The sequence below is a fragment of the Lottia gigantea genome (genome assembly GCF_000327385.1).
Source record: "Lottia gigantea unplaced genomic scaffold LOTGIsca_45, whole genome shotgun sequence".
In the NCBI taxonomy this organism is placed as follows: Eukaryota; Metazoa; Mollusca; class Gastropoda; family Lottiidae; genus Lottia; species Lottia gigantea.
Window position 1 is genome coordinate 1,055,418 of NW_008709577.1, and position 72,089 is coordinate 1,127,506.

At 30.7% G+C, this 72,089-nt stretch overlaps 8 protein-coding genes across 8 annotated transcripts in view; 5 read left to right on the forward strand and 3 right to left on the reverse strand.

The window, feature by feature from the left end:
- Window positions 1–2,829: 2,829 nt before the first annotated feature.
- On the reverse strand, window positions 2,830–12,265 carry LOTGIDRAFT_192261 (hypothetical protein). The gene is made up of 14 exons (XM_009060960.1): window positions 11,856–12,265; window positions 9,892–10,011; window positions 8,849–8,932; window positions 8,555–8,673; window positions 8,218–8,291; window positions 7,870–7,990; window positions 7,628–7,671; window positions 6,137–6,229; window positions 5,640–5,812; window positions 5,352–5,428; window positions 5,079–5,148; window positions 4,832–4,918; window positions 4,531–4,670; window positions 2,830–4,342 (listed from the first exon to the last, which is right to left on the reverse strand). The coding sequence occupies exons 1-14, from the start codon at window positions 11,955–11,957 to the stop codon at window positions 4,285–4,287; spliced, it is 1,362 nt and encodes a 453-aa protein (XP_009059208.1). The 5' UTR covers window positions 11,958–12,265; the 3' UTR covers window positions 2,830–4,284.
- A 1,222-nt stretch (window positions 12,266–13,487) lies between these two features.
- LOTGIDRAFT_64084 (hypothetical protein) lies at window positions 13,488–17,652 on the forward strand (the record flags this gene model as incomplete). Its single annotated transcript, XM_009060856.1, has 9 exons — window positions 13,488–13,577; window positions 13,926–14,006; window positions 14,304–14,414; window positions 14,748–15,023; window positions 15,795–15,914; window positions 16,161–16,310; window positions 16,532–16,640; window positions 16,939–17,006; window positions 17,545–17,652. Coding segments are annotated over 9 exons (1,113 nt in total), but the record flags the coding sequence as incomplete, so codon positions are not given.
- Window positions 17,653–18,060: 408 nt separating this feature from the next.
- On the reverse strand, window positions 18,061–19,824 carry LOTGIDRAFT_192266 (hypothetical protein). The gene is made up of 4 exons (XM_009060961.1): window positions 19,737–19,824; window positions 19,280–19,367; window positions 18,894–19,019; window positions 18,061–18,741 (listed from the first exon to the last, which is right to left on the reverse strand). Exons 2-4 carry the CDS (start codon window positions 19,365–19,367, stop codon window positions 18,428–18,430), a joined length of 528 nt encoding a protein of 175 aa, XP_009059209.1. The 5' UTR covers window positions 19,737–19,824; the 3' UTR covers window positions 18,061–18,427.
- Window positions 19,825–20,055: 231 nt separating this feature from the next.
- Window positions 20,056–26,448, forward strand: LOTGIDRAFT_206752 (hypothetical protein). The gene is made up of 15 exons (XM_009060962.1): window positions 20,056–20,184; window positions 20,404–20,971; window positions 21,161–21,388; window positions 21,537–21,580; window positions 22,096–22,202; window positions 22,298–22,394; window positions 22,569–22,603; window positions 22,860–22,952; window positions 23,430–23,600; window positions 23,937–24,198; window positions 24,418–24,533; window positions 24,857–24,964; window positions 25,231–25,333; window positions 25,928–26,033; window positions 26,241–26,448. Exons 2-15 carry the CDS (start codon window positions 20,467–20,469, stop codon window positions 26,318–26,320), a joined length of 2,055 nt encoding a protein of 684 aa, XP_009059210.1. The 5' UTR covers window positions 20,056–20,184; window positions 20,404–20,466; the 3' UTR covers window positions 26,321–26,448.
- Window positions 26,449–37,279: 10,831 nt separating this feature from the next.
- On the forward strand, window positions 37,280–57,758 carry LOTGIDRAFT_218210 (hypothetical protein). Its single transcript, XM_009060963.1, has 19 exons — window positions 37,280–37,731; window positions 37,814–37,966; window positions 39,294–39,347; window positions 40,622–40,670; window positions 40,979–41,044; window positions 41,342–41,412; window positions 46,068–46,124; window positions 46,425–46,560; window positions 46,811–46,911; window positions 47,154–47,273; window positions 47,541–47,640; window positions 49,471–49,583; window positions 49,743–49,908; window positions 51,164–51,315; window positions 52,045–52,262; window positions 52,957–53,106; window positions 53,697–53,915; window positions 55,047–55,127; window positions 56,861–57,758. The coding sequence occupies exons 1-19, from the start codon at window positions 37,669–37,671 to the stop codon at window positions 57,195–57,197; spliced, it is 2,406 nt and encodes an 801-aa protein (XP_009059211.1). The 5' UTR covers window positions 37,280–37,668; the 3' UTR covers window positions 57,198–57,758.
- A 7,016-nt stretch (window positions 57,759–64,774) lies between these two features.
- On the reverse strand, window positions 64,775–66,978 carry LOTGIDRAFT_218213 (hypothetical protein). The gene is made up of 5 exons (XM_009060964.1): window positions 66,801–66,978; window positions 66,426–66,536; window positions 66,084–66,246; window positions 65,763–65,843; window positions 64,775–65,449 (listed from the first exon to the last, which is right to left on the reverse strand). The coding sequence occupies exons 1-5, from the start codon at window positions 66,863–66,865 to the stop codon at window positions 65,315–65,317; spliced, it is 555 nt and encodes a 184-aa protein (XP_009059212.1). The 5' UTR covers window positions 66,866–66,978; the 3' UTR covers window positions 64,775–65,314.
- A 487-nt stretch (window positions 66,979–67,465) lies between these two features.
- On the forward strand, window positions 67,466–68,723 carry LOTGIDRAFT_123935 (hypothetical protein; the record flags this gene model as incomplete). Its single annotated transcript, XM_009060965.1, has 4 exons — window positions 67,466–67,564; window positions 67,777–67,812; window positions 68,038–68,159; window positions 68,594–68,723. 4 exons carry the CDS (start codon window positions 67,466–67,468, stop codon window positions 68,721–68,723), a joined length of 387 nt encoding a protein of 128 aa, XP_009059213.1.
- A 1,487-nt stretch (window positions 68,724–70,210) lies between these two features.
- LOTGIDRAFT_123756 (hypothetical protein) overlaps window positions 70,211–72,089 on the forward strand; it is a gene marked incomplete at both ends in the record, with an annotated part of 4,184 nt that continues 2,305 nt past the window's right edge. The window contains 4 exons of the mRNA XM_009060966.1: window positions 70,211–70,346; window positions 70,790–70,888; window positions 71,188–71,255; window positions 71,536–71,864. Coding sequence (XP_009059214.1) covers window positions 70,211–70,346; window positions 70,790–70,888; window positions 71,188–71,255; window positions 71,536–71,864 — 632 coding nt within the window. The remainder of the gene's footprint in view (window positions 70,347–70,789; window positions 70,889–71,187; window positions 71,256–71,535; window positions 71,865–72,089) is intronic.

Here is a 72,089-nt window from a genome sequence, read left to right on the forward strand (position 1 = left end):
AATTTTGTCATTTCCAAGGATTACATTACTGGTATAGCTCATATTTGGATTTAAAAGAGAAGAAAATGTCATTTATATATTGAAACTTTTATTTGTTCATATTTGAAATATATCCAGGTCTATTAATTTTATTCTTTTGCTTGGTATATGTATATTTTTGTTGGTTTATAGCAGAATATATTTGGCTAGTCAATATCAAGCTTGTTATGGTATTATTTGTGATAATTTATAAAGTTTTTCTATTAATGTAAATTATAGACACTCAAAAGTAATCAACAGTTATTCTACATAACCAGAACGATTATGATATTAACCTTACATTTGATGTAGAATCTGATTTCTGAGCTGGCTCAAATGTGCATCTAAATGGTTAATTGTAAAAATCAAAACTATAAGACGTATGCATGATAAGGTAGTATTACAGTTCAAGATCAAACTTAACAGGAGATATTTCAGCAACAAATTTGTATATTTTCAATTATATCATTTATTACGTTGCATGTTTACTTATACAGCATACTGATCATCGAAACATTTATGAATTTCAAAATTTTATGAATAAATTAGTGATATGATATTAAATTGTATGCAAATATTTCTATTAATATTCATATTGATTGTATATTATTTAGAACTCCATTAAATATTTTACTTTAATTCATTTATTTATATATTTACCACTCTTTGTCGTTCAACAGAACAAATGCTCATTTTGGATTATTTTAAACTTGAACATCAATGATGTGGTTTATCCAAATTTGTTAATCTATGCAGCCATGCATGGTATTTCAGTCCATCATGTAGTAATATATGAAGTTTCTTGGTAACTGAATTTACTTGGTAGTACTAGTACCCATATTGTATTACTCATATAATAATGTATCTGAATGTATAAAATGAAAATTACTCTAATTTGAAATGTTTTCTTGAAATGAAGCTTTAAAGGCCATGGTTCACCTTTTTCGGAAAATCTTAACTTTCAGGCAGTAGATAAACTAGCTAAAGAAAAAAATGAAATAGTGAAATTCCTTGTTTGAGGTATTTTTAAAGGGATTGTTATGAGTTCTGAAGACTATCTTCACACTTAGGGCCAACCTGACTTTAATGAAAATATTGACGGTTGTTTTGAGATGTCCTACTTCGCAGCCCAAACATATCATAGAAGTTAAGAGTTTTGTAATATGATGTCACTAAACCTTAAATTGTTAGCTTAAGTTACTTGTTTTGGTTTGAAGATATAAAATTGAAAAAAACCAGTATTTCTTTGGACCAAATTAGGATTAAGAAAACTAAAAACAACAAAACCAATATACTGTTTAAAAAAGAACCCCCTAAAAAGCTACAATAATGATTTGTAAATACAAGGTAAATAATTTATGATATAAAAGGTGTGTTTGTTGTAAATATCATATTTTTTATTGTATCATTATGCTTATTTACTTAATGCTTTCTACACTTTTCTAGTTTTTTTTTATTTTAAGTTAGACAGAATGAAGGTGTCTTATTTGCACCCAACTTTTCAAAAACACTGTATATCATGTCACTGTGTCATTTTTTATTATTTAAGGTTATATATCGTTATACACATTACAATAACTCTGCCATTACTATTGTTTTTTAGTTTAAAACAAGTTGAACATGTACCGGTATGTTTGATTGCTAGAGTTAGTATTTATATTTGCTCCACAAGTAATCTATAATATTAATAATGTATATTTGATTTGGTGCATTTTATGAATTTGAACGTTATATAATTACTAAAAATCTAGAGGGTGAAATCTAACTATTGAATTATTTGGATGATGTTGGACAAGTTTAACTCATTGACTGCTAGATACATCCATGTCAGTTCATCATATTGAAGTTCAAATTACATATAATTTTGCATTTATATTGGTAGAACACAAATTGACCTTGAAGTAATAGTACCAGCTGAATGTGACAAATTAATGTTTTGAGGTAAAGCAAAATATCTTTGTCTTTGAGGTTAAGGACAATTTTTTCAATAAAAACATTTTCCTCTTAAAGTAGGCAAGTCAGTTAGTTTTTGACTGAGGACATGGCTTAGTGCCAAGTATTTTAATTTTGATTTTTGGCATTTGTAGCATTGATAAACATGTGCTTCTAATAGATATTTTGACAGTTATCAGAGTAGAGTCAGAAAAACTAGGTCTTGTTTTATACAGATTTTCCATATTTCTGAAGATGCATTTTCTCTAACATTATATTAAAAATATCCTCAACAATGATTGTAAATCACTGTGTTTTGTTAGTATTACAAAGGTGCGGAGGTTCAGACCATCCCCACACAACAGGGCCTAGTTTTTCTGTCTACACCAGCCGACAACTTTCAAAATAGATATCAGAGGCTGGAAGGCAGATTTATTTTTGATTTTTTGGTCTACATTGATAAAAAAAAAATGGAGATGAATTGTATTTTTTGGAAAAATTTTTCATCTGAAACTATCATTGTGATGTTATATTGTTTGATATTGAGTTGAAATATTAGTTGATTACTGGTAATTAATTGATTACTGTAATTATGTAAACTGAATTTTAAAAGATCATAATTTTGTCATAACTGTCTTGTTTATTTTTATACAGATCATTATGGTACCGAAACACAATGGCAAGATGTATCAACAAGGCACATTCCATGACTTATAATACTAACATAAACAATTTATTTTATTTGGAACCAATGGTAAATTCATGGAATTAGCCTTGAAAAATGTGCAAATGTTCCTTGAAAATTATTCCCATGCTGATTAGTCATTACTAAGCTGTATAGTACCTCATATTTCTGTTTTATAATAATTCATTATGGAAGAGCAAAGTTATAATTTAATTATTTTATTATAAATCAGTCTTTTAACAACAATTAACAACATTGTCATAACAAAACAGATGATACTTTCAATTTCTTATCTGACACTATACAATATGTATAATCCATCTTTTAATTCAAAATAGAACCTACAACAAGGATTGACTTTTGTTGGGATGAATTTTCACTTAACTTTTGGTTACATTTGTATTTCTATCTGATCACTGACAATAACCAAACAATAATAAAATAATAAACGTGGGCTGTTCATAGATATCTCATTATTCTAGATTATCACAGCTTGCTTTACCCAGTCATAAAAACACAAACTTTTTTTTTAAACATCCATAATTAATTCAGGAAAAACAATATTTTGTCAACCACTAACGATGATGACACAGCATTTGCATGAAAATACACAATATGACAATCTCCTTAATTTAAATATAGTAAAAATAAAATGGTGTGTTTGTCCTACTTTTCTGCACATGCTGTGTGCTATGAATAAAAATTTTCCCAAGACCTCTGCATTAGTTTTTAGATTTCCAAATGTCAAGGAATTTTGAAAATTTACAGCAACTAAGAAATATGTTATGCATAATACTGATAGAAAAAAAGCAATGTGTCTAGATCTAAAATAAATATACAACAAAATATAACTTACAGAATTTTTTATACATAAACAAAACAAAAAGGAAATATCAAAATCCTGTAGATTGAAATCAAAAAATAATTTTCAGTTAACATATTCAAAGAAAAAAACTGCAGGACTTAAATAAAAAATATTGAATGAAAGGTATGATTTTTAGAAAAGTAAAACATAAAAGGTTGCCTAGATTCTCATAATGTGAAAACTAACAAATTATTGCATAGTGGTTAACCAAACACAGTTTGATCAACATTTCATATAAGGGTTTTCTTCTACAGGCAGCAAAGTTTTTGACCTTCACATTTGGATGTCTAAGATATCATATGACAATTTCTCTTTTTTGGTGGGATAAATATATAAAATATAACAAAATTTAAACTGTCATCACAATGGTATGATTGAACAGAACTTTAATTTTTCAACATTCCGATAGGACATAGTTACCCATGACATTTCACAAAGAGTCCTTCTGCAGCCTTACAAATAAAATAGTAGATATAGACACAGAATCATTGCCTATATGATTTTTGGCATATTTTAAACCTTAGATTTTCTCACACTATGGTTCTTATTACTTTATTTATTATGTAAGAGTACCATACTGTTTAAAGTAACAATTGTATCAAATAAAAACAATAGTCTTATCTAGTCAGTCTGCCATAAATATAGATTTCTGTGAATATAAAAGTCAACTACAGTAAGAGAAAGAATAAGTAGTAGTTTCAGTTTTCTTTTTTATCCACCTTCTGAATAAGTAGACTAAAGATGTACATACTAGTAAACACAGCTGACTGACTATTAATAAACATTAAGATTTACTTAATAAAGATTTAAACATTTCTAAGGAATGTATAGACTTGGATAATCTGAAAAAAATAGAAAGTAAACTTAAAAATTAACCCAAATAAAAGATAATTAACATTAGAGTCAAGTAAAATGAAAAATATTTCTAATATCCAGGTAAAGCTAAGACACTGACAGATCTTTTGAACATATTATTAAAATAATTAAATGGGTTGAATGAAAACTTTTTAAATAGAGAGATAAAACTTACCGTCCAAAGGCATTAAATAGAGTAACTATTTCAGATCTAGTGAGTTGGAAATGTTTTTTCTGTTGAGCGTTAACTGTAGAATCTGGTCCTATATCATCACCAGAAAATAATATTTTCAACGCTGTACCCATACCCTGAGTCTGTAAATATATTTGTAATATATAACATTGAGGTTTTCCATAAAAATCCCAGTATATCATATCATATCCACAAATAGTGCAAACAGTCATCACGAAACAAATATTTGAAGCTGTTGAACCTTGGTTAACCGCATTATGTGCCAGATAATAAAAGTACAAACCTGTAACTTGCCCCATAATTTACATTTATCGCAACCAACACAATCCATAATACGTGAAACATTACGGAAATGATTTCTAAATTCATCCTGGTAATAAAAATATTAAATATTATTAACAAATTACTTGATACATAATATACAATATGTACAATATACCAAATAATATGTGGGTGGTGTCTCTATAAAATCATTCAGAACAACAAATCTAACATCAAATGTTAAAGGAACAATGTTTTTCTCTGCTTACCTTCAATAATTTAGCTTCATTTGGATTTCCTGCAAATAATTTACTTTCATCAAAATGGTCTGGAAACGTACTGAAATATAAATAATAAGATAAAATGTGACTGTATTATATCAGATGTAATCAAGCCAATGATCTATTATTTGATAATATAACATTATTTCATTCAAGTTAAAAATATACAAATATAAGAAATTTCCAAGTACAATACTCCAATTTATCAGATGTGAATCTTAGTACTTAGTTTCTTTCCATAAATCATTTAAGAATATATACCTAATAATATTTAATAGATCATCTATTCCTTGTCTAACATCTTTATCTTCATCACTATCTGCTGTAAAAAAATCTTCCTACAAACAGAACGTAACAATATATAAGACTATAGATAAAAATAATTAAATATCTAGATATAAATCTTGATAGAATTGCTAATGTCCATAAATAAGATATCTTGTGATAATTTTCCAGTTTACCTACCCTGCTATAAATGGCTGATACTGGAAACCTGAACTGTTAATACAAAACATTGATGTTCAAGACAATATGACATAACATGCTTACCTCCTGTAAATAGGGTGCTGCCTTGGCTATTGCTCTTAATTCTACTAAGTATGTAAAGAAGAGGTTTTTTAATCGCTGTGGACCTTCTCCATTAGAAGTTTGAGGATCAAATCTCTTTTGAAATTCTGCAACATTTGGTTTCCAATGTGCTTTCATACCATAACCTAAATTTTCTGAAAATTAAAAATCATACACTTTAAACAATAATTCATGTCTTTATGATGTTTGTTATTCAATATATTTCATACTTCACATGTCTGTATGAAATTCAAATTCAATTCAGTGCTTTAGATCTTTAAATATGGTTCTACTTGGTTGAATTTTTTGGGAGAGATACTCGACAGTGTGTACTTGATTTTGGTATTTCAATTCAACATTTCATACAGCTTAAATGTTTGAAATTGAAAACAGTCATAAAGAAGCAAAAAATTTGTTACATATACATGAAACAAAGTCCACTTAGAAGCAGGTAAGAACTTCTAGTTTATAATATTTACCTTGATATAGATAATCAGCACAAAGGTGAATATTAATACTAGTATGTAATCCAGATATTAAACGATGAAATGCTCTCTTTTCTAAACATAAAGCTGAAAATAGACAGAGGTAAATAATGAGGTTAAGAGAAGAGAAGCCATGTATTGTGTTCTATGTTGATCAAATTACAGTGGACAAATTCTAATGGCAAAATACATCTATAAGAATCAGTAGGTAGAAATATTAACACAAAACTTAAACCTAAAGAGAACTAATATCAGAATATTCCAACATTGAACAGAACCTTTAAAGAATAAGCATGTATAACAACAAATGATGCCTTCAGTAGTTTTACATATTTTATATTTTTATCATTATATGCTCAATATTCATTAAGCTGGTATTGAAAAACATTAATAACCAATACTATAGTTACTCATGACAAAATAATAATAAATTTTTATTATGTTGTTGTATTTAAGATAAATAGATGACAGCAGAAATAGTCATTATTCAAGAATTAAGTAAAAGTTCACAGATCCACTACCTCAACTAGAGGAAAGTTGACACAAAGCCATTCCCTGCATTACAAATAACTATTGCACACAATTATATTTGACTGATTATGACTGTGATCTTAAATCTAGAAATATGCCACCCATTTTGGCAAAAAGTGTGCAAAAAATTTTCTCCATTTATTCCTTATCAATACTTGTTATGGTTGCCCATGTAAATGACTAACATTCATTTACTGTTGAATGATATTCATCCAAATCTATATAACAACAAATGATTTTAAAACCAACATTCCTATTATTGAATTAGGCTTTGCATAATGATCATAGACCTGGTTAAATGGACATTTGACAGTTATCTCTTACTTAAAGGGCTTCTAAACCTTCTGTTGTATTTTGGACGCTGTCAGCATCAATTTGCATCATTCAAATTTCAGCCCAAAAATAAGCATTTTATGACATAAAATGCCCACAGATTTCATTTGCAGATTTTGCTATATTGTCCCTTATATAAATCAAAAGATTAGAAACTTATTTATGATCCTAAAAAGAGAACAAATGTGTATGACTCCGACAACCAAACACATAAACATTGTGTATACACTAACAACACAGCACATATTAACACAAACAATCATTGTGATATATTTAACCTAAATTACCTTCTATTTGGTTAGCTGGAATGTTTTAAAAAGCAATGAAACATTGAAGCTGACAATCATTTCTAAGGTTATTTTCAAACATACAAATATAAAAATCCTAAATGGCTGAATATCAGTACAGAATGCTCAGAAAACTATGTATTTTATTATATTATTTATTTACCACTACAATGTCACTACATGCTATATCAAGGAATAAGGGACCAATATCATGCATGTCACACAAACATGATCAAGCAACAAAACTCTTCTATTCCATGGTTATTGGTTAATCATGCAAAGCATTTTTAAATCTTAACACGCACTGCTATTCACCATAGAAAACACAACTTACGTGATGAGGATTTAGATGGTCCATAAATATACTCTGTTTGTGGCCTGAAAAAATTAACACAACTTTTGTAACCAATGCGGTTAATCAGAAATCAATTAGGAATTCTTATGCAGTTTAATTTTTAATGAGAAATCCACATGTCCAGAATACCTTTTCCACTCTTATTAATGATTTTGGACTATTTTAACAAAATGTAACTTTGAGACGCTTCTTAGTTTCTCATGTTGTAGAGAAAAACTTACTTAAAACAATTTTCTTGATAAATAGATCTCCAGATTCTATGAGGTGATTCACCTTTATAACCAGTATATCTTTCTGGATTTAACAATAAATCTACATATTCACTATCAGCTGATGATTCATCTAAAGGAGAGATGAGAAAATGATAACAAGCAATTGAATAAAGCATCATAATTTGCTGAATATTTCATACCCTCTTCTTGAAATCATAGAGATATCTTTTTCCAATAGTCTAAATATATAAATATAAACACTAAATATGACTATCATCAGGTTTTTGTCTTATAAACATGTCTGTAGCAAATATTTGTACTGCATATTTCACCTGTGAAGTTTTTTAAAAACCTTACCATCTATATCACAAAATAAATCTTGAGATTCATCATGTTCTTTCCAATCTTTAAAGGCTTGTATACTTTCATCACTGTCAAAATACAATAGAACAGACCAGATTGCATTTTGTCACAAAGTAATACAGTATCTGCCATCTGATAAAGGGACAAAATTTGTCATATGTATCAATTTACATCATTACCAGCTTTCAATGGTTATCTCATGGTAGAGATACTGGTAATCTAATTCAATTTTAGCTGTCTGACAACAGGCACAAGGTTGATTTACAATCAAGGCAGACTCAGGATTACTTCAGTAAATTATGAATAGAGTAGGTAAAAGCATGAAAATTACCTTATGGTTGTGTTTAATGCACTTAGTTCTTTTTCTTCAGCACAGCTCTCTTCTTTCTGAGCCTCTTCGCTGTATCTATAAGCACTTGAACCTTTTTTAATTGCACTTGGGATTTCTTCCTACAAACAAGTTTTTGTAAAACATAAATGAATTTCTGTCTTAAGGCCTAGAAATAACAAAGATATAAAACAAAGGCTTTACACGAAATTCTTATGAGCAGTCAGAGAAAGACAATTGAATCCTTGTATCATTGCTATAACAGCTGTTTAGATACTGTAAAAAAAAATGACCTACCTCCTTACATGTGTCAACATGACAATCTTTTAAAGCACATCTACTATCATCATGCCAAAATGGACACTTCTTTTTCAAATTAACCTATAAGATTTAATTCATCTTTCAATTATTTGACATAAGTACCATTTCAAGGCGATTTTTACTTATATTTTTTATTACCTAATTCCTATACTAAAAGTGTTCTTCCTGTTTAGGATTGTTTTTATTATATAATAAAACTAACAAAATATCATAAAAAATCATTACACAGCTGTGCATGTTTTATCTCAAATATTGATCTTTATAACACAATCTTACATTAGTTTTACAGTAAAACAAATTTCACACATTACTTGTGTTTTTCAAATTATATTTTTATCTTATTTTATATCTTCATCATCAAATAAACACGATTGCAGATGTTGATTTTAAAATTGTAAGTTGTAGATTACAATTTCACCTCATACAACAAATTCTCCAAAATTTTCATTTTGCTTTGGCAATTTGAACTTATGCTAAGTGATGTTTTATACAGAGTTAGCAAAATCCAATGAAAGCTGATATTTTGGGTATTTTTAGATTTGTTTGAATTGTATTTATTTGAACTACAGTACAAAAAATAACAGGGTCTGATTACATGAAACCTGTTATTATCAGGTAACTCTACAATATTGACATTGTATTAGAACTGTTTATTTAGCCTAAAATAGACTGTTTTCCGATTTATTACAAACACACTTCGAGATCATTTGACATTTAACCACACAATTGAATAGTTTCAAATAGTTTAACATCTTCAGTCTGTTCTTTTACAACATTTTCTTACAATAATAATATGTTACAAAATTTCCAGAATTATCTGGTACACATAACTAATTAGCTATGAGCTGATTTTGATGTCAAATTATTTTAATACTGAGTAAATTATGCACATTTAAATACTGAAAAAATACCAGTAATAAGATTATTGGTTTAATGTAAATAAAAACAAAACGTTAGCAATTAAATTTTAATTCAGACCAGGCCAATATGCAACTTACATGAAAATTGAAAATACTTACTTTAAAATATCTAAAATAATTTCTTGAGAGTAAACTTTTAATACGTGGGTAGATTTTATTATTATTCAAAACACTTAATGTTTCTACTTTACAGCTACAATCATCAATTTCACCATTTAACTGAAATATATTAAGGTACACCCAGGTAGTTAAATATCAATATATTTACGTGACAATCAACACAAATACCTGTAGTAAATATTTTAACAGCATATAGAAAGCAATACAGCCTAAGGTACAAATTGTAACAGTCAATGTGACCTATAGGATGGATAGTTAGTCTTCATATATTTCCATTTTTAAGTAGTAGATTAGAACTAGACTATGCCTATGGCTATAATAGAAATAAATGAGTGACAATAACTCAATTTAAATTTGATTTTCCAGAGATTTTATTTTAATAAGGGACGATTAGAAAATGAGAGTAAAGGTAACTTTGACGTTGGATACCCGATTGTGATGTTAAAGTGTAGCCTACTGACATGAGCAGGGCCGTGAGGGTACCGTCCAGTACTGAACAGTAAAAGGAGATGTAGGAGGTAACAATAAACCACAAAACTGGAATCTTTGTCTTTAATGAAACAAGTATGATTATTCTAGTTTTGTGGTTTATTGTTTGACCTGTTCCTGCTGTCATATGCACTATGTTGGAAAAACTACTACCCCTTTGAGCATTAGACTTAAGTACAGGTAAAACATCTAACAAAGCAGGTAAAGCCCCAAGAGTAGCATTTTAATACACCTGGAGTAGGACATTCTGCAGAAAATTTATGATGCAGATAAAAGAAAATTAGATCTAGCCGAATCCATCTAGATTTATAAACTTGACACAGTTTGGCCAAGGGGATTAAAATGAATACAATCCTGATACAATGAAAAACTTTTCAAAGTAATAGCACTCTGTGCTTACATATTATTTCCATTATAATGACTTTATATTTCACTTTTTTCATGACATCATATTTTATCTTTTTGCATCATTCACTGATGACTTCACTTTGAAGATAGTTGTTTGAGTAACCAAGAAGTCATTTACTGCCTCAAGAAGTGTGTTTTTAGACACATGAAATGTTGGAGGAATAAATGGTTTAATTTGACAAAAGTTTTATTAAAAGCCCCATTTCATATGGGAGTATAGGGCTCATCCTTGGATGCTTACAAACACTCACACCAAGTTTCTTCAAAATCTGTCCATAACTCAACCTTCTAGAGCGTTTATGAGCTAAAAATTTAACGTGTTCAAAAGGGCAGTAACTTATACTGAATATTTTTTGATTCTTTTAATTTTCAATAGGGTTCATCCTTGGGTAATTACAATCACTCACACCAAGTTTCGTCAATATCTGTCAATAATTCAACCTTCTGGAGAGTTTAAGACCTAACAATTGAACACATTTTTCAAGAACAAGGGCAATAACTCCTACTAAATATTTTTTAAATTTTCTGATTTTCGATAGGGCTTATCCTTAGATGATAACAAATTTGGATTTTCAATAGCATTTATCTGTGAATGGTTACAAACAATCATACCAAGTTTAGTCAAAATCCGCCTTCTCAAATGTTTACGAGCAATTGTGGACGGACGGACATGGGTGACAACAATATACGTCCCCCATTTCAGGTAAGCGTATAAAAACAGTTGTTTGTATCTTATTGAAACGATGATAATAATAAATACAATATTTATGTAATATTCCTTTTTTGGACATCATTAGCAAAGACTCAGAGAAAGGCAAGGCCCTGTGCTGTACTATTTATGCATGTTGTCACTTTCCATTAATAACTTGTCTTTACAAGTCGACTCCTCATCAGTCATCATTTCAGTTGTCAGTTGAACAGGATCAACATATTACTCACAAGGCTTGGATAAGACTAAATTGCTGTGTACATTCAATGTTGCACGTATCATATAGTCATAATAGACTATCTTTTGTAGCATGGCATGTCATAATGCTAAAACCTACCTTGCAAAAACATCGATCTGCAACCTTGGAACTTCGGTTTTTCACTTGAAGGGTACCATTAATAAAAAGAAAAAACACCAACGAAGTGATATATAAAGTCATTGTAAATTCACGAAATAGTTCTGTCAGTCAATGGATTTCATCTAAATGCTTGTCATCTTTTGCCGAGTTTGTTTTCATTTTTCCACACGACTCTTTACGTCACTAAAAAAAAAACGGAAATGGCTCCAAGCCGTAAAATAGTTCAGGAATAGATATGCGTGTTTTTGTAATTAAACGTTAAAATTCATATCCAGCAAATTCCATGGTTTATTAAATCATCGTGCTTAAGCAAATATCTATAATAGTATTTTGTCTTGAACAATATATATTTAAGCGTATTAATCTGGTTTAAGCTGGACGTGGCGAATTGATTGAGAAGGAGGACGGAATTCCCTTCATTAACATATTGGGATATCCCTCACACATGTGAATGTCAAAATGGGCAGCTTGAGATCTTTTCGAAATCTACGGTCACTTAGTAGATTAATAGGTATCTGATATATGTAAAAATGCACAACTAAGCTTATTTTGGCGAAATCGTGTAGGCAGATAAATGTTTTCACTCTATCTAGCCATCTTGGACGTTAGATGCACTAATGACAATGTGTTTGTTACTACACTGAGGACTGAGGTTAGGAATAGGATGGCAATGCCATTTTTATGGGAAGAACGCCTGAAGTCAAATTAATCACAAAACAAATGGTCAAAACGGAACGGAACTAGTCAAATTGCCTCAGAATGTATTATAACAAGGTTGTTAGAAATATTAGATCACACCCTCAAACAGGTTGTAACTAAATAATACTGTGATTTTCTGACAACTGGTCAATTTCAGCTTGTGCCCCTCCCTGAACTTCTGTAGTTTGACAAGAACTAGAATGAGAAGCGAAAGCCTACTGCCACTGGTTCTTGTAATATTTCCATATTGAATGACAATTGATACATTGAGCCATAGTGACAGTGAAACTATTTTGTTATTGTATGAAGTTTCTATACAGTTCATCAAATTCAACATTTAGATGGATCAATTATATGCTTATATGACTTTGTGAAAATTTAGACATTTATTATTGTTTGTTGTCCTTTGTCTCTCTGTCAATCCATCTTGAAAGTATACAAGCTGGAGACTTCAGTTTTCATCTGATTTTAAAGAAATGTAATTTGATCATTCAGATTGAGATCTTTCAATTAGACAATTTTTTTTATAAAAAAGCATTTATGTTATTATCTTGAAAAAGTTAAAAACAGTTTGAGAACACTATAGAGTTTTCTATCAGTTTTGATGAAATGTGATAATTGAAATTGTTTACTTGAGTTGGCCTAGGTCACAGAGCAGCGAGATCATTGAAACTTATTAGATCTTGGACATGTTAAGGTTTTACAACTTAATTTGCTGAATAGTTTTTAGAATTATTGCCCTTAACAATAATTTTCATTGGAAATATATTAACTTTGCTGTCTGGCAATCTTTGATATTGCGTGTCTCTGTATAGCATACAATTTTTTAAAATAATTATAGGTAGACCTAATGGACATATCAGAACATGTATTTGTGGAATGACAACATCAACATCAACTAATAAAAATCAGTTATTAAGACATCTGAAGGCCAGAATCAAGGCAAATGGACCCATCACTGTAGCTGAGTATATGAAAGAAGTTTTAATAAACCCTGTCTCGGTAAGTTTTCTTTGTGTTGCAAACAGATCAAGGTATCTTATTGAATTCTGATTATTGAAACATCAATTGCCCCTAGTGGAATGGTTTAGTTAGTAGGGAATAGAATTGTCTACTACTCTAGAATTAGATGCATTAAGTTCAAATTCTCATATGCTCCTCCTTATTTTACTTATGAAGATAGTGAGGAGAGAACCAATTGAGTGATATAAAATAGTTGGATTTTGATTGGAAATAAACACCTGTTTTTCATTAACAAATTCTAATTAGATATTTAATTTATAAGCTTGATAATACTTGGAATATTTATTACATTGTCGAGTCGAGTTGTTATATAAATATTTATTACAGGGTTATTATATGAATAATGATGTATTTGGTGTAAAAGGAGATTTTACTACTAGTCCTGAAATAAGCCAGATGTTTGGTGAGGTAAATAATATGTTACAGATAAAAAATTAAAGAATATAATTGAAAGGATTCATCCTTCACAAGGATTCAGATGACCTGAATTTATTTAAGTCCCCGTTTATAACTTTCTTGAAGGGCTGGCTGGCTTCAAAACAACATCAGTCATCAATTAATCCTTTTTTGGTATGATCACTAGCGGGAGTGATCTTTTTTGTGAACATCAGATAACATTCATTTACTCATTAATTTGTCAAATGTAGAAAAAAAGAGCTACTTTAGAAATTATAAATTGTTTTGAAATATATGTGTTTGTTACAGTTAATAGGGATATGGTGTGTAAATGAATATATACAAGATAAACTAACTGGAACATTAAATATTGTAGAGCTAGGGCCTGGTCGTGGCACATTAGTTGATGATATGTGTAGAGTAAGTTTCAATAAATCTTAATCATATGGGTTGATTACTTGCAAATATCTTCAGAAAGGTGACATTTAGTGGCCAATAAAACTCAAGTAAAGTTCCTAAAACCAATAGTCTGCAATATAGATTTGTTCTAGATAAGGGGCCCATCTTCTAACAAACTATTTGCTTTAGTCCCATTTAAAGAATCAACTTTGTCTTGTTCCTGTTATATGCTTGATAAGTATCAAGCTAGGATGTTGATATAGCTATACTTGCCGAATAGAGTAGCAAAAATGTTGGGAAGGACTTATGGTTATAAATATCAAGAATAATATAGCAGAATTTGAATTTATTTAGATATTTACCAACTTTAAACCATTAAAAGATAAAGTTGCTATGCATTTAGTAGAAGTCAGTCCAACATTAAGTGGAATTCAAGCTGCAAAGTTATCAGGATTAGATGAACCAGTTGAAATGACACCCAAGACATCGAACCATCCATATTATCACAGTATGAAAAATAAATATGATCAGGATGTATATTGGTATCATTCTATAAAAGATGTTCCGAAAGATCATATGTACTATATAGCACATGAATTCTTTGATGCTTTACCTATTCATAAATTTCAGGTATATACTTATAATCATTTATCTCTTTTTCTGTTGTTTGACTTTTACAGATATTTTTCCACAAAGTGAATATGTTAATAGTTTTCATGTATGGCTCTAAAGGACTCTTATGCCCGAGACTTTTAGGTACACCACTGACTATCATTGTTATGGATTTCTTGCTTTTTTGTGCAAAGCTGACAATTTTTCACTGGTTTTCAGTGTTGGACACATTGAATGGGTATTACCCTATGCAAACTTTACAGGTTTTAATTTTTACATGTTCATTGTAGTCAAGGATGACTCCTATTGATATTTCATTGGACTAAGAATTAAAATGATGTATTGGACAGGTAACATCTCATGTGCACTTTACAGAATACAATACACATTATATTATGGTGATATAGTTTTGCTGCACCTGTCCGTCAGTCAATCCGTTCATCCGTCCACAGTTGGCTTGTGAACACAATAGAGATTCTTATCAGATTTGAATGAAATTTGGTGTGATCATTTATATTGATGAGATCTTGGTCATGTTCGAATATGAAGATTTTTCGATGACCGGGTTTGGAGTTATTGCCCTTGGTTTTTGGTATGATTTGACACAGATTGGTGACCGCCTTTTATATACCTATAATTTATCAGGGAAGTGGGTGTATCTTGCTCGGCAACCACTTGTTGAAGAGATACTATTAACTCTACTGGTTAGCAACTGTCCAAATAAAATGATATGTAATTTGAAGAGTTTATTGGACTACATTTAACTTAAGTTACTCTCTTTTTAAACAGAAAAGTGAAAAAGGTTGGCAAGAAATATTAGTTGATATAAAAGATGATGTTGGAGAAGATGGTAAAGAAATACAGTTTGTTCTATCAGGAAGAAGAACGGCAGGTTTAACATATTTACAGGTATACTGACTTACTTATAGCAGGAATGGAAATTTTGAAGAATAAGTTTTAAGGGGGATATATGTCATGATATAGGTATTATAACTGCAAGCAAGAATTTAAAGTGAATGAAAGTGCCAGCCGTCTAATTTGGCATGGAACGTTGTGCCTAAGGTAACTTCAGATTTTAATTCTGAAAAATGTTATGGATAGCTATTGGATAATTATAGCTCTTTAGTTAATAGTTGACTTTTGTCAATTTTGTAGCCAGATGCTAATGATACAAGAGATCATATTGAAGTGAGTCCAGAATCAGGGGTAATAATGCAGGAAATATGTTCCAGAATAAAAGAGAATGGTGGAGGATTATTAATAGGAGATTATGGTCATGATGGTACTAAAACAGATACTTTTAGGGTATGATGAATATTCGTGTCGATAATTTGAGTTAAATGGATTTTCATTTGCTAAGCACTATGTAGAAAAGATATTGTGGATAGCTGCTCTTTTTGATTTCCATCTCTGAAGTCCTTCTTTAAAATAGTACTTAATAATAATAGTAAATACTTTACAATTGACATTTATTGGTTGTATGCAAAACCTTCAGCCATACTAAAGTCCATCTTGGTATATTTCAGGGTTTTAAAAATCATCAGCTGCATGATGTATTATTGAATCCTGGTACAGCAGATCTTACTGCAGATGTTGATTTCTCATATCTAAGGAAAATGGCTGAACAAATTGGAGGTAAAGACATACATTTTATGCTTCAAATTCACATGCACTAGACATAAAATCAGTCATTTTATGGTAGTGAGTAGTGTAGTTCAGTTGTTAGCAGCTGGTTAGATAATACAGGAATAATTCCCTCCAAAATACCAACCAAGAAACATTTAGCTCTTGACTAGGTACAAAATATATTACACATATTACATTGCATGAAGATATGCTCATAAACTGTTTTTGATCTAAGTTAAATATATAGTCTAACATCTCTTGGGCTTTAGATGATTTTAAACTGATAGCACATGTTTTTTCTTTTCAGTCAGTGTTTGTGGGCCCAAAGAACAACGTGATTTTTTAATAAATATGGGAATAGGCATAAGATTACAGGTTGGTCATTTTGAAATTACTATGTTTTTTCCCCAGGTATAATGTAGATGGGGTAATTTCATTATGTCCCCTTAATAATATTAAGTCAGATCAAATGACATGGAAAAATATTTACCAAAAATGGTTTGACCAGAAAGTAAGATATCTAAGGTGTTACATCAGTATGTCAGCCCTTTTGTCAATTTGTTTTTTTTCTCTATCTAATTGTGCTTTCTGTTCACTTCAAGTAATTAAGGATGTAGGCCTTATCAGTATGATTATAGTATTTGAATTATTTTAATTTATTACCTGTGCTAAACTCAATATTTGTGTGTAACAGCATTCTCTGTATAGCCCTGAATGTTTGTGGATTGGCCACTTTTTTTTTGAGTGACCATGATTACGAATATAGACATTTTTTTTTTACTTTATTTATTATGTGGTGTGGTTCTCCTTCACTTACTATTGATTAAATTTCTTTTAATCGAAACTCATCAGGGTGCATCCCATGAAATAACTTGAATACAGCAGAGTATATTTTCATTGAAATGTTTTTCAGGTGTTATTACAGAATGTTAATGCTGATGGATGGAAAGATTTATTATCTGGTTATGATATGTTGATTAATCCAGACAAAATGGGTCAAAGGTTTCAATTTCTTGGGGTCACGCAGGGCAAACAGAAAGACTATGTTCCAGCAGGGTTTGAAAACTTAGGAACAATTAGGTCTGGTGTTTCAAATTGAGGATCAGATTCTACTATCAGGAGTGATTAAAGAGAGTTATTCACCAAGATATATGACAAGATGTTGGTTGTTATATAAAAAAATGACTAGAGAGTAAAAAATAAAGAAAATGTGTTGAAAAGACATCTCGACATATTTTTCCACACATAAAGCTCCTAAAATAAAAAAGGAGATAAAAGTGGTGACAAGAGGGGGCTTCTGAATTCATTAGCTTGATAATTCAACGTATGCAACCTCTACTCGAAAAGGTTGTGTGTTCAAATGATTTGCATCAATAATAACAATGCAAGGATATATGATCTGCCATCATTTTTTAGAAACAACTACGATACGTTAAAAAAATGTTTTTGTGTAGTAATCATTACAATATACACATTGATAATAACAATATACAATAACAAATGTTGAGTGAACTACAAGAATAACAATTAAATTAAAAATATTCATACTGTATTATAATAAAATAAATTGTGTGTAGTTTATTTATACATGTATATTTTTTTATAAATTGGTATTTGGGATATTGAAATTTTATAAGATAAGTTCCTGATATTAAGATCAATCAGAAACTGTATTTATGGCATATTTAATGAAATATCTATCTCGATTGTAAATTTTATTGTTCTAAATTGTTCTTACAATGTCACGTTTCATGAATAATATAAGAAAAGTATTTTCAATTCACTGAAAAACTACTTTAACATTCTATTCCAAATCTATCAAAGTTTCTGAGAATTAAACCTAACCGTAGATGAACTTTTCCCATGGCTATTGTATGTAGTTTATATCTGTCAGCACCACTGTATATTAAATCAGGATTTTTTAATTGTGGACCACCACCCAAGAAAAATTGTGAAACTTGTTGGAAGAAAGTACCAGTGGGTCTCCATGTAGAACATTCCATTTCATGTATTCCTGGTGATGTTGGAAGATGACAAAAACCATAGCCATACAACTCATTCCTTCCATATTGGTCTTGATGCCAGACTTGAAAATGAATCTTTGGCCAACCTAAAAAATACACATATTAATTGAATATTTCATTCAGTTACATCAGTCACATGAATCCAAATGGTTCAATAGCATATTGTTTCTAAGTAGCCTCCCATATTCATAGATGTATACATAAATATTATTTTTCTTCGTCTGAGTATAAAACCTACCTTGTAAACCTTTGGTAGCAAAATGAATATCTATGGGATGTGACCAGAATGCAGCTTCATGATTTTGTGGATTATCAACTTGTGTTTGACCTTCTCTTAAACCTGATAAAACTTTCCATGCACCACCTGTAAGATAATTATATCATATTTTGTAATGATCAGATCAAGACGGTAGCCTACCTTAAATTGAGAAGAAAAGGTGTTCAACCAATCAGGCTGACTTACTTGATTTATAATTGTCATTGAGAATTGAGGCCTTAAAATGTTCTGGAGAAAGAATTTTCTGTATCATCAATCATCATTTTATCAATTTTCAATTATATTTAACATTAACATCTCAATATTCAAAATACCAGACACATCAAAAAGCTCTCATATGTACCTACCTGTGTGTATTCCCCATTTACAAAATAAACTATGATCAGGAAACCCTGAGGCACCAACTATTTGACCAATTACATGTACCTCACCCATCTGAAATGTTCCATATACACATAAGTATAAGTTTCCAATAAATTACCGGTATAATATAAGGTTGCAAAATAGTTAAATAAAATATGAAGCAGTATTTTTATTTGCAGGTCTTGGAAACAATTATGACAGTGTAATATATATTCATGAGAAGGTTTTCCATCTCCAGTAAGTTTTTCACCTGCACAATTATCAGTTTCACCATAAAATTGTATGAAATTTGAAAATGGAGAACAGTGACAGACATGTTGGGACATGGATGGATTATTTAAGTCTAAACCAAAATGATAAATATCACTATTTTGTTAAATAAAGTCTACAATTAACAAATTATGTGGCAACCAGGTGACAAGGACCGAATTATACACTCACTCTTCTCTAGATATTCATTGATTAATAAAGTATGATTAGACAGAAAACAATTTCTTTGAAATGTTCTCGCACTTGTCAACCATTATTGTTTACATTCTAATGTTGACCACTGTTTCGGATTTCAACGTCAAACTTTAAAAGTTTATTTTTGAATATAATTTGTGTGAAAATATGAATTTTTAATAGATTTTAATTTTGTTTTCATAGATTTAACCCCGAATGAAATAGTGGCTATTTCTGTTCTGTATATCGATTGATAATACGAAACCATCTTAATTTGCTTTTCTTTGATTAACCAGGCCCTTTTAGACCTTTAAACTGAAAGTAGAGTTTGGGCAATATGGAAACAATAATCTCGAGGTCTCACTTTATCTCCTTATCTCTTTTAATTTAACTGTTTTTTGTTATTGATAAACACAAGAACAAAAGAAACAAGAACAAAAGACAGGTAATAAAACCATTTTGATTTTTAATCACTGAGATATATTATCATAAGTCCCCATTTCTACTGACCAACACTGACAAGTTTAACTGAAATTTAAACACTATCAAATGTATTGTGATTGATATGAAAAATGTTGTAAAAATGAAAAAAAAAAATACACTTATTTGGAGAAAAAGAACTCCTGCTTAGTTTATTAACTGTAACTGTATATCTTTATTATAGGTAAAGCCTAGTGATCGATCAATATAGGGGAAACTTAGCTAGCTGTTTGTCATTAAGGGGGAAATGTCTATAAAAGGTGCCCATTCTATGTCTGGTTCAGATTCAGATTCTGATGCAACAATTGAACCTGAGCCTTATGAAAATTCTCCAGATCTGTTTGAAAGTTCAGAACCTGAAGATGAAAAGAAACCTGTTTTGAATCCAAAAGCAAAGAAGGAAGGGGTGAATAAAAAACGAAAGGAACAATCAAATCAAAGGGAAAATGAACAAAAGCAAAAGCATCCTGATAGCTTAACTTTACACAAGAAACCTTTAATCCATGAAATTTCTGACGATGAACAAGAAGCAAATGTGTCCTCCACTCCACACTCATCTCATAAATCAGATAGTGATTCTGAAACTGAACAGTTAAAACAAAAAATATTGAATCTGAAGAGGATATCAACTAACAATTCAAAAGTGCCTAATAAAAAAGAAAAAAGTAACTGGAAACCAACATGTGAATTTGGCCCCAAATGTTACAGGAAAAATCCTTCTCACATTGCAGAGTTTTATCATCCTGCTAAAGGTAAAAAAATGTTTATGCTTCAAATCTGGCTGATATTTTTCCTACAATGAATTCACCATAGTCTCTTCTTATTGATAATAGGGCATGGTTAACCTAAATTAACTGACAGAGCATTACATGATTGGCTCCTTCAGTTTTATATTCAAAATAACTCATTTGATTGATTAAAACTATAATTATATATTACAGAATCTCCATCCAAACGGAAACTTGAAGGGGAAGATATAGGGAATGGGTCACATTATAAGAGACAGAAAACTGACCACTCTCCTTCCACATCCAGGTTAAAGAGTTCTAATAGTAGAAATGTCTGTGATATTGATTTCCTTAAATCAAACCAGCCTTATAGTTTTTATTTAACTAAAGTTACTGGTATAGAGGATAAATATAATAATGTTGGTGCTGTTCATATACAGGGTGAGTAATTAGTCATTTGAGGTGGAAATCCTAATAAGACCACTGGCCTGGATTGAAAAGTTAGTTTTTTGAATTTAACAACTTTATTTCATTTGAAGATTGTATTTAATAAATACATAGTAAAATTTATTTTGATTTTTTAATTCAGATATTCTGTCAGAATCAATGGGGAATTTGGTAGAATCATGCCAGGTATAAACACATTTCTTGTATCCTAGTTTCAATAGCACAAAAGCAGCTGTGGGAGCCGCAGTGGCTCAGTGAGTAAGACGCTTGATTGCTGACCTGAAGGTTCAGGGATAAACCTTCATGGAAAAAGCATCTAGTCGTTCGGATGAAACAATAAACGGGAGACCCAGTGTGCTACAAACTGTACATGTTAAAAAATTCCTCGATAGAGCAGGTTAATGCCGATGTCCTGGCAAAATTTCCCTCATTGCAACCTGCATGGCATAGACCGTCTTCATTAGCCCGCATGGTGATGTAAAACTCAATTGATTTCATTTTATTTCACAAAAGCCGGGACCTTATTCTCCAAAATTTAACTAAGATCTGTAATCTGATGGAGAATAAAACAAACTATAAATCTATTCTACTTGAATTATATTCAGTTGAGTTTTAGAGAATAAGATCCAGGATTTAGAATTTAAAATTATAGCAATAGAATAGTTAATTGATGAATTGATTCGAAACTTCTATATTTTCAGTTTAATTATATGTTTGATATAGACTGGCTTATACAACAATATCCTAAACCCTTTAGGCAAGTTTTACTTTTTGCTCTTTATAGTTCTCCTAGAGTACCAATAACCAAGTTTTATTAATGTTATTTCATATCATATTATTTTGTCAAATTGATCTCATTTCTACATTTGATATATTCACTTACTATAGATTTTTTTTTTTTAGAAATAAACCATTATTAATTGTGCATGGTGAACAGAGAGGTAGTTTAGCTGATCTACAAAGGGATGCTTCAAGATATTCCAATGTATCACTTTGTCAGGTTGGTAATCTGTAGATAGACAGTCATTGAGAAAGACAAATACAAGAAAAAAAAACTAATGAAAATAATTATTAGATTTCACTATAATCTGAAGAAGACATTCAGATGAAATTGATTTTTTTGGCATTTTTAAAGTTGTGTTGCGAACTGTACATTGATTTCTCTTGTTTTCAGGCAAAACTAGAGATCATGTATGGAACTCATCATACGTAAGTATCATTGTACGGGTTTTGACATAGTCTTAACAACCAGTATTGAACTAAGCCCACTAACTTTTTTGTTTTGTGGGCGTTTGAAATGAGACTGGTGCTATTTTAAGGTAGAACAAAAAAGAAGAAGGGGAGAAGGTCATGTAAACAAAACATAGTATGGTTCTGTCAGCTTTAATTACCATGGTATGAAGAATCTTTTGATACCAAACAGTCAAACCGTGTACCTTTGAATTTATAATCATGTTACTTACAGAAAGATGATGTTATTATTATATGACAATGGTTTAAGAGTTGTTATAACAACAGCTAATGGTATCAAAGGTGACTGGCATCAGAAAACACAAGGGTTTGTAAAACAATTAATTATACATACTATTCCTGAAGAAGACCTCTCTTTCAGAAAATCTTGGACTGTACTGATATGTGAGTGGCACATATTTTGCTCCATTATGCCAGTTGAAATGTTGAATTAAAAATACCATACGCATATATACACTGCCAAGATCTCTAACTGGTAATATCAAAAAACAAAATCAGAGATTTAGGTCAGGGTTTGATTCAGTGACTACCTGATTCAGACTGAATCATCATTCAGCGACTGTGTAAAACTTCCTAGACATTACAGCATGTCTGTTCATGGCCATGTATACAGAGTTAGGCCTAAGATATATTGACGTGTTTGTCATTTACATGTATTTCCCAATATAAAATTCCACATGTAGAATATTTTTATTGGGTGTTGACTTATCTGAAAAGATACTTAGTTAACAAACCCAGTTGCAAACTGAGATCAGCTTAACATCACCAATTTTTTATTGTATAGTGTATGGATAAGTCCAGTGTTCCCCAAATTACCAGATGAAGGTGGTCTAGATATTGGAGATTCTTCTACAAATTTTAAAAAAGATTTATGTCAATACATAACAGCTTATAGACATGCCAAGTTAAAAATATGGGAAAAACATTTAAAAGCCCATGATATGTCGTCTGCCAAGTAAGTGAAATAAATGAATGTAGCGGCAACAAACTAAATTTTTATATGCCCACAAATATATTTTGGGCGGCAGTTCTACGGCAGTCTGAACCAGGCAATTGCGGCTTCACAGGCTGCTCAATTTATCATGATCTTATGGCTGGACTTCATATAGATAGTTAATAACTATGGAATATTTAACTTTTAACAATGATATATCAACCATACAAGATCTTCATGTATATCATTGTATTACTCTGTAGTACCCTGATTTGTCCAATATAAATAGATATTATATTCATATTGTCTTGTTCCAAATACACAAGATATAGATATTCTGTTTGTGGTTAATTTCAGAGTGTTTATAATAGGTTCTGTACCAGGAAGACATACAGATAGAGTGAAGGATATTTGGGGGCATTTAAAGTTACGTAAGATATTACACAAACATGGTCCAGACAGTAAAGTGGTCAAAGATTGGCCTATTATTGGTCAGTTTTCAAGTATTGGATCATTAGGTCCTACTGTAGAATCCTGGGTTTCTAGTGAATTGGTCAAATCACTGTCAGCATCAAAAGGAATAATGGCACCATATGATTATTGTAGTAAATTACAGTTGGTGAGTTGGTTTCATTTTGCATATTCATCATCAAGTTACATAGTTTTTTTGACTTCAAAGTTGATGAATATGATAGATTTATTAGAGTTTGTGGCTAAATAATTTCATAATTAATGAAAATGTATTTTAATTTTGGAGAATCCCATTTAGGAGGTGCAGCATGTCAGGTCAGCTTTGAAGATTACTAAAATTTGTGAATTTATGCTGTATATTTTGTAGGTATTTCCGTCAGTAGAGAATATTAGGATGAGTCTAGAAGGTTACGGGGCTGGTAATTCCGTACCTTATAGTATAGAAACAGCCAGAAAACAAAAATATATTCATCAATTTTTCAGGTAATACTGTTTCTCATCAACCTACATAATAAGTAGTCGTTATTCTAAGCATCAGTAAACTGCAATGAAAACTAAAACCATACTTGTCTCTTTTTTTTTCAGCATGGAATAAGTCTCAATGTTTTATAAATCTCATACCCCTTACTGTCAACTCCAAAGCCTAATTTACATAGTTATTGACCTGTGCTACATATCGTTTTTATGGACCTGTATTACATACCGAAAAACAGTGTTGTGTGACACTTTTATATTAATCTTAATATGTTATGATTTTGATTTAAAATGGATACAAGATTTGATAACCAATATGTCATGTTTTATAGACAGTGGAAATCAGACGGAAGAGGTAGAAGTCAAGCTTGTCCACATATTAAAACTTATCTACGTCCAGATCCTCAATTTAAAAAAGCAGCATGGTTTCTAGTTACAAGGTATAATGATTATTTAAGCTAATGTCATTTAACTATAAAATCATTTTTTAGTTTGATTCTTTATGTACATTCATACTCTTTCATAGATATATCTTAAAAGATATTTAGAAATGTTGAGTTGATTTTCAAATACAATGTATTTGTTAAAGCAACTAACATTTTTAAAGGTACTTACTAGTTTCTTGCAAAACATGAGAAACAACAAAAGACACTATCACTTTATTAAACATCAGTTGTGAAATTATTCTTTTAATTCGTTGTTTCAGTGCGAATTTATCAAAAGCTGCCTGGGGAGTCTTAGAAAAGAATGGAAGTCAACTGATGATACGATCATATGAGATTGGAGTTTTATTTCTTCCTCAATTTTTAGTATGTGTTTTAATAGAGATAGAAACATTATTAGATGCATTATTCATTCCAATATATTTCACCATCTTTGTCTCCTGAATTCACTTTAAGTCTGTTATTAGGTTTTCTATCCATCAACGTTGGCAGCAAAGATAGGTTGCTGAAGACACAAACAAACTTTATCCCATTAAGCCTCTCTTAGGAGATTGGCCAAACTCCTATTGTTCTAACAGGAGAAATTAAGTTGTTTTGTTTCGCTTTCATCATGGTCATACTCACCTTACCAACTGTTATATGTTTAAGTGAGAGAGCCTCAACCAGTTTAATTTCTCATCTAGACTTACTTTTATATTACATATTTTTATCATATTCAGTCCGTTTTGATGCTAGTGCACCTACTTTTCACTTCACTTCATTAAAAATGAGAAATCAATAGTGATCTGAACTGAATAAATCTAAAAAAAAAAGAGATTTTGAAACTTGCTGGTTGGATCCCAGCATAGATATTTTTTCGAAACTATGCACAAAAAATTAATTGTCCTTTGTCATAAGGAACTTAAATTCAGGAACATAAAAGTAACAAGTAGATAAAGCTCTATTTCGTTCATATTTTAGACTGGTGAAGAAACTTTCCCTGTATCATCTGATATTAATACATTCCCATCATCATCTATATTTCCCCTACCCTATGATCTACCACCATCTACATATAATAAAGGAGGTAAGATCAGTGGCCTTTCTATGAATCATTAGGTGAGGTAGTAGATACCACAGAATTGTCAAACGGAGTTGGAAGTGGTCGCTTCTTGCTAGACAACCACTTGTTTTATTTTACATTTTTAATTCATATAAAAAATCTATGAATGATTTGCTCTGAATACTTTTCTTTAAAGATATTTGTTTTAAGATGTTGGTCTTTATTTTTCAGACCGACCATGGATGTGGGATGTACCCTGTGTTCACTTACCAGATACAAAAGGCAATAAATATTGTCCACCAATGAAATAGTAACTTTTTGAAAAAAACAGCATGGTTTACTTTTGTAGTGCAATGAATTCTAATGAAGACATTTGATAATCAAGATTCTAATCAATTTTAATGAATATATTCTTTACTTTAATAAAATCCAAACACTTCAAATGTCTTTCTACATAGATTAGAAAATTACACAGAAAGGAAAATTACACAGGTGGTTGATTGTCGGTAAAGAAGAAATTACTGTAGTCTATATGTCTAATATAGTTATTCCCCTTTAATCGCTTTGACTTAGAGATAATATTAACTCTATGCACTTTGACATTACGCTTGATTGTCAAGACGCTAGTTATTCTACACAGAAGAAAAAATGCTGGATAACAGAATATGAAGGCAAATGGCGGGAGTTGAAATGTTGATTAAAAACGATAACTTTTCCTAAAAATATTAGTTTTGATAGATAGTCTCTTAAGAACTTTTGTTGTCATGCAATGTCAGCAAATAACTTTGATGACCTGGATATAAATCCCAGGATCCTGGTAGCTGTCAAGAAATGTAAATACTAAATGTTTTAACTAAACCAAATTAAGGCTATATGAGCAGTATCTAAGAAAATATTATTGAAAAATGTTCCCTATTCAGTCACATAAAGTAACGTATTTTCTGTTTCACATAAAATTGGTCTACAAAAAATGTTGCTTCACCTGAAACATAACCGGGTTTGTGATTTTTAATCCATAGGTTATTTATTTTGAATAAACATTCATTGATTGATTCTAAACCTCTCATCAATAACCATTTAAATGTCTAAGAACATTGTCATATAATATTCACATGGCAAATACAGACTGAAGTGAGGGTCGGATAAGCTTTGGCTGATTAAAACGAAGCTAAAAAATATTAAACTTTAAATATTGGTACCAGTACTTTAGAATTCCTGTGACAGTATTAAGTAGATCAAAATGGTACAGGTATTTCATCATGCATAACTTTGTCAAAAGTTAGCAAAGTCAAACATACCCCAACTTGGAACTCAAATTGACTTTCGGTTCACATTTTGGCTAGACAATTGTTGTAAAAATTTAACTCATTGTATTATAGGTGCAGAAATTAGTAAAAACTGAAATATTCTATAAAATACTGTTTAAAGATCTGAAAGTCACAGCATTTAGTTATTCTTTCGAAAGATTTATTGACAACGCATTTGGCGGCTGCAACTCCTTTACATGGAGAAATGTGGACGAAATGAGTATGTCATAACAAATTGTTCTCTCACTGGGTTATTTAAAACCTATTGGTATTAAAATTATGGATGCCAAACCAAGGCTACATTCTCAAGTATTTTTTAAATAATCTGTTAAAGTCTCCCTGCTTTACCTTACTTGTAAAAGTGCATAATTGAAAAAATCTCTTACAGCCAATTTAAAAAATTTTGAGAATATATTAAGTTTATCTGGACCTGACATAGAAAGAACTTGTAAATTATCACCTAGTGATGTGTATGCTTTAAAACAGGCAGTAGCTGAAATAATACCCAAACCTTCTCCTTGTACAGGTAAATAACTTCATCAGTATATAACACATGCATGATTCACTACCTCATTAAAGGAGTAATTGGAGTAAAGGGCACACTGATAGCATCGATTTTCACCGACCCAATTTTCAATCCAACATCTGTGATTCTTGCAATTCCACTTAAACTATGCGTCACTATCACAAAGGTCCTAATAAAATGCTTGATTTTAGTGGAATTGCATGAGCAACAGATGTTTGACTGAAAACTGGAATGTTGTAATTTAAAAGGTTTAGAAAATCCCTTTAAAGTTGACATTGATTAAAGGTATCAGATTAATTTTAAAAAAAATATCATTTGTAAATAATTTTCATATGCATTTAAAGGGACAGGTAGGCCAATTGTTTTGACCAATCATACTTTAGTCTCAGAAACTGGAATTTTTTATCTGAGCTAATCAGTAATAGTGTTTACATCTCACAATCGACATTTGAGCTTTCAAATCTGTGTGTCCAGAATTATTTGCTATTGAATGTTAAAATGACAACTCGTCAATTTAAGATACTCTGTGATATATAGAAAAGACATAGAAATAGTGAGTAAAATTAGTAGTTTGAAGTATTTTAAAGGAATTTTTGTACATTTCTAGTACTTCTGGAGACTGTTTACATATATTCAAGACTAAAATCAACTCCCCCAAAATGGCAAAATAGTCAAGTGACTTAGTTGACCATATAATGCGAAATTTCAGAAATCCATGCAAATTTAGGAATAAAATCTGAATTTTTTGTGGCTGAAATTGGCCTCAATCAGCTGGAAAAAAAAAAATTAAGTGATTATATCATTTAAACTCTATTCAGAGACAACAAGATATCAAGGAATATGTTAGATTTGAGCATATTTGATATTTGATAACTATGGGGAACTTTTGGTGGAATGGACCAACATATCAAAAATATATGAAGCCAAAAGAATATTTTCTGTGCCGTCAATAGTAAAAAAAGTTTTATTAATCTAATGAAGAATAATGAATATCACCATCATTTTATTCATTAATATTTCAGCTTTAGATTTACTGCAGGGCAATTGTAGTGATAATTTGAAATTAAAGAAATTATCATTAGGATGTCCAGTCTTTGATGAGTTTCTTAGAGGTAGAGTAAAAGTATATTCAAAGTTTTTTATTCCACTAAAACAATAATCTGTATTTGATGGTTGGATGGATCATCATTTTGTATGGATTTAAATGAAAGTTCTTTAAAAAATGAATTTTTTGTGGCAAGTTTCTTAGATTTCGAGACAGAAAGGTGTGGCTCGCCCAAATGTTCAGGTCTAGGATAGAAAACATTGACTGAGTAGTTTTTATTCTTCCTTTAATCTTCATTTTGTCCCATTTCATATGGAATTAAATGAAATATTAACTTGCCCAAATAAAAAAGAAACAGATGCATATATTTGTAGGTGGTATATTATCTAGAGGTATAACAGAAATATCTGGTGAAAGTGCCAGTGGTAAAACACAGATTTGTTTACAGTTGTGTTTATCTGTTCAACTACCTGTTCAATATGGTGGATTAAATGGAGGTAATTTTACAACTTGGATTGGTGGATTTAAAACAAAGTACTAAATTTGAGCATTATATCTGTCTTCCAAATCAGCGTTAATTTTTTTGGCTAATTAATTAAAGAATTTGCAGATTACAACATGTTGTTGGTAAAATGAGAACTTAGTTGAAATGAACAGAGGTTTTAGCAGTTTCATTGTGACTCTCTGTTTAGTTGCATATATACATATTTATCGTATTTGCATTGAAAAATCACTCTGATGAACTCAACATCAAACTCAATCTGAGGTTCATATACTTTGAAAAGTGTTATTTCAAAATATAAACAGAAGAACAAATGAGCATATGTTGACATATGTTACCATGCCTGACATGTTGTATATGAAGTGTGACTTTGAAACACTATTTCAAAGATATTTGTTTTCTGAGAGTAAATGGTTAGGTCTTCTGTAACATAATAAGAGAAAACAAAATTTAATGATATTTTAATAAACATATATTAATATAAATATTTCTATATTTACTGTATTATTTTGAAGAATGTGACAAGTTAGCTGTAATCAATTAGTAAATGTAATCATTAATAATTGACCTAGTTTAAGGTATATTAATATCAGTGTTATTCATATATCATAATAATGTGTGTAATGTTGACTATATATTACCAATCAATATGTCATATTTTACAGACAATATTAACCAGTTGTTGTCATTCCTATCACCTATCTAGGTTAAACTACCCTGATTACAGGCATTGTGTCCTCTAAATAATAATTTCACATCTCATAGAGGTTTTTAATTTTTTTTAAAAACTTTATAAGGATAGCTTGTTTTGAGATTTGGCAACAATGGGATAGACTCATCAGTTGTGCCTTGAATTACTAACAGTGATTAGCTGAATGACTAATTATTGATTGTCTGTAGTTATATCCACTTTTCTGGCATACCAAATAGTTCTAGTACATTGATAAGAATCAATAGTAGCTCTATTGTTTTTAGATGATCTAAAACCTTTAAAATCTTGTTCATCTTCAATTGCAACATATAAAGTCTATGACTGTTAGCAGCTAAGGATATGTGAATTCAAAACTGATTCTTTTAAAGCATTAGCTGCACCATCTGATAATTTTTTTTTCTAATGAAAGATTGAAAAAGATAACCATCGCTAATTGAACTAGAGATGTCAGATTGTTTGAGGCTATGGACTTGTTTTCTTTAAGATTAAAGATGGCCAATGAAAGCCTTCGCGCTGAAAATTGGTAGTGTACTTCTAAATATTTGAATGACATAGTAATAAACATCCATACAAGCAAGACAATTCCGTCAATCAAAAATCTCATCCAAAGAATAGCAAAACCGGGAGTAAAAGTAAAAGAGTATTGGACTCCTCCAAAGAGAAGTAACATCTGATGTTTTGAAAAGAGTAAACATGGTCTGCTTGATTAGCACAAGTTATTAATTAAGAAACTCAAAGCTGTTTGTTTAAGGAATTAATGAATTGTAAATTAATAAAGGTTATTTTTATTCTGTTATTATAACTGATGAAAAAATATCTTTTATTATTGTTGTCTAACAGGTGCTGTATATATTTGTACAGAAGATGTTTTTCCTAATAAAAGATTACAACAAATAATGAATTGTTTTAAAGAGAAATACTCTTCAATACTGGATGAACCTGTTAACTTTACTGATAATATATTTATTGAACATGTTGCTGATTTCGTAAGTATTCATTTTTCTATGTCTTTTGTTCTTGGAACTCTTTGAAAAATAATATTAGGTTAGAAAAGGTTTATTTACTTGCAGGCACTTTTCTGAATATTGTATTTATAGAGTATTTCCCTTTTGAAAATCGGTTTATGTTCAATAATAATTTTAGTGAAGCTCATGCTGGAGTGGATTACGTTATTCCATATTTCTTCTATGTTATCAATAAACAGGTTCTGCATGACCTCTTCTTGGATTGAAATAAAATCATTAGAACAGGACTGTGGAGGAAAACAAACTTGTTAGATTACAATGAAGTTGAAAAATATCAAAAAACAGAAAAAGTGCGAATTTGTAATTTATTATTAATTAGATTAGTGAAAGATGAAATTTTTTTTATTCCTTTAGATATTAAACAGAAGTTCTCTATTCTGACTTAATGTGCATGATGAGATGATCACCACATTTCAACCATTTGCATTTCACAGCTGATAAAGATACCCAGTCTAATCTGTTTGTTTTAATGATTTATATTACCAGACACCAATCTATTTCTGTAACAGTGTAATCAATCTGGCATTTATAGTTGATAATAATCCCCCAATTATTTATATTTAACAACTATTTTAACATCAATATCTCTGGTCAACTATTATTTGAAATTTGGTTAACCTGTTGATACAAGACAAATCTGATGCAGATTGATTCATTTAGCTCGATAGCTGAGAAGTGATATACTGAACTCCCATAAGATGAGACATTAGATGTCTGGCCCTTCTCATGGAAATATCACATCCGTACAACTGTATTTGTTGGGCTATGCTTTTGATTTATTGTACTCCTCTTGATTCATTATGCTCTAATAGAATGATCATGTGAACTCGTAATGTGTTCCTAATAATTTCATAATTTTTTTATCAATAAAATCTTCATAATGGTAATTATTACAGGAGGGGTTGAATATATGTATTTATAAGAAGTTACCTAAGTTACTAGCTCTTGGTTTGATACAGTTAGTGATAGTCGACTCAGTTGGAGCATTATTTAGATGTGAATATGAAAGCCATGAAATGATTCAGAGAGCTAAACATTTGAGTAGTTTTGGTGCTAAATTGCATAGTTTTAGTCAACAATTTAATATACCTATTGTTTGTGTCAATCAGGTGAGTGAAATATTTGGTATTACTTTATGCTTTTATATGCCATTTTAGATATAACATTTGCTACCCTATGTTCATTTGAAAGAGATATGCGTTATTTGTTTCAAATTGAACAACTTAACAGAAATTGTCTAGAAATTTATAAATTTTTCAACCAACTTGTCAACCAGACAAGATATTAATTATTGAACTGGTCTGTTGTTAAATTACTCACTCGAAGCACACAAAAGCAGCGTGACCATATTGAATATGAAATAAAAATAAAGTTGAATTTAAATACAATTATAGTGGTAGGTATTGAGTTGTATACAATACACAGTTCTATGTATATAATAAAATATTGTTAGTTGTAATATTAAACTTCTAGAGTATTATATTTCAAACACCTGTTTCCCTCTATCTACAGATCTAATCCTAGTCCAAAATAATCATTCTACTATTGTATTCTTCTTGATAAAGAAATATATTGATTGTATAACTTATTGAATAACAAGATCTTTGTGTAAATATGTTTTATAGTATAATAATGACTGTCTTCTCTATATCTATGTTTTATATCTAATACAACTAATTCCAATCCGGATTTTTAAATTATAAATTGACCTTTTGCTCATAGATTTGTTTGCTATTTACAATAAAATAAGTACAATATTTTCTTTTTTGTCTTGCTTTTTATTTGGTTTATGCAGAAGAGAAAGGTTCTTTCAATTCTAAAAGCTGGAAACAATGAGAACGTGAATAGATTATTATTTCATTTCAACATGTAATGCAATTCATTGTTATTATTGTTTTCTGAATTGCAATATTTTTTTAATTGTAAAGTGTGTCTATTGAAATAAAAATGAATTATTTTGAAACAATAAAATTGCATGATTTAATAAATAGAGGTAGAAAATGATAAGTTTTATGACAAGTAATGTTGATTTAATATAATCTATTTAATAGATTACTAATATTTCTAGTTAAATAGGTTATATTAGTATTATTAATAATACTCAGCTGTTTAGTTATTATTGGAATGTTGATTTTATACTTGATAATTCATGCATTATTCATTATTTGTCCAACTCACTGATACATACATACTCTATGATAGTAGTAGACAAAGACAATACGTTTCTCTTCAATATTGTTTATGATTTCTACCTATATATCTCTGAACTATACTTTCAGTTTAGTCCTATTCCATCAATTACTCATTAACAACTCGTACACAAAATAACTAATGTAAGAGAAGTTTAGCTCTTTGATTTTTGTTTTGATTTTGTTGACTTTAAGGTTAGAAAGGGTTTTGGGGCACCTGAAATCAAATACTATAAGATATTTGGATGACTATGTAGTTACAATCAATCTTTGAATAATTAAATATATAAAGAAGCTTAGTTCCATGCAGCTCAATACATTTAAATCCAGAATTTGACAAAAAATAATTGGTAATAAAAAGGTTCAAAAGTAGTTTACCGTCTCTTTTAAAGGGACAGATGTAGCATTTCCTGGAGCAAATCATGCCCTGGTCTTAGAAACGTGAATTGTTATGCTAAACTAATCAGTAATAACGGAGCTAAATAAAAAATTAATTTCTTGTTTGAGATCTATTTGAAGAAATTATGTAATTATTTGTACAGTAGCTCTGAAGACTTTACACATATTCAAGGTCCAAATCAACTCCTGGAAATGCTACAACTGCTTCCTTAAGTTAACATTTATTAAAATGTGTATGACTGAATTAAAGTGTATTCAAACTAAGATGCGTGAATGAAAAGTAAAAAGTGATTTAGAATAAATATAATAGAAGTATTATTATTATTATTACTAGCAGATATCGTGATTGTAAATCATTAGAGAAAACTAACATCACACCATTACTGTCAATAACTCATCAGTAATCTCTTATTACAGGTAACTGATTCCTTTGACCGGTCATCAACGAGAAAACTTCTACCAGCTCTTGGTTTAACCTGGTCTAATCAACTAACAGCAAGGTTTATGTTAGCTAAAACCAGCCATCATATACAACTAGAGAACAATGAAATAGTAAACACAAGTGTGGAAGGAAGTGTGAGAAAGTTTGAAGTTGTATTTGCTCCTCACATACCTCAAATGGTCTTCCCATTTATAGTGGACAAAATAGGTATACATGCTGTTAAATGAAATTTAGTTTCAATGTCAGAAATTTTTGTTCCAGTTCTATTTCAGATGTATTTTGATGAAAATTTAATAAATGAAATTTATGTGTATTTCTTGCCTTCAACCAATGATATTTTTTGGCCAAGAGAGAAGAGGAAACCCAAATTTTTGAAAAACGGGTAAAAGCGTGTAAATTGATATTTTACGCCCCTGTATCCCCAGTTATGCCGCCAATGCATTTGGGGTCTACGCTACGTGCGTGCAATTGGTTTCAAGGTGACCGTTGATATCAGAAATATTAATCCTCCGAAATACATGTAGGCCACATAGTCTACATTTAAGATATAAAAGTGCTAACGTTTGTGATTGTGTTGATTATCTGTCTTCAAGTTACAATGAGTGAGTAGGGTAGTTCAAAAGGCTCAATGTCAAATTCAAGGCTAAGCGCCCAACAACGTCTCGTCAAGCAAGATGGCGAGAATTATCTTGAGCCTGGATTATGGGCCCTTATCTTATATTAGAATTGTCCACATCCAACAGACTGGGGGTCAAAACTTTTCAAATGATTCATTATAAAGGTCCACGTGTTAAACTTTCCTCAATGCAAATCAAGAAACAAAAATGGTCCGCGTTGAGAGAAGCAACAGAAGACTCAGTAGTTGTTACAGAAACCACTGACGACAGACCTGTAGCTCCCTAAGAAATGTTTGCCATTCACCAACCCCTCCCTGAAAAATTTAGATGAGCTGAATGTCATGAGTCAAATTATTAGATCTAAAGCCCCCTCCCCCCTTTAGATCAAACATTTTCTTTATAACGGGAATCAATAACACATTCGCACATTGATTTGTTTGGTCCGCCGTAGCACTCGCATGGGAGACCGGGCTAGTTGTAACACGGTAATTTGTACTCGTAGGCTACCCTTGCCTTAATGAAATAGACCTACCACCAATAGCCAACCAGCCTATCAAAGTTACTAGTTCATTTTATTAGATAAGTGGGTTGGGGTCCCTCCGTCGGGATTTTGTTTTAAAAGGGACAGACTTGCCATTTTCGGGGGTTGATTTGGGTTGAGAATATTCGTAAATAGTCTTCGGGAGTGCTAAAAACAGGCCAAAATAGCATAATCCCTTCAAAAATACCTCAAACTTTCCATTTCTATAATAAATGGCTTTTCTACATATCTCAAGGTCGGGTTTGTGATCACTACCATTGATTAGCTCAGCTTACCTGCGAATACATTTCGAAAGCAAGAAAACGGTAAAATTTTCAAACTTACAGACGTTCTGTCATGCATCGATAATATACCTAATCTCTTGTACGAAAATGCGACATAGCCTACAATATGTTGGCGAAACCCAAACAAAACGCGTTGCATACTCGCATTCTTCACAAAAAAAAAACAGATCAATTGCGGCTATCTGTCCCTTTAACAGATCCTCATTTTTCTAGGGGTGGGCGTCCGTGGACTTGGTTCAACCAGTCTCTATAGTTGTTGAGTCACTGAAAATTTCTACTGATTCGAAAGCTATAGTGGCATTCTGGATTCAGGAGATGACCATACAGACATCCAACAATGAAGCACTAAAAAGGTGCAGAATAAAACTCAAATCATCCGTTACATATTTTACCTGTGCCGACGCCAATCCGTGCTTGATATATTCTTGTCAACTTGAATAGAACTGACTTTTCGCTTTTTCACAGCCTAAAATATGTTATATCACAAAACATTACCAAGGTCTATACCATTTTGACCACAGAAAATTTTCATTATACTTATACTAGCTCTCTAACTTGAAGCGTCAATTGTTGCATATTCCAAATCTAGGAAAATATATAGAATAAAAGCTATTCTTTACTATTGAAATGCCTTCGACAGCCAGAAAAATTTGACTACATATGGAGTCGTGGTTATGATTGGCTATCTTTGCTAGCGTACAATCCAATTAAATAGCTGAATTTACAAACTATCGTGATACTGGAAAGGTGGCTTATTCTGGACACAGTAAGCCCTAAGTAGGCTACGTTTAGCTTGAGACTGTGTTATAACAGACGAAGGACTATATTTTGCGGTTCGGATAACTTCCATGGATATCATCCGATTGTAGACGAATCGTGAGATTTATTCATATGACTTTTCAACTAAAATAACAGTAAGATTCGTAATTTATTAATTCACATGACCATCTTAAGTCGTGCATTAAACCAACACGAAGAAAGTTTTAGGTTTGAGTTATTCCATACATCAACCGATATACGAATTCCGACTAATTAACAGTAGGACCAATTTATTTCATATTGATTTCATAACAAAAGACACCTGTATTAGAGCCTTCTGACGTACTAACTGTTCTTTCTCCAATTAATTGATAATGAACTGGTATTATAGGTATAGCGGGGCTTAAATATCAACTGGTTATAGCCTATATTCAATATTTTAACAGACGAACATAAATATAGAAAATATATCGGCTATTATCGGTAATGTTCAAAGGTTGAAGATGCAGCGAAGCATGACAGTTGGTGAACGAGTCGTCAAGGTATGACGCATTATATACCTCGATTAAATCCCGATCAGTCTCTTTCGTTTAGTCTGTTTAGTGCTTACAGGGGCGTGACATTGTGAAGACGTGAAACGGGCACCTGTCTATATCCGTTGAACGTTGTTGTGATTCTGTCTTGTTTACTGGATATTAATGATCGTGTGTTCTTAACTTTATTCCCGAAACATTAATGGACATATTTATTTATCGATTTAGACCTGGGATGATATAAGAAATTAAATATGAAGGTATGTATAGAAGCAACAACCAGCTGGGGGAATATGAGATGATGTCATACATTTCCCTGTCTATCCAATCAAATGATCTCGTAATGACCCCAATGCGCACGACTCTCAGGCTTGTCGGTGAAGAAAAGTCAGCCATTTTGTACAAAAATGTGAATGAATTTATCGAGAAAATCGTGATTTTCATGCCCAAAGAGGGATTCCTTGTTATCGTATCGATAACGGATGAACAGAAAAATATTTCAATTATGTTGTTGTTATGAAATGGCGTCTGTTAAACAATAATGAACAGTTGAAAATAAGTGCTAAAGTTACGGAACCATTTCTTGCAATCAACCTTAGCGACCTTCTCAAGTGCTAAAGTTTTGTGATTTTAGACCACTGATCGTTCGTGCTTTTGGAATATATAAATGTGCACTGTAAAGGATTATCAAGAGCAATTGTTAAAGTACCAAAACTATTATTTATCACATTACTTTAGCTAATATAAACAGTGGAATAATACATATTATTTATTCAAAATGTCTGCCAATGCAAGAGCTGCATTGCAAACTGTTCACGAATCTGTAACTGTTGATCCAAGGGTAAGTTATATTTACAATTTATGGTTAACATTTCTTCCGACATTTATGATTATCATATAACTTGATTTGAATTTCATTTCAGCCTACAGACGATAATGGTAACCCAAGGATTCAGACATCAACAAGAGGTCGAACAGATGAGCCCCACATTGGGAAATACAGACTTGTCAAAACTATTGGAAAGGGAAATTTTGCCAAAGTTAAATTAGCAAAGCATGTTCCAACTGGAAGAGAGGTAAATACTTCTTTAAGCCTTACATAAAGGTAGAGCCAACACTCTCCAGAATTTTACATGATTGTCTGTCATCAAAGAGTTTTCAAAAAACACTGACCCAAGCCTAACTACTCTACTGTTCTGACAGATTTTAAGTGGTTTCATCCCCTAATTAATATGTAATAAACTAATTAAAAAATTGTTAATCTTTATCAATTATTGTGATGGATTAACATAATGTCAGGAAGCCATTGGAATAAATTTCTTTATTATTCTTAATCAGAGATAAGTAATCTGTTGGTAATCATATTTGGGTGGAAACCACTAGGGTGAAAATTGAAAAGGGGGGAAACCACTGTAAGCCTTACCTATTGGTGCCTTAGAGGTGGAGAAGACCAACTCGAAGTTTCATAGGATTGTCTGTCACATAACAGAAAAGTCCAAGAAGCCCTGACCCTATCTACAGGCTCAACAGATGATTTTGATTTATTATTACAACAAGACAGTGCAGTCTACAAGGTCCAAAACCTCAATTTTTACAAAAATAAATTATGTATTCTTAAACATGAGAATAAAATATCTATTAATAACAGCCACCATATTAATTCAAGAATGAGGCTCATAACGCAAACAAAATGAGGGTTGACGTCAATCAGCTGCTTTCTCGAATCATGCTGGCTCATAACAAATCAAAGTTTATATCATTTAAAGTAGAATTTGCTATTTGATGATATCTTCAAATTTAGTTGACCTTCACACATTTCCTTGCTATTGAGCAGATGTTTGGTGATGTCATATGGACTATTCCTTCATTTAACGTCACCATGTTTTAGATGGATGACTTGTTTGAGTTATGAGCCTCGAAATCATTTTTCCCCACAATGAGGCGCAAATAAAGTCTATTGATGGTAGATTGTGTATTTTTCATGTGTTGACCACATTGAAATTTACCTTGAAGTGCATACAGGTAAATGGCATAAATTAAATGGCAATTATTTATAACAATTTAACGACCTATCAAAATTATATACTGGTGATAGTGCTTAGTACAAGAAGTTAAGAGCCTACCTTTCCCCACAAAGACCACCTGTTTGATCTTTATTGACATTGAACTACAATTCAACCGAAAAGGTCTCATAATGCCCTCTGCCAAAAACATTTCAAAATGATTATATTCCAATTTTTATGTAAATCTTAGACTTAGATTCATAATCTGATATTCCACTTAATCAGTTTTTCGACAAGAGTGCTAAGACAGTAGATTTTGTGCATTGTTGAATAAACAATGTGTTATGATTAAGCACTATTTTGTTTGACAGCCCCTACAAGTTATTATTTTGTGTTCCAGGTGGCTATAAAGATCATCGATAAAACTCAACTTAATCCATCAAGTCTTCAAAAGGTAAGTTATCGAAATAGTTAACTGGCATTTTCAAACCAATTAGATGAAATGTTTAAGTGCGGATTTCAATCCGGTTTCCCCCTGTTAGTGATGCAGGAAAGAGGGGCTGACATGGAAAAAAACAGCTAAATGTTCGAATGGGACAATAAACCGAGGCCCTGTGTGTTACAGGCTGTGCACGTTAAAAATCCCTTGACAGTAGGAAATTGAATATGTGCTGGCTAATGCTGCTGTCCCGGCAAAATTTCCCTCATTGTGCCCTGCATGGCGTTGCCCGTCTTCATTAGCCCACATGGTGCTGCCCGTCTTCAAGTATGACGTAAAACTCCATTTCATTTCATTTTTCTAAGTGTGGATTGATAAGATATGGATTTGATTGAAAGTTTTAGCTGCTGTGGGTTTATGTTAGCTTATCTGGCAAGCTAATACTTACAGTGGTGTAACCTATTTTCGTGGATATAAGGATTCAACACCGAATTTCGTCAAAGATAAAAAAACGAAAAAAATTGTTTATGTCTTAGATGTTTCCTCAGATATTCTACAAAATAATTAAAATTGGTTTATTTTGATTTTCTTTATGAATCCTTCACTTTGACCCATATTTCATGAGCAACCAACTCGGCAACGGCGGCAGTATGCGTCACCTATTTTCGTGTACAATGTTTGATCTATAAATAAGTCGAGAAAAACACGTTGTATAGATACCGGGTGGTATAATCAACTTCTCTTAGTAGTTATCTTTAATATCAATTCATTATAACTAGTGACAATTCCTTCAAAGAACCACGATTTAAAAAAAGAATACTGACTGACAAAATATGATACGTAGCGTGATTTATTGCTAAAAGTCACTGAAACAACATAAGAATATGGCCCACTTTGTGTTCCATAGAAATTTTCTGCTGACACGGAACCCGCTAGTTGATCACATGACTTCATTCGTTGGAATACATTCTAGCAGACGACACTTGGAATTCCGATTACCACTCGGGATTATAATGAAATTCGGCCGATAAAAAATGGTGATGTTTGGTAATAAGTGAAATCCCCCATTTTGTATTTGTCAAAGTATACATTAATACATTTTACCTTGCTTGAAACTACTGGATTCATTCTACTAGCTGACATTGTAGAGAAAACCCATGTTTATTAAAACAAACTAATGTGGAGGTCGCGCAAGGTCGCTCATGTAAATTATTAATCCTTTCCGAAAATCCACGAATAATAGGTTTCCACGAAATTAGGTTACTTGACTGTATATTATTATTTTACAGCTTTTTCGAGAAGTTCGTATTATGAAGATGTTAGATCATCCAAATATAGGTAAATGTTAATATTAATTTATACTATACTATTAGAGGTGTCCTGTAATTGTTCAAATCAATTGTCTGCATGTCACCTTGTTGTCTCTATTGTTATTTAATATAACTGATATAATCAGGAATTAAATTGTGAATGAATGACACTGCTTTGATACGGTTTCATTATTGGATTATCTACTAACTAGGCTCTTGGGTTTGCATCATTTATAGAAAAAGTCAGTGATTTGATCTCGAAGTAAAGCCTCATTTGGTATTTGCCACTGCTTTATTAGTTCTATTAATATAATTGTTGTTTTTTTTTCATTTCAGTGAAACTATTCGAAGTGATAGAAACAGAGAAAACTTTATATCTAGTAATGGAATATGCAAGTGGAGGTATATAATATTGAATTTATTTTGTTTATGGTATAAACTGGTACTGCTCTAATTTCATAGTTTATACTACTTAGATATCAGCTATTTTGTGAAAACTTTCCGATTTATCATTTGAATTTAGCTTTTTTTGGAAAGTAAAAAAAAAAAGGTTCTCCCAGGAAAACTGTTAGCTTTTATGTAATTTATTTTATGCCATTTTAGTAGCGTGGTTTTGAATTCTATAAAATTTTCATTTTTGTTCTCTGCTGTTATGCTATTGAAAGCTATTTGATTAATTCAATGCAATTTTATTTTTAGGTGAAGTTTTTGATTATTTAGTTGCTCATGGAAGGATGAAAGAAAAAGAAGCAAGAGCAAAATTTAGACAGGTAAGAAGACCATTTCTTTATCAAGTTTTTGTGTACAATCATCACCTTGTGAATCTGTGTACTGGTGTTGGGGGCTTAAATCTGTAGTATCCCAGCCTTAACAGAATATATATTTATCCCATTAAATAATTCAATAGTGCAAATTATCTTCGTTTGAGTGGTAAAAAGTAATTTTCACCAAAAGGGATTGGGTTTTGGATCCTGTAAAAAATGTTAGTTATATTTTTGATCAGATAATTTGACACAAATTTTACTTACCACCATGATTGTTCCAATTTAACATGTGGTTGCAACGAATGAATAGGTTTAAACATTTTCTCCGACCTACATAAACATTAGGGAAACTTTACGGCCCAACCCAAATCGTGTAGTAAAGGACCTTAAACTGACAGGCTTGAAGATACAAAATTTCCAAAATGTTATTTATTAATAATAGATCATATCAATTGATAGTGATAGTATGAATAAGAGTACTGAAATGGAAGAAGCATAGTTATATTTTGAAATATTCTTTTGTTGTCAATCACAAATTTGTAGACAGCCTTTGGCGCAACTTTGTCTCGATTTTAAGGCCTTTTAAACCAATTCGAAGAATTTAGAATTTTACAACCACTGTGATATTTCTATAAGTAGTGTCTTGTACACCAGTAAGCATGCTTTCCCGGAATCAAATATATTAATTACATAGTGTAATTGATTAATCTTAGTAAAGATTTCCACTGGTTAGGTTACTAATGTATCTTGAATTAAATTAACATATATAATATATGTAATGAGGGTTGACATCAATGTTTTTGTCTTCATTAATTGCTAACTAATCAAAACTTTCAATGTTGAACATTGAAATATCCCAGAAGTACCGGTAGCCTGTTTAACACAATGTTATTTTATCAGGTCATATAAAATTTAAAAAGAAACATCAACATCTACATTTTAATCCAATCATTGTTATTCGATGGTTTAAGTGATATGTAGTCTTTTAGATATTTGTTAAGGCTTAATTTCAACTATGTATCATTTTGCAGTTTATAATTTTTGGGTGGCACATTGTTAAATTGATCAAATCACGTAAATTTGAAAAGGGCTAAACAAGGTCAACTCACTTTAGTTTGTTAGCTTAATAAACCTTATAATATATAGGTTTGGTTATATATCTTATAAACTTTCTATTAATCGAAATAGTACCGTTAAAACGGATTGCGACAATTTTTCAATATTTTTGTTTAAACAATTGTCCGTTTTCTAAACGTTAACTGGCACTGGCCTAAATGTTTGCATTTACACATTTAACCGTTGCAGCCTTAATGTAGATACTCTTTAAAGGGATTGTGAATTACATATTAAGCATGCTCAATATAGCTATGAAATGTATAAAGAGTTAAAAAAAAATTATCTAAATTAAGCCCATATATCTTTCCCTTTTGCTTGTTTATACCCATAAATTTGTACATGAAATAAAAAAAAAACAATTTTATTATTAGCAAAAAAAATAATTTTATTATCAGCAAAAAAAAAATAACAATTTTGTTATCAGCAAATTGACAGCATGATCATACTGTTATTTACATTCTAATGTCATAATGCTGAGAACAGCCTTTAATTACTGATAGCTACACTTTGACCACCCGAAATTGAGCTGGATATCAGTTCGGAAAGCGAATATTTTGTCCAATGTTTCCCTTTGATTGCTTACATCCTGACAATGTAAAGTTCCTACAGTGACTTTTTTACTGAATCATAGGACATTGAGGATCTTTAATTGAAAAAAAGTCATATCTTGACAAAATCTGTAGAAGCACGAAGAATATGGTTGGTATGAGGTTTTATAAGAGATATTCTCTTATAGAAGCATTGGCTTAGGTCTCAAGTAGGGACTGTGAATTTCAGCATTGGAATAAGGTACATCAGTTTGATTAGATGTTACCTACTTCTGGAGAGATTTACAAGTTAAACAAATTTTTCAAAAATGCCAAGCGTTTCAGGGAAAGGGGATCTAATCTACCATAGACAAGAACATTACTCAGATTTTCATTCCTTTTGTAAGCAGTCACTAAATGTTTAGTATAGATGTTAGGTAATTCGTCAGGAAGTTCTTTATAAAAGCATTATAAATGATCTTAAGAGGTAATAGTGTTAAAAACTAGAATAGACTACCAACCTTAATTATCTATTAAGTATAAACATAGTGTATCAGGTTACTACAGTTCCATTTTATGGTTCACTTGCTATTAGTAATTAGTCTCCACTAAAACTGATCATATTAAAGGAATACTACCTCTTAAAATATAATTTGATTCTCAAACTTAGACCATTAGAGAAATCTTATTGGTCAGTGGACTTAACTAGTGTTAAAACACAATCCCTGATGATAGATCCATTAGTTTTATGAGTAATTACTTTAGTTTTGTTGTAAGCTTATAGTATTTATCTTAAGTTTAAAAACTTAAATTTCTTGGTATTCTTTAAAACTTAATATTATGTATGAATGAAAAAACAGCATATATAATCATCCTCCTGACAAGTTAGATTGATAAAAGTCCAGATTTCACCAAACAACACTGAATATGACCATATAAAACCAATCAATGTAATTACTGACTAGATATGTGCCATGAAATCCCTCCAAACCGCAACCTCTGTTAACTGACACCCATTTAAACTGACATATTTGAAAAGTACTGGCAGAATCACTACACAATCTGTAGAAGGAAACCTTCAATAAACTGGCACCCTCTCTAAACTGCAATCTGACTAGTCTATATAGTGGCTAATCTAAAGTTTATTCACATTTCTCAACCGAGAAATTGACAATATTTGTCGGTAATCTGTTAATGATATTAAAGGTAATGATGACATCACGACTAAGAGTTGAAATTAAGGATTAATCAATAATCTAATTAAAAAATCAATATCCTTTGTTTGGTGATTGAACAAGCATTATGTCAAAAATATTTTATGCTTTTATGTGGGTAACATATGATCAGGGATTTAACTCTGATTGAATAGTCTATTACACATCCCGACATTATATCACATATTTTGTTATTTGTTTCTTATATTTTTTGTTTGTTTCAAATCCTTATGTTTGCAATAAGCTGATAATGATTGGCCTACGCAGTATTTAAGGTTCACAGATAATTTATTCATTCTTTGTCATGATTTAAATTGTGTACAGAAATGTGATATAATTGAAACAAAGTGAATGATCAGTAGGTGGTTTAAGTCAATAACAATGTTCTTTGACATAGTTGTAACTGTATGTATATGACAAAGCATTGCAAGTGATGCTGTGATTTCAGATATACCGGCAAAGACGAAGCCAAAAAAAAAATTATTAGTAGGAGTGTGTGAAAATTATCACTATTTCAGGCTCTTAGTAGTTGAAATTCCTAGCATGTGGGATTGTTCAATCTTCATCATAGGTTAAATGTAAAGTAACCTAACCTAATTCTAAAGATAGAAGTATATAAAATATTTATGGTTCAGTCTAACTATGAAAAAAGAGTTTAAGATTATCTAGCATTAAATAACTTTAATTGTTTAGATGGGCCAACTTACTTGGAAAAGATAGATATATGTAGACTTCAGACGCTAATATTTTTTTTTTACAAAAAGCAATTTTTGTTGTTTGTTGACCAATTGATTTTGATATATTGATGACCTTAATGCTTTAAAGTGTCTTTCATAAATATGTCTGACCAAAATTCTGTTATTACATCATCATTGAATTTTGAGAAACCATGTAAAAAAAAGTTTTAAAGAGTCTTTACTTGAACATTTCGAGCCCATCTCATTTTATTGTGCTCTTAACTAAATAGATAAAGTGATGGGAACTGTAGCCAGTAGTTAGTTTGTGGTAGAAACAAGTTTGATTAAAATCTATGAATAGCTGTGACCTAGTTCTTGAGGTTAAATTAGAGGTTTACTCTTGCCATGTATTTATAATATAGATATAAGATTTAAAGTGGCAAGCTGTGGGCTATAAATAACTTTTAACTTTGAGTTATTTTGTTTATGAGTCCTTTGACTCCTGCTAAATTTTGTATTAAAATAGATATCAGAGGTAGATCATTTGTTTTGATATTACATGCACACACTGATAATTAACACATGAATTCTAATCTTTCTCATCTATTGAATTCTTGAAAAATTAAAAAAGATTTTCATCATGGTTTTTGGTTTGTTCCATACAAAGATAAAATTTTTGGTCATGGTTTTTAGGAGTGAATAGAGGCTTCATAAAAAAAATAATTATTTGTATTAAGTTAGTTTTCGTTTTTTCCATAAAATGAAAGGTGGGAGGCATTTCTGTGTTTTAATAACTTTATTTTTGTTATGAATTTTTCTACAATAATCTTCATTACCAAATCTTTATTACATAAATATTATATAAATATTTCAAAATACATACCTTGAAAATTCATGCACACGGAATAGTGTTGCTCGTCTTCATTAGGTGCAGAAAAGTAGGATGTAAAACTCCATTCATTTCATTCACTGCCACTATAGGAAAAGGTTAATTGCTAATTATTATTTAATTTCTTTAATGAAGAACAAGTTTATATTTAGATATTGGACCTTGCATTTTGAGTACATTTTTTCAGTCATCAAATGTTTATATTAAACATTACCCAATGTTATTATTATTATTTCAGATTGTATCTTCAGTACAATATTGTCACCAAAAACATATAGTTCATAGGGATTTAAAGGTAGGGTTACCCTGAATGTTCATATTATTTTACTAGCTAATACAAGTATTATTTAATACTTCCAAGTCTAAAACTGTCGTTTAGCAATTGTAAGTACTGTATATAGACTGACACGTCGAAACGCATAAAACTTTAACCAGTGATAGTTGTTCCATAAAGTTGTTTCTATATCTTATGCTTCGGTTTACTGCAGTGAAACAGTTTAGTGTTTTAGTGTCATTGTTATACCTGTGCCCGTTCTTTTACATTTATTTTTTTTCATGTTCATCATATTCAAAAAAATGTCTCTGTTTTTTGTAGGCTGAAAATTTATTATTAGATGGTGATATGAATATAAAAATAGCTGATTTTGGTTTTAGTAATGAATTTGTACCTGGTAATAAATTAGACACATTTTGTGGCAGTCCTCCTTATGCTGCTCCTGAACTGTTTCAAGGTATGATTTTAAATAGCCAGTTAATTAATTTTATGTCAAAATTTCATGTATTCTTTTTTTAAAAGTGTCCTGTAGAATATAATGGAACAATGGTACAAAAATACAAGAAATATAAAATCATATTGTATCTTATTCAAATATATAGAGCCGATTAGTTGTTGTGGTATTCATTACATCTGATTTCAAATAATAGTTGTAAAGTGAAAAGATGAAACTGCAATCAATGTGAAATTATAATTCTTGTTTACAGGTAAAAAATATGATGGTCCTGAAGTAGATGTTTGGAGTTTAGGAGTTATTTTATATACACTTGTTAGTGGCTCATTACCTTTTGATGGGCAAAACTTAAAAGTAAGTTTACTTATTTTCTTTCTAATTAAATGTATGAAAAGAAAAGTCATTATGATTGGTGTTAGTTGACTATGACTACTCAAAGTTCTCAGTCAGACAGTGAACAACTTGAGTATTTTGATTTAGAAATAGAGGGTAATATAACTATATGAAAGTTAAGTACCTGTATAATGTACTTGTAACTTATTTTGTACTTAACTACCTTTTGATTCAACGATTATAATGATAACTATTATTTTCAGGAATTACGAGAAAGGGTATTAAGAGGGAAATATAGAATTCCATTCTATATGTCTACTGATTGTGAAAATTTATTAAAGAAATTTTTAATTTTAAATCCATTAAAGAGGGCAAGTTTAGAAGTATGTATCATATTTATTATTGGGGATTTGTATTCATGAAAATCTGTAAATCTTGCATTTTGATAAGAAGTACATAAGGATTGTTAGGTGTGTGTCAAATATGTTGAAATCTGATTTTCAAAAGACATATTTCCCATTTAGCATATGTTGCCCCATCATTTTAAAAAACAAAATTTTTTTATTGAAAGTTATTTTCTGTCCTATCTATTTGATATGGGATATGATATGTATATTAATCTACCTCTTCCTATTTAAATTTTGAAACAGACTATTATGCGCGACAAGTGGATGAATGTAGGCTATGACGATGATGAACTCAAACCTCATGTAGAGCCCCAGCCCGATTATAATGATCCTGTAAGAATAGGTAAACGGGCAACCCAAGTACACTTTCTATCTATGTACATGTTATTTATGTTGTGGGGGGAAGGAAAATAGAGGGATTGACTCATTGCATGATTCCTGCATGATTTTATTACAACATAGATTGACCAATCTTAATATTTTAGTCTTTCATTTTTACTCATGTCTAGATTTAGATTACTTGATTTAACATAAAAAACTAAAATTCTCAATAGATCAAATCCTAGAAGATTGGCCAATCTTGAAAAAACCTATTGGCTCATTATTTCCCATTGGCAATTTCAGCTTCATTTTTATTTGGTTAGAACGTCATTCCCTCCATTTTTCTTTTTATTTGATGATTATTTATTTGCGCTAGGCTTGATTAAAAATTTTATTTTTTGATCAGAATATTATGAAAGATAGATGGATCAACCTTGAATCCCCTGATAAAGATTTAAAGCCTTACGTTGAGCCGTCGAAAGACGACTTACAAACTAAGAGGATAGGTAAATTGTGGTGCCACTCTCCATATTGACTGATCCTCTCATTCACTAAATAATCTAGGATTCTACAAATTGAAACATTGTTCATGTAAACAAGTCTTTCTGTAAAATAGTTTTATAAATCCTGTGATTATTGTGTATCTATATATTTTTTGTAGAATCCTAGATTTCATCGTTTTCATTTTGCTTTAGCTTTTTATATTACAATATCAGATCATCATCTTAAAAAACTAATTTTTATTTTAGAAGAAAAATCTTTCTTCATTACGTAAAACAAATTACATTACCATTAGTCTCATATATTCTCTTCAGAAGAAGAAGTTTTGGTCTAATAAATAATTTTACACTTCCATTGCTGCTCATTGTGTGTAGTAAAACTTTTTCTTTAGATTTTTAGTTTTAAAGAAATTTTAGTGTAGTATCAGTTTGTGTGTGTGGATAACCCTGTCTTTAAAACTTGTAGTAAACCTATAGAATTTATCATCAAAATCATCTTATCATTTCATTAATATTCATCAAATTTTTTTCTTAATCATCAAATTTTGATTGACTAACTATTTAAATTATTCTGAAACTGTTAACCTATTGTTTTATACTCTAAAATATTCTCAAATCTGTCTGAAATTCTTTTACGTTGTACAAAAAAACAAAACAATATGATGATTGATGATTCAGATTGAGAGAAAATCTAAAACAATAGGCAGATATAATCAGTATAGAAATAAATCATCAAAACCTAACATCATACATCATATCATGAGTTAACAATTAGTTGCCTACATCATGGATATATACAGGTGTATATTGTCTCATCAAGATTTGCTATTTTTATTTACTCTATCAGTGGGCATCAGAGATAGTTTCATAGTAAAATACAGGATTGAATGTTAAACATAATGGATTGTAGAAAGACCTGTTAATATCCTGGTTGTTTAATTTTGTTTCACAAATTATTTACCTACACTTTTATGTAATTGAAGCTTTTTGGTGAGGGCATGCTGTGGGCAACTGATTGTGCAAGTTTTATTTCATTTTCCTTCCCCTCCATTTATATTTATCTAAATAATATATTATATGTTGGGCTTGTAGTAAAAGCTTCTCTATGCCACCTGAAAATTATATATTCTATAGTTGATCAATGAAGTTCCAATTTAACCACCAAAAAAGGTAATGGTGGTACAGAGAGTCTTTTAGAGCTTTATTCTTTTTTGAAAAATTGAAATTATCTGGCTTAAAAAAGTGATTGTTGAATATTTAATAATGTTCATATAATGTGAAAATTAATTTTTTTCTAATATTGATGGTATCAAGTTTGAATTGTAACATTTCTTTACTTATATTATTTTCAGATACAATGGTTAATATGGGATATAATCGTAAAGATATTGAAGAATCTTTAAAATTACAAAAATATGATGATATTCAGGCAACTTATTTATTATTAGGACGCAGAACAACAGATGTAAGTTTTTAATGTTTTGAAGATATTTAATATTTTTAAACTGATTGGAATATATGTCATCACCAAACTAGTGAAACTAAATATTATTTTAATTAGTCAATGAATATTAATGTGTTTTTTAGTGTATAGATTATTGAATGATGGGTTTTATGATTTCAGTTAGAGGGAAGTAACTCAGGAAGCAATTTGTCTTTACGACATTTACCTCTTACACCAAGTCGTCCTCACAGTGAAAATAACGCAAATAGTCAATCACCTAATAAAGTTACGCGAAGCCAGTCAGCAACAAGTGGGTCAGGCAGGTCACAGCGGCGTTCAAGTCACGGTGGGGAGTTCAATACTAATATTAAACGTAGGTGTAGATTGGTGGCTTGTAGCATTCTAGGACATGGTTCACTCAAAATATTTGGAAAAAAAGTACAGTTCAAGTACTGGAAATTAATATAGAAGTTATAATATCATGACAAAAGATCTTTTTCAACATACCTGTTATTTACAATATATGTTTTCGGAAATCTCAAGTTGAGTCAAAGATAAAAAGAAAGAAAGACTGATTAGTAGTTGTCAATTTGTTTGAACCATGACCTATTCTAGTAACAGTGTATTCCAAAATTTTGTTTATTCTAAAGTCTTTTTACATAATAATCTATAAATATACTAAGAACCAGTTACAATGAGAATATAGAAGTAACTGAATCATACATTGTATAAATATATACATGTAATAGTTCCTTGAGAGAAAAAACACAATTTTGGATACTGGTAACACATTTCTTGCACAAACTTTTACACATGATTTTCATCAAACTTGCATTAACCAATACATCAAGAAATATTTCCTAAAAAAAATATTTTAGATACAAATTGTTTTTGTTGAAACCTGGCTGAATAAAAGCATGGCTTTTAAAGAAGTAAATAGAATGCAAACCTTTTTCACTGAAATCAATATTATCTTGTGAAGTATTTGAGATAATTCTTTGTATTATTATTATTGATCAATTATACTTCTAATCTTTAAAGATTTTTATAGATCTTGTCTTTCACAGGTTATACAATTTTTTTATGAAATTTTTTGCCTCCTTTATTTATGTCTTGTAACAATGTAGTATTCACCTTAATTTTAGTAGGGCAGTGGATTGCTTTTTATAGTCATCATTAGAAATTTTATTTTGTATAGAAAATATTTTATTTTTATTTCCACTGGTGGGGGTAGTGTTGTATTTTTGTTGTACTATTTCATTTATATTGCACAAATATAATTTTTATTTCTCATAAATGCACCAAATCACATGGTTGAGGTATTCACAATATATTTATGCTTTTTCTCTGAACATTAATTTGTAACACCATTTACTGCTGTTTAATGCTTTTCTATTAATTTATGGTGAAGATACTATTTTTAAAAATGGTCATCACAATTTGTTCATGGCTTAGAGATGGGCAGTTGTTAGATACCTTTTTATTTGTTAGAAATTATTTCATTTGCATTTTGATTAAGGGCCTGATGTCACATGTAGAGCAAAATGAATGTAGGACACTATGAATAACAAAAATCTGAAGATTGTATGTAATATTTGTAGGATCAACTGGCCCAGGAGGTACGCAGCCACACGGCCCTAGTAGTCGTCGGCAACATACTGTAGATGGCACTTCTACTAAGGAGAGTACCTTAACGGCAAGAATGAAAACACCATCAGGTGGCTCGGTTGATTCACCTAAGGTTGGTAAAAAGGTAACCTGTATAATCTTGTTATCTCTTATTATTAGGCTTGCTGCTTGTTTTTAATGTAGTAAACTCTAGTTGTAAGTAGCTGTTTTAACATTTTAATGATCTATACTTTTGGTTTGACAATGGTGTTCATGCACATTTGCATATTCAAAACATAACACATGGACTTCAAACTGTGCTTACACACATTTTAAATTTCATACATTCATACCTTGATAACATATTTTCTTTTATTATCCATCTAAAATGACAGACATTGTAAGAGCTTTATCTGACTATACTATACCTATTAATGACACTCTTCTTTATTCTTCTCCATTCTATGCATGTCTCTTTCTATAATGACTAATTATTAACCTCTGTAATCAATTACTGTATAAGTAATTTCCACTTGTTTTTACTAATTAATTATCTTTTGTCTTGATATTGATTTTAGTAATTTTCATTTCAGTTCTCTTTCTGTTATCCCTTTTCTTTCTGTTTTCCCTTTTCTTTCTGTTTTCTCTTTGATAATAAATGATCATTCTAACACCTTGCTATTCTATATTCTAACACTTCTACAAGTAGCAGGCAATCTGTAAGGATTGGTTGGCATGCTATTGCTTTTGAAGTTGTGTTTTGCATGCATCGTAAAGTATATATGGTTCTGTATCTTTGACTTTTGGTGCAGGATTTTTTATATAAAATTATTATTTGTTCAAGATTATTAAAGAAAATTGTTATATTTTACAGCTTACTGCACCTAGTCCTGCAAGATCTACGATGCCACGGAAAACAGGAAGTGGTCATTCATCATCGACATCGTCCACACCCAAAAATAATAGTGTGATAACTCACGGTCATAACCATAATACCAGCATTCCTCGTCGTAGTACATTTAGTCCAGGTGATAATAGAAATCAGGCTCCTGGAGAGAAAACAAGACCTACTAATGGTCAGGATATTAAAAAGTAAGATTCACTATTTAATCTTTTTAATTAACTGTTAGTGTCTTGCTTGTAGTACTAATTACTCATACAGTTTTTGATACTTTATTTTTAGTCACTTTATCTTTCACTTTTTGTAATGATTTCTTTGAACTTTGGGATTTTATCATTGAAACCTATATAACAGTCCAATATATTAAACTGAAAATATTTCATAAATTATGTCTGAAGGAATTTGTTTTCAGAATAAAGTATGAAAAACTGTATGTTTTCTTCATTAGAATCATTTCTTTTAACTCTTTATGTAAAGTTCATGCTAGATCTATATATTATAACTGTGCAATAAGGTAAGTGAAACTCAGGTGAGTTGATTGTTGATGCACCGCATGGTGTTAGTAATCTGAAAACTTGCAGATTTAGCTATGAGAAAAACATGTTCAATAGGAAAATAAGGAGTATATATTTGCTATGAAAGGTAGGTATTTGAAGATATTTGGCATGGCTGCATTTTTTTACCGATCTGTTTATCTACTAGTTTTACTTATTTTTCATATCAGTTTCCAATGAATATTGAGTATTTAGCCTGGCTAATAGTTACTTTTCCCTGTCTTTATTGTTTTAAACTTGTGTTGAAATATATTGTGTCAGTATGTTTTTTATCATTATATGAACATCCCATATACTCAATGAAATATATATTCCTCATTTTCTCTCTTAGTCATCTTCCAAATTCCTCAAGTGCAACATCTGATACAGGCCCATCAGCCCGACCAAAGGGTGCTGGTCATGTCAAGTCGGCTAGTATATCTCAGTCTGCTAGGTATGGTGAATCACCTCATCTAACAGATGATGCAGGCTTCAGACCAACGTAAGTAAGACTTAAAATGAGAATGGGTTTACAAAAGGTTTATTTGTAAAGGAGTTGGTTACAGAATAGTCTTGTTTGACCATCAGTTTTGAAAATTGGTTTTATCCTGTTATTTAAAATTAAAATCTGAGTTGTAAATCCAGTCTCATATGGACAACTTTCTCAACAAATCGGCTGGCAAGACCCATTGATAATTATAATTTTTCATAATATATTCAAATATATACTGCATATATATTCTTTGTTGCTGCATATATACTGCATGTTAGCTATTACCAATATTTTGTCCCGTTTTGTGTTTTATTTATCCCTGTTTTTGTTTGCTACAAGAAAAAAATTTAACAAAAGGTGTTGGCTACAACAGTATTTTGATGTATTTTAATGAATTGGAACTGGATTTTATTGCTATTTCTAAAGATGTTAAAAACTGATTTTCATGGGCTGTCATTTATGCTTTACATGAGCTAGAATATTTATACAGCACTTGCACTTATTATTCCAAAATGCCTATGCACAGTGTGTAGTATAAAATAGCACTCATAATAGACAGAAATGTGAAAATTCACTGAAACTTTAACTTAATGTTTCAGGACAGCACCTGGTAAATCTGTAGCTGTACCAGCTCGACCTAACTTGTCACGAGGAACACGGGAACGAAATACATTCCATGGTAAAGAACGTCAGCAACGTATCAATAGTCCTTATAATGGCCCTGGTGGAGTGCCAGGTCATACACAAGATTCATCAGCAATTGGAAGAGATGGACGGCCATCTTTCTTTAATCGTATAACATCTAAATTTAGTCGAAGGTATGTTCTGACCCTTTCACCCCTATGTCAGATAAGACCTTTTACCCTATTTCAATTCTGTACCTCTTTTTGGGAATAACCTTTATCACCTCAAGGGAAGTAAAGCGCGAGGTTTCACATAAATTCCATTTGGACTGAACAATTGTTGCTCTATGCAGTATTTTATTTTTGCAGTTAGCAAAGATAAAACATTTTGTTTGTAGTAGTAGTTTATTGATTTTTCTAACTATTTAGCTATTAACATGTAGTTATTTTGTTACACAGTCAAACTATTTATCACAAATCTGTAAATTTCCCATTTCTTCACTGTTATTAGTTCACAATGAGTTCAAACTTCAATATTCCTGAATATTTTTGGTTTGTATGTATTTTTTCTGTTATAGAATTTTTCTGAAGTACTCTGACACAATTCTATTGATATTTTGTTGTTTTTCTCTGACTTCTGCTTTGTTTAAATTTTGTAGTTAAATAGTCCTAGCTTTTATATTTGCTTTGAAGGCATTGAGCAATAAATGCAAAACCAAATGGGCTAAAACATCTGATACAAAATCCCCCAATATTTCACCAAAACAAATTGTCTCCAAATATATTCCGAGGTACAACTAATCATCTGATTTAGGGGTGAACAGGCTCAGACTAACAATATTAACCAGTTTTTCTACTAAAATCAATTTTTCAGATTTCAAAATAACTCAAATTCTCATTGTATTCTCAAATACTGTGTGATTGATTTACAGTTATATTTTGTGAAAGAACTTATTGGATGTTGAATGAATATATTCAGTTTGAATTATTTTTCATTTCATAAATGTTCTGTCATTTGATTCATTCTATTAATTTTACAATACAAAATTCATGTTTGTGAAAAAATGGGAAATTTACTGACAGTGGATTTTCGAAATGATTATCACTTGAAAAATCAGACTTGATAAAGCCAATTTTGTTATTGGTTAAAGAAAATGTGACTACTGTACATGAAACCAATTAACTAATTTATTTTTAACAATTATTTAATCATCACTCACTGTACCCTTTAATACAAAATTAATACATTCTACATGATTATAATGATGGTGTTTATCAACTCCAAATTGAAATTGCGTATGAATAAACGATAGTTTCTTATTGCAGTACTAGTAGGAATGCATGTGAAACCGTAGCTGCTTCCCCCAATAGTGCATGTCAGAATCGCTTTGAACATCATTTTGTCAGGTTCGTGGTTACTCTATTTCTTTAATTCACCTCTTCTGGATAATATCTTCCCTTTTCACCTGTAATACCTTTACAATTGATTATCTTTATTTATGGGTATAATAACAATATACATCGCTTCTAAATTAACTGCTACTTTAGAATGAAATTGATCACTGCTGTCCAAGAAACAAGTAACCACAATCAGTATATCTCCTACTTTTGGTTCTAATGTAACAGTTCTTTCTAAGGTAGTGGGTTAATTTATTCTTTGTGTTAGATTAAGAAGACATTTATTCATATGACTTTTCTCTCTGGCCAAGTAAAGTATCTTTATATTATTCCAGAAGGGGTGTATATTTTGATATCTATTGAAATATTGTCTTTGATATAAACACTGTTTATTTTCAATCAGATTATATTGAAGTTTTATTTTACTAACTGATTAATCAGCATGATTTTTATTTCAGAAATTTCAGCTTTTAAACTGATCAAATATATTACTAACACGATTGTTAAGGAGCTCTCTATAAAAATCAACCTGTGTCAGGTGCTTTGATTAAATTCTGAATTTGAACAATTCTAAATGATATCAAAAAGAAGATATTAGGTTTGATAATAACATAAATAAAAATCTTTCATTTAGCCTTGAGAAACTAGGCTATATTTATAGAGAGCTCTTTACTCACAAAAATATTTTTTCATGATAGTTCACTGAATTTCTATTTTATGGGAAAAATTGCAAATGGAGAAAATAGGAAGACTGAGCAAGTTGAGAACTATGAAAGTCATTATATAAGCATAAGGAAACCAAACACCGAAACTGTAACAAGTGCAAACAAAAAATTTTAAACCTCTTACTGTTACAGAAAAAAATTGTTGATTTGTTTTATGGCAACCCTCCTCACACAGAGTAAATATCACTTTTAGTTACTTTCCATTGTTATCATACAATCAAATACTCAAATTAATTGACATAGTTTCTTAAAACTGTTTATTCTGAAGATCCAGCTGACATAATCCTCAAAAACACCTGAGATAGTGGTGATGCACAACTGAGTAGGACTAGTGACTGGAGTGTTTTGTTTGTAAGCAGTGGTAAATTGTTCAGTATTTTACTATTCAAGCACTAATTTAAATTCTACACACAAAAAAAGCATGTCTTGCACTACACCAAAAGCAACTATTTTTCAAAAAATCCCAAACTGCATGTAAAAATTCAGCCTCGATTGATTAAGCAATGCTCTTTTCTGATAGTGTGAAAATGCTTTTGAGAATATAATTACTTCAAGTTTGGTCCGTAAAGCCAGTAATAAATTTCTTTCAAAGTTTAAAAAAACATCATGAAGCATGAAAATCCCAAAACAATGCATGAATATTTACCAATAAAAAATATACTCCTAAATATGGCCCAATATTTTATTATTGCATGATAACTGATAAAATTATTATAGTTTAACCAAAAGTCACAAATCTCCCATTCTTTCACAATATATATGAATTGAATTGAATTATCTACCCTTTGGAATATATTTGGAGCAACTTTATCTATCCAATCTATTCTGTTCTTGCTATCTGTTTGGCTTGGTTATATTCGGTCTTCTATTCTATAGGTATTCCTTCAGAAAAATTTGAAACAGGTAAAGTTATGATTATAACATGAATAGTTTCAGCTTCTAAAACTCTGTTTGCGAGGGTTGGCCATTCTTTGATGTGTGTGAATGTTATTTAATTTTCAGCAAAATATTCCGCAGGTCTGTGAACGAAACGAAAGATGGTGAAGCAGTCAAACCAAGAGCTTTGAGATTTACATGGAGTATGAAAACAACTAGTTCTATGGACCCACATGATATGATGAAGGAAATTCGTAAAGTTCTTGATGCAAATAACTGTGATTATGAGCAAAGAGAGAAGTTTCTACTCCTTTGTGTACATGGTGATCCTAATACAGACAGTCTAGTGCAATGGGAAATGGAAGTTTGTAAATTACCGAGACTTTCACTAAATGGTGTTCGTTTTAAAAGAATATCGGGAACTTCAATAGGCTTTAAGAATATTGCATCTAAAATAGCCAATGAATTGAAACTCTAATGTCAAACATTGATAAATCTATATTATTATATATTATTCTATTACTAAATGTCTGTATGTTTGAGTGAGTCTATGATTTAAAACAAGTGAAATTGTGAAAGTGGAAATTGTTTTAATGTTAATATACCACTATATTGTTTCAATGTGACAAATCATGTGATTGGTAGTAGTGTGAAATTACTCTTTGTATGGACATCAAAAATTAGGTTTTAAATTTTCTACTTGTACATTTGTATCATAAGTTGTATAAAGTAAATAAAGAAAACACTTTTTAGCCCCCAGAATTGTACACATTTTTATTGTAATATAAATACTATATATAGTCCATTAACATTTTGTGGGCACTAACTTGTTTATTGTCCTATCATACCAGGGATATTTCATGCAAGCAAATCATAGTTCCATCTTTGTAATACTTCGTACACTGCACTGTTAATAATACAACTCTTACTGCTGTTATATTCTAATCTAGGAGTGGTTTACTTTCTCTACTGATTCATAATTTCTGGTTCTTTGTTTCTAAACTGAGTCATGTACATCTGCATTAACTAGAGCAGAAAATTGAACTTGATATATTGTTTTTATGTTTTGAAGTTGACAACTCTTAATTCTATTTTTCTCTCTGTCTATCTTTGAGTATCATTCTCTCATATCTGTCAATTAAACATTAAATTTGTAAGAACCCTTGAGTCTTTGTTGTGATAGAAAATCTAAAAGCAAAGGGACCATTTTAAAAGTTGACTCTTGCAGAAGGATAGATTTTGATGTCTTGGAAAGATATATGCATGATTTAGTATAAAAAAAATCATAATTTGAACAGGTTTGTCAGGATCCAATTACATAATATAAAACAGAAAATAGTTGCAAAACTTAATGTTTCAAGTATATAGCTGCCACTTAACTTCATGTTCAATTCGCCTTATACAACTTAACAGTCATTTCTGGTTTTATTGGTGATTTCTTATCCATTTTGTTTGATATTTGGTCTATTTTAACAGTTTGGATTGGAATAAAAGCTCAAGTTTTTTTAACATTCTTTCTATGGTACATGAAATTATTTTGTAAATTATTTATTTTCTAACTTTAGATTTCTATGAATTGTACAATTATACTAACTTATTTAGAATTTATTAGAGCTCTTGTTTATGGTTACCTTTTATAATTATGATGAATACAAATTTTCATAAATATTCAGATATTAATGCACATCCAAATGTAACAGGTGAGGCAATTATCTTCTAAATGTTGCCTAGGGAGAAATATTTAGTATATATATAATATGTCATAATGGTTGACAATGCTAACTACTTTACCCCCAATTATAGTTGGTGTTTATATTTCTTTGATAGTTTTATGTAAAAGTAATTGTTATAAATATAAAAGGTAATCTTGCAAGACAACATATTTTTAATCCAAAGGGTTTTATCATGATCAAGGCTTGATTGGTAGTCACCAAGCTGAAAATCTAAGATTCCAAAATAAGTTCAGTTTGCATTACTCCCTACTTGTCCTATATGATGATAGTTGTCCTATTTCTTGTTTTCCCATATATTTTTTATGAGTCTCATGTCAGAATTTAGTTGGCTTGGAATATTTATAACTAGTAGGTAGACAAGAATTGATCTAATAATTATTGCAGCATTACCTTTTATTATGTCATTGGCTCAGATTGTTCAAAACCTTTCAAATTTGCAATCATTAGTTTTGACTGTACATGTATTGAAACTTTTCAGTTCATTACTCTTCTCTATCAGTGCCTTCCTCTCTAATATATTTTCATTACCTTCTGGTTTTCTGTTTGAAAACATCCCATTATATCTCCTAATATTGCAAAGCTTTTCAATTGGTCAGCTTTTGTAATTTATGCAGTTTTTTTTGTTTCAAAAATAATGCTTGTAGATCTTCATCCATACTGTCATCAAACCTTTTTCATTTGAACAGAATTTCTCAGTTATGATTACTTAAAATCAAATTTATTATTAAAGATTGTAGCAGGTCTACCTTATGTTTTTGATAACAATACTGATCTAGTATAGGGGTTTGTAAATAGTGAACTTTAAAAAAAAATGAAATGTTTGATGAATAACTCAATCTCAGCTTTTTCTTTCTTTAAGATGAAACATTGAACATACTAAATTTGAATTCAAACATATTTTATAAGGAATGAAAAAGCATAATAGTTAATATCCTAAGCTGCCTGGACCTTTCTTTAAATAAGCATTGATCCCTTAAAACTTATATCTTTTGTTGCTTGTTTTTCAGTCAAATTCTTAATTTTCAGAGGTCCGCTTTTTATTCAGAATCATAGCCTCTTTTATCATTTTCACTATTTTCGTTCGTATTTTCCATGTACATTTCATTCCTTCAATGACTCATTTTGATTAGATTACATAGACAATTTAGTAAACATACATGATAACAAATGTATTCCCATGAATAGGTCCCATTATTCACTGCCTGTCAAAAGAATGCTTCATAGCTTTGTTTTTTTTCTTTTTGTTTGGTTGAGAAATATACCCAGTTATTATGATAGTTTTAGGCTCTAGTTGTGGATGATAACATTAAGTGAAACTGATAAATGATGGGGCTTGATCTAATTCCTTCAATTTTTTTCTGGCAATTTGGTAATCTGTGATGAAATGAAGACTTGTCACAGATATTAAAATTATAAAAATTAAGGTAGTTTTTCTGTTAATTGTGTTGTTTATTATGTAGATGTGCTATCTATTAGCTGTCTCTATATTGTTTACTGTATCAATGTTCATAATCATACACATATCATCACTTTATTTTATTGTTGTGTGATCATTTTACAACATTGGTTAGCTGATGTCTGGCAATATAATTTGTAATTAAAATGTTGATCCCTTTAGTTTTCAATTCAGAATTATGAATTTTAAATATTGATTTCATATATTTTGGTATTTCTTTTTCTTCAGCTCTGAATAACTGAAAATATTCTAATGAAATTGAAATTGTTTTAATTGATTTATTACATGTTAGCATATTACATTGTGGACAAATTGATAAGCTGTATACAACCATACCCATTTATTTATATATCAAAGGCAGTTTTACTAAGAAAATATTTCTGGGTATTTTGGTTTTTGGCATTTTCAACCTTGTCCTGATAATAGAGCTGTATGTGATATATCTTCTAAGATGGGTAATATTTGTAAAACTGAAATGAACATTTGATATCGTGAATTAAACAAAGCAAACATTCTATTTTGCTTTTGATCACCTAGGTAAACTCTTAAGGTTCAGTTTATTTTATTTCAGATCAGCATTTATTCTGACATGAGTAAATTTTAGTACAAAACTAGCAATGGACAAATTAACAGAATAAAATGTATAAATACATAATAAAATCATTGGTTTATCTTGTTTTCATTTAGCAGGGAGAAATGGACCTTATTCATAATAGGCCTATCAAGCAAATGCTTTATCTCGAGAAGGATCACTATTCAGTAGTGTTCCTGTGATCCATGAGGTGAGGGGCCCCAGTAGGTGAGGGAGATTGAAGGGTGGTTAACCAAGTTTGTGCAACTGTGTATGAGCAACATAGTTTCTAATGGGTGCAAAAATTATCAAACTGGCAACCCAAAATGGATTGGGATGAACAAAGTAGGTATAACAAATATTTAGAGTAAAACCTTTCGAATGCATTGGAATTTAAACCTACCAATAAAGCTTCTAGAAATCTATGTAAAATTATGAAAAAAACTTTTACTTTCATGTTGATCTCTCGTTTTGATCAAAATCTTCTTTCAGTCAAAAATGATCTCGACATTTATTAGTAGGCTAATTTAAAAGAGTTTCATGGTGGTATAGCCTACACGGCGAAAAAAATCCGAATTATGACTGTATGTATATGTTTTGTAATTCTACCTCTCTGTCCAAAAAATTAATTGTATAAATCCAAGAGCAAACAATTCGGGTCCAGCAAAAATTTTATATCATGTTAAAATACATGTACCGGCACCCTCTCTTTACATGGCCTATACTTTCAGTCGCATTCTTGGCAGCATCAGCTTGGGGTAGAATAGGGGTCAGATTAAATTACTGGGATAGATTCAAAATGCACCAGCTCTATGGAAGTGCATAGGCGCAAATAAGCCTCTCATGGAGCGTGAGGGAATTTTCACAAGGAAAATTTATAAAAAAACATAGGCTTTATTGATCCTCTCTGACAGGTATTTTGGGAAGTACGGTATACAAATCATATTGTTAAATTTGTTGTAAATTTAGTGGGGAAAGGCCTCCATATCACCCTATAGGGCCTATCTCCCCTCCTGTACCCGGTCCGTGCATGCGTCGCCACTGCAATTATATTAGCCTTATTTCATCAAGAGTATCAAAATAGCTCATGCATGCTATATAGACATGACGCGCGGGACGATTAGCCTACCGGTAACGGTTTGAGTTGTCTGAAGATCGCAAAACGTGAAACTCCAGGTTCAGTTTTGATATTTCTATGGCCATCGGTTCCAGTAGTAAATGAAAACTATCAAGAAAGTAATATTTGCCAAATCAAAAAGGTTTCAAGGCAAACCCGAAACCTATATATATAAAATAATCTTCTGTAATGGAGGTTGATATTTATGTACACATGTAAAGAGACGCCGACAAGGAGAAACTCAAGTGTCCATCGACAAATATGAAATTGCCACCGCATGGTACCAGCTATAATGTTAGTAGTTTGTGGAGTTTTGCAGCCAAAGAGAGATTCAATGTATTGAGAATCGGGACTATTTTCAAGCAAGTATAATACTATTCTTCGGTGAACAAACACGTACCGGTACGGGTTTTGTAAACAGACCTGTATGCAGTTCTGCCACTGGACAGAATTTACTATGGTTAACTATAGAACACTTTTAGGATACTGAATGAATACCTTTTGATCATATGTCAAAATCTACACTATTTATAAGTGGATAGTGGGGTGGCCTTCTAAATGTATAAACAATATTCACTTACATAAATCCCTAGTCGATTAGAGAACCCTCCTGTAAATGCATGAAGTCCCAAGTTAGACAGGTAGCTTACCCAACTGCCATACAGGATAGAAGTCCTTATAAGTATTTTCTCTCTTGTCAACAGCTTCAATTGAATGTAACTGATAGTAATGAAGAAAATTTGAAATAGCTGAAAACAGTAGGCCTAGCCTACATTAAGATGGTAGATTTTCAAAGTGTGACAGATTCTGTCATTCCACACATAGCTTTTGCTGATTAGACTTGAGATGATTGGAATGATTCCTATGGTTTGGTGATGATCGGACAATCTTTCATTTATATACAGTGATGATTATAATAGTAATGTTATTTTTTAATATCTATTATTTATAATAGACAAAGTGGAAATTGTTTGATTATTGGTGGTGAAGATGGTATAATCCGTATTTATGATTTACCAGTTCTTGAATTTCCAGTAAAACAACAAGTAAGATATATTTTGAATGATTATCAAGAGATCAGGATCCTTTCCTGGGGCCTATTTTTCATGCCTTTTTATTCAACGAACAATAACCTTCTATAAAAAGATAAATCTTGGTTTGCAATTATCTTTCGTCTTTATTTCAGGCTATTTTAGAAAGTAAAGGTGGACCAATCCAGACCATGTGTATTTTTGATGTAACTAAATTCTATAATAATGATCTATTAGTAGCTGATTCTAAAGGATTATTAACTATATTTTGTAATAAACAGATACTCAATCGACAACTTTTATCTACAGATTGTATCAACTCATTACAAGTTCTGCAAAACTCCAGTAAGTCTTATTTAGATTGTTCAGTAACAATCACATTCATATGCAAAGCTGAAATTAAGCTTATGAATACCATCAGATGTCAAAATGAACCAAACACCAAATGCTCCACTGGAAATAAGATTTTTTTTTTTTTTTGATGTAAAATTTGAGCTTATTCTGTTCAGGAATAATGTATTACAACAACAATTATCTAAATTATATGTCATTCAGTAATGCCTGAAACTGAAATGTGATTGGAAATGTTTTATTTTAAGGTGGTAGTAGTGAAATTATTACAGCTACAGATTCTGGTGTCATCACAGCTTCTTTACCTACTGAAGAATTATGGAGAATCAATTTTAATGATGCTCACAAAAATGAGGTTAGATGATTTAGAATTAAATTCACCAAATTGTCCATGAATGAAATTGCTTTGGCTTATGTAATGCTGATTTATACAGTATCTTAGCATTATACACCTTGTTGAGAGTATTGACATTTGTATCCCACAATATTGATTACAAGCAAATCTGACTCTATGAGGGACTATTATTTTATAACAATGCATACAATACTGAAAGCAATGCATTAGCACTGATTTTATAATAACCTAATGATATAATATCATTGTAGGATTCCAGTCCTTTAGTAACAGTGACCAATATGTTAGTGACAGACTTGACTGACCTGTCAGGAGTGGCACAGACCTATTTATTAGTGGCCGAGAGTTCCTGTTTTATACATGTTATTTTTCAAGGCACTGTTGTTATGTCATTAAAAGCGCCAACAGTTATTTCAGCAGTAAGTATTATTAATAGTATTAAAACTTAAGTTGATAATGTAGCTGGGAAAAATAAATTTAAGGACACTCTTTTGAAAAACAGCAATCCACTTTTGGAGGGAAATGTTCAATGGGCTGATTTGAAAAATTGTGTAAATTTGGGTAAATAAAACTTATAGCTATTTGGGCTCCTTAACGGGGATGATTGATTGATAGTCACAGAGAAACATCAGATGTTTTGGGAGCACATATTACAGTAGTTAGGCACTCAGTAGTTTTAATTGAGATTGTTTAATTTACTCTATGTATTATATTCTTGATTCTTAGATGGTAGCTGGTCGTTTTGTTAGTAACAGTTCATTAGGACTTGTTCAACAAAATACAGACACCACACCTAAACCTTCACAACAAGTTGCCTTGGGTTCTAAAACTGGTGCTGTTTACATTTTACACAATTTCTCAGTGAGTAAAAAATATTTCATTAATATGGAAGGAAATAACAATAGAATAAAATCCTGGAATTCTCCCAGCAACTTTACCACATGGAAGTAAAGTCTTGGGATGTCTATTGTCTATAACATGTACAGAAAAGTTTATTATGTTTTTGTGGAATGAAGGTTTTGTTTGGATCTACTATAGAAATGGAAGTGAAATGGATTCTGATTTGATAATTTTATATTTCAGATAACTATAGATGAGTATGCTAACTGTAAATGTCCTATAACTCAGTTATCAGTGTTAAAACAACCAGAAAGAGAGACAGACCTTTTATTATGTTGTGGTCATACTAACTCTTTAATTATATTTCAAGATGGAAAGGTATCTGTTATCTGTTAAATTTGATACTTTGGCTAAAAAATATCAAATATACATCATTAATTATGTAACATGATTAAACTTCCTGAGGCATGTTCACAAATAAACCAACGATCCCGTTAAACAAATCCAATGCATGGATGCTGTCAGCAATTTTTAAGGATTTTCAACATGTTTCTTTACTTGCTCACTTTTTATCATGGATTTTAATTCAAACACAAAGCATAGGGTTGGAAATATGTCATAAAATCAGACAAATATTATTTATTACAGGTTGTATGTAATTATGAGACCAATGATTGGATTAGTACAATAGATACTGGTGATATTGATGATGATAATGAAACTGAAATTGTAATAGGATGTTTAGATAGCACAGTTACAGCACTTAAATTAAATATATCATGATATCAATAAAGGCACAAGCTCAACTTATGTTAAGTTTCTGATAGAAAAATCCATCATCAGAACAATTGGTTTGAAAATGGTTTTCAATTCTACTTTTTGGGAGATAAAGGAACATACTTTTAGGTGGCTGAACAATAGAGTGGAACTGACCAAATATTCAAGATTTCCATTTATTGAACTTATAAGGATGATAATCAGAATCTGAAAATCTGAAAATGGAATATGACAGATCTCAGCAAGACTATTTCATAGTGTTCAGAAAGTCAAAAAAGTCTTATATTCCATTGATGTTGTAAATTAATAAAGATTTTTTCTTCAAAATATCACAGTTATTGAATTACTAGTAAACAGATAATAATCAGTCCATGGTAAATATCCTTGATGCTATATCATCTATAATCCAATCTACACCATCTAATAAGTTTTCACCTGTGACAGCACTACATGGTAAAATTCTCCAATGATGAGATTTAATATTATCTAAATCTAACGTCTGAAAACAAATTATATTGCATTGTTATGAACAGATTCAAAGGAACATTCAAATTTTTATCAAATGACAATATATTACACTATTCATTATTGGAAGAGGTTTTCTAAAAAATTTGTGAATCAGGGACACTGATAGCATCTGTGGTTTCTGCAATTCCACCAAAACTAATAGTTTGATGACATCTCTTATTGCAAAATATGTTTTATCGCATAAAAAAATCTCTTTATAATGCCTTTAATGGAAGACGTTTATGTTTCATATTGACAATGTTTGCCATCTACACAGATATTAACAACATTTTTTATTACCGTACCTTACGAATGTCTTCACTAGAAAGTGAACCTGGTAAATCTTGTTTATTTGCAAAAACCAGCAATGTTGAACCAGCTAATCTCTGGAATCAAAGTTAAAGTCATATTTTAACTCTGTATTGCAATCCCACCACGTATTACTGTGTTTATTTCATCTAAATCACACTATGTATGTGGATTCTTTTTTAAAAAATAACTAATTTATTTTTATTCGTTCTGAGATGTCTTGAAAACATTGTAAGCACAATGTTATTCCTAGTGAAGAAGCTATCTGATAAATTACTAAGTGAAGCCATTTGGTTTAGAAAACCTGACCACTATACCTCTTCTAATAATAATGAATGTAATTCTTGTTTGCAATCTTGTAATCTCATTCTATCAGCACTGTCCACTACCCATATTAATCCATCTGTACATTCAAAATAATTCCTCCAATATGATCTTAATGACCTTTGACCTCCAACATCCCATACATTTAACTTAAAACTGAAATAATAATGAAAAATGGTAATTATGATCCTATAGTATATTATACCTGATAAGTACTGGTAAAAAGGATAGGTTTTAGGATATTCCACAAACATATGACATGTCATGTGACAAATAATATGTAACAGAATAAATTAAATTAAAAGAAAGAAATCAGATTTTATAAAAGCTCTCACCCTCTATGTTCTAATGTTTTGATATTAAAGCCCAGTGTTGGTGAAATTGTATTTATATCTTCACCATTAAATTTCTTCAGGATGGTTGTTTTACCAGCATTATCTAAACCACTGTTACAGTTAAGAATTAAGAACTTAATGAATTTTGACTGCTTAACTTAATACAAAGGGCAATTCTCAGGAAATAAATAATGTAAATTTTGAAATGTAATTTTTGGGAGAGGAGGAAAGCCTTAGTCAATGTTATGATTAGTTGAGACTGAATTTTATTCTAACACCACTGTGACTTTTGAAAATATAAGTAATGCCTGCCATCATAAAGTTCTATGGTGCCGGCATGGTCTGACTCGACAGAGTTATCAAGAAAAAGGATACAGCATTAAAAGTCGAACTTCTTTTTCTTTTTGCTTCATCTTCTTCAAGATAGTTAAAAGACCCATTTTGTCGTTAAAGTACAGATAATTTCAATTGTGGTGAACTTAATTCTCCAATCGGTGATTCACATTGGATTTATATATTTAGAAATAAAATGTAAACAAAACTGATGACAGGAAATGGAACTCTTCTATATTAGAGACAGAATTAGTATCGGGCACCTGTTTATGTCTGAAGTTGATTTAGTACGACATTGCTATATTCGAATTTATTTGTCTAAATTTGTTATTTCTGTCTGTCTTATGAAATTCAAACCTTATGCTTGTGGGCAAAATGCAAGGTTTTCTTAGAAATAAATTGCATCAGGAAGGAAAAATTACATATTTTATGTGTACATGAAACAATATTATTAATTCTACCTCTATTAATTTGTATCTGACAGAATCGAATATAGATATTTCTATTCGGTGGGAAGGTTCAAGCTCTTTTGGATCCGGGGAGTAAAAATAAAATAAGAAAGTTGTAAAATTGATTTACAATCTGGATTTTGTAATCATGTTTTGTGTCGTGGATGGTGGAGATATATGACAAACCTATAAGAATTATCCGTGTTCAAACTGCAATTAATCTGACTGTAGAGCTCGTTTTATAGGCTAATTCTGATTATGGCAACAAAAGCCAAACAAGACAAAATTTGGTTTTTTGATGTGACAGATCCTCAACTTCATCCGAATGGATTTACAATTTATAGAGTTACCTGCAAGGTATTAATTTCTCATTATTTATCAAAAATCTTCCGGTTCTGTTGGATAATGTTGTAAGCAGATCTCCATGTACTTATCTTTCCTGACTTTCATAGATCTGAAAAATGATTTTTTTTTAAAATAAAATTTGAAAACTATCATAGGCATAATGCATTATGTCATAATCTAAGAAGAAATATTGCCATCAATATATAATTTTTGATATGTTTTAGGTATTTATGATCAACTCACCAGAAAGTTTAACAGAGGTAACTTATTCATTTATTTTGGGGTCATTAAATTTGTAATACCAGTAAAATAGTCATGTATTCTTGACTCTGTGATGTTAAATTTTTTATGAACATGGAATTCAAATGAACACAAATTATGACAGAGTACTAGTTATTCAATAAATAGAACTTAAATTAAAGACATTCTAGAGAAAAATAAATTAACGTATGAAAACTTGACTTCTGTTTAATTTATTTTTCTAGACTGTTGTATGGAAGAGATATAATGATTTTAAACAATTGTTTAAAGCAATGTTTTCACTACATAGAGCTTTGCATAGAAGAGATAAATTTCCTGAATTTGCTAAACCAAAAGTATTTGGTATGTTTAGTATTGCAGTAATTTAATTTTATAGGGATGTGCAAAGAGGTTTTTCTAAGTTTTGTATGTGTATCTGGGATACAAGCAAATTTTATGGAGGTGACGTCATAAAACACTTAAATTTAGTGGTATTGCAGGAACCACCGACATCAGATTGATAATTGGACTGGTGCAAATTGATGCTATCAGTGTCCCCAATAAGCCAAAACAAAATTTAGAAATCCTCTTTACAATCCTTTTAACTTGATGCATGTAAAAGACTCTGAAATTTAACTAGCTAAATGATTTGATTATAATGAATATTTATCTATTAAATGTAATTTACGTAAGTTATATTTGGGAAACAAGGCTTATTTTGTAAAGAGAATGGATATTTACATTTGTTTAACATTTTATCTAATCATTATAGGCCTAATGTCTATCTTTTATTATAGGAAGATTTGAAGAATCTGTCATTGAAGAAAGAAGACAAAGTGCTTTAAGATTGTTAAGATTTATTAGTGAACAACCTCATCTCAGTAATTCTAATGTTTTAAGGAAATTTTTAGAGGTAGTCTTATATTTCTAACATAGCTACATTAGTGATATCAACTTCAGATTGCTTAAAGCCAATATCAATTTTGCCTGTCTTAGTACAGGAAGATCAAGCTGAATTTTCGTTGGTCCTGATGATGGATAATTTCTTAACATGTGGGTCTGCTTAATTTATAGTTCAGTATTGACCTCTAGTACTAATCTTAAACAATACTGAATCAATGTTTGAATGATTTTTGATTTATGTTATATTAATATGAAATATGATTTAAGGGTGGAAAGATACTACCAGCATCAACATTTTACAGTGAGACTAACAGTATTTTAGCTCCAAATAAAATAGATTTGTTATCATCTGGTGTACATAATACAGGTGATCCACCTGATATCCTACAGACTGTTACTGTAACAGAGAGCACTAGTGTACCAAGTACTTCTATATCTAGACAACATTCTTCTACAAGCACCCGTACTACAGATACACTTGATGTACAGTGAGTTTTCTTTTATCTTTCTACATTTTGATTGTACACTTTTACCAGCTTTCTTAAATGAGTAAAATTTTCTGTTACTAGCAATACAGCTTAACTAGCTAATAGCTGGCCATACCACTTTTCAGAAGACAAATCTTTTGACTTTGGATTGTCATCTCTAAAATAGACAACTGTGTCTTTAAATATATTATGTACAGAATGCTTATCTGAATCTGTTGTTTTCAGTTTTTTTGTGACATAAAATTTGAGTTTTTAATTAAGTTTGACCAACATTTTATACACAACTTAGTCCATATCACCATAGTAATTAAAACATTGTTAGATTCTTTATAATGATATCTTATCAGATAAAGATTATCATTACTTGATTAATGTAAATGTGTTCCCATACATACTGTATGTTGCCTTTGCCTGTCATTGCCTTCATTCAATTCTTGATATTTACTTTTTCAGATCAAAGCCTCTAGAAGGTACCTGGAACTTTCCTCAAATACCAGACAATATAAGTTTAGGATCATCGACTGGTGAAGATACAGATTTAGAATCGTCATTTGGGACTCCTCTCAAAGATGCAGATCTAGCTGTGTTTGACCCTATACTGTCTAATGATTTTAGTGATTTAATTAAAACTAGAGACTGGCTAAATATTAACTATAATGAACCAGTGTTAGATAATGAATTAGTGAAAGATGATAGAGGAGATACATTAACAAGAGACTCTAATTCCAACTCTAGAACATCCTCTGTTAGAACCAGTATTGAAAATTTATTAGATACATCTCATCATGGACATGGAGATGCTACGTTAGATTTAGGAGAATTTGATCCGTTGCGTCAGCGCTCTGTATCTGGTATTGAATGTGGTAGAGGTGATATTGATCTGTTTAATTCCAGTAATAGAACAGGAAGTGTTAATTCTCAGATCAGTTTACCATCTACTCCAAAATCTGGTGGATCTACACCAAGATGTCAGAGTCCGGCTGTTAAAAAACGCTCAAATACCAACACAAGTGTATCATCATTAACACAAAGCAAGGGAGATTACTTAGTAGTAGCTGCTAGTCAAATTGGTTTAGCTCAAGAATGTGAAAGCAATGGAAACTATGAAATGGCCTTTGCTTATTATAAAATTGGCGTTGATGTACTTATACAAGGTGTTCAAGGTATTTACATTATAATGTGGTTGTCTATTGTCGTCGCCCCTGCCTGTCCACAATTGGCTTGTGAACATGATAGAGACTACAGTCCTTATCTGATTTTTAATGAAATTTGGTGTGATCATTTATATTGATGAGATCTTGGTTTGAATTTGACGATTTTTGCGATGAACTGTCTTGGAGTTATTGCCCTTGACATAGTTTTCATCTGATTTGATGAAAGCTGGCGTGATCATCTATTATAATGAGATCTTGGTTAAGTTGGAAATTGATGATTTTTCAATGAACATTTTTTTTAGTTATTGCCCATGACTAAGTAAAAACGTTAGATTTTTGGTATGATTACACAGATAGGTGACTGCCCTTGATATACTGAAAATGTATCAGGAAAGTGGATGTATCTTGCTAGGTAACAACTTGTTACTTCACCTTGTTTTTGATATTTGTAGGCGATACAGATAGATACAGACAAGATGCTGTAAGAAGAAAAACTGCTCAATATTTACTACGTGCTGAAGAAATATATAACAATAATTTATCTAAGGAAAGTCTTGATGACTTTAGATGGGCTGTAAGTAATGAATGATGTGGTTAGATAGCTTAGAGGGACTTACAGTTCTATATATATATATATAACTGTAGCTACAGTCATCTTACTTCTTCTTTCAAATTTGTGCACTATTTGAATAGCAACTCAAAATTATTTATTATTTCACATTTTAATTTCATTGGAATTAAATTATATATTTTTTATTGTAGGCTAGTAGTTGTATATCACCTAATTTAGACTTAGACCCATCATTTGCCTTAATCAGAGGTTCATTGTGTGAACTGAGAAATTATAAAGTATTAGGCACTATTGATAATGTTATTTTAGTCATGGATAAATTATCAGATGAAACTTTTGTTATAAAGGTAAGATTTTCAATTTGATTACATTACAGCACAGTGTAACAGAACCTAACAAAGGTTTAAGCGGTCAAATCTTTTCAAAATTGGGCTTCATTCTTTGCACCCTTTAAACTTCTAAAAACTAAACAAAATACATTGTTTTCAAAGCAATGACCATCTCAGTGGCTTTGCTGCATCCTGTTTTAAAGTTACCTTAAGAATATAATTAAGTTTTGTGTGTCCTTTTTGCTTAAATCATTGATCTCTTCAATTGTGTGTGAGTTCATTGTTCTCATTATTTCAGACTGTTCATAAATCAAGTGCTGTATTAGACCAAAAAACCTGCTTACTGCCAACATCAAGTCCCTATATGTGCAATTTGTTAAAATTCTTTGAAACAGAAAATGCTGTTTATTTGTTATTACAATATGCCTCTGGGGGTAAACTGTGGAACTATATTGGTGCTTATTTACATGGTAGAACTAATAGTGGCTTTGATGATGGACTTGTTGGTGGTGATGGAACAGAAACTAAAAATGTGTATACAGGCCATCAACTAACTACAGAAACCATAACTGATATTGGCACATCTGATGTGAAAACTACTGAAGACATTAAACCTAAAACTAAATCGTTTAATGCGAGTGAGCCAATCTCTTTTACAGCATTACAAAATAAAGACCTCACACAGGAAGTGACATCATTAGATAATACCACTGAGGAAGAGAAATCTAATGTACAGAGACGGAAGAAAAGATTATCATCCTTTTCATCAGCTGAATTAACTTTTGATGAGAATGATACAGTTGTGAAACCAACATCTGATGTAACTGATGATCAATTTGATGAAATACTAAA

What these genes read in the sequence shown, in the direction of transcription:
- LOTGIDRAFT_218213 (XM_009060964.1), bottom strand. Translation starts at nt 66,865, where the DNA reads ATGGGTCTTTTAACTATCTTGAAGAAGATGAAGCAAAAAGAAAAAGAA. An exon ending in AAAACATTAGAACATAGAGG is followed by an intron (nt 66,247 to 66,425) that starts GTGAGAGCTTTT and finishes TTATTATTTCAG; the next exon opens with TTTTAAGTTAAATGTATGGG. An exon ending in ATTCATTATTATTAGAAGAG is followed by an intron (nt 65,844 to 66,083) that starts GTATAGTGGTCA and finishes CTTTGATTCCAG; the next exon opens with AGATTAGCTGGTTCAACATT.
- LOTGIDRAFT_192266 (XM_009060961.1), bottom strand. Translation starts at nt 19,367, where the DNA reads ATGGGTGAGGTACATGTAATTGGTCAAATAGTTGGTGCCTCAGGGTTT. An exon ending in TAAATGGGGAATACACACAG is followed by an intron (nt 19,020 to 19,279) that starts GTAGGTACATAT and finishes ATTATCTTACAG; the next exon opens with GTGGTGCATGGAAAGTTTTA. An exon ending in TGCTACCAAAGGTTTACAAG is followed by an intron (nt 18,742 to 18,893) that starts GTAGGTTTTATA and finishes TGTATTTTTTAG; the next exon opens with GTTGGCCAAAGATTCATTTT.
- LOTGIDRAFT_218210 (XM_009060963.1), top strand. Translation starts at nt 37,669, where the DNA reads ATGTCTGCCAATGCAAGAGCTGCATTGCAAACTGTTCACGAATCTGTA. An exon ending in TAGTTCATAGGGATTTAAAG is followed by an intron (nt 46,125 to 46,424) that starts GTAGGGTTACCC and finishes TGTTTTTTGTAG; the next exon opens with GCTGAAAATTTATTATTAGA. An exon ending in TAATGATCCTGTAAGAATAG is followed by an intron (nt 47,641 to 49,470) that starts GTAAACGGGCAA and finishes TATTATTTTCAG; the next exon opens with ATACAATGGTTAATATGGGA.
- LOTGIDRAFT_206752 (XM_009060962.1), top strand. Translation starts at nt 20,467, where the DNA reads ATGTCTATAAAAGGTGCCCATTCTATGTCTGGTTCAGATTCAGATTCT. An exon ending in ATTTGGTAGAATCATGCCAG is followed by an intron (nt 21,581 to 22,095) that starts GTATAAACACAT and finishes CTATATTTTCAG; the next exon opens with TTTAATTATATGTTTGATAT. An exon ending in CCTAGAGTACCAATAACCAA is followed by an intron (nt 22,203 to 22,297) that starts GTTTTATTAATG and finishes TTTTTTTTTTAG; the next exon opens with AAATAAACCATTATTAATTG.
- LOTGIDRAFT_192261 (XM_009060960.1), bottom strand. Translation starts at nt 11,957, where the DNA reads ATGACTTTATATATCACTTCGTTGGTGTTTTTTCTTTTTATTAATGGT. An exon ending in GATCTATTAAATATTATTAG is followed by an intron (nt 5,149 to 5,351) that starts GTATATATTCTT and finishes TTTATATTTCAG; the next exon opens with TACGTTTCCAGACCATTTTG. An exon ending in AATTATGGGGCAAGTTACAG is followed by an intron (nt 4,671 to 4,831) that starts GTTTGTACTTTT and finishes ATATATTTACAG; the next exon opens with ACTCAGGGTATGGGTACAGC.